This window comes from Oncorhynchus mykiss, unplaced genomic scaffold (genome assembly GCF_013265735.2).
Source record: "Oncorhynchus mykiss isolate Arlee unplaced genomic scaffold, USDA_OmykA_1.1 un_scaffold_144, whole genome shotgun sequence".
Taxonomy (NCBI): domain Eukaryota; kingdom Metazoa; phylum Chordata; class Actinopteri; order Salmoniformes; family Salmonidae; genus Oncorhynchus; species Oncorhynchus mykiss.
Genome location: NW_023493665.1, coordinates 761,053 through 825,000, shown reverse-complemented (window position 1 = coordinate 825,000; position 63,948 = coordinate 761,053). Strand labels below are relative to the sequence as shown.

The following is a 63,948-nucleotide window of genomic DNA, read 5'->3' as shown; positions in this document are numbered from 1 at the left end:
GGGAGGGAGAGAGGGAAGAAAGGGGGAGGGAGGGAGGTAGGGGGAGAGGGAGAGAGGGAGGGAAGAAAGGAGTGGGGGAGGGAGAGAGGGAAGAAAGGGGGAGGGAGGGAGGTAGGGGGAGGGAGGGAAGAAAGGAGTGGGGGAGGGAGAGAGGGAAGAAAGGGGGAGGGAGGGGGGAGTGGAAGGGAGAAAGGGGGAGGGAGAGATGGTGGGTGGAAGGGAGAAAGGGGGAGGGAGAGATGGTGGGTGGAAGGGAGAAAGGGGGAGGGAGAGATGGTGGGTGGAAGGGAGAAAGGGGGAGGGAGAGATGGTGGGTGGAAGGGAGAAAGGGGGAGGGAGAGATGGTGGGTGGAAGGGAGAAAGGGGGAGGGAGAGATGGTGGGTGGAAGGGAGAAAGGGGGAGGGAGAGATGGTGGGTGGAAGGGAGAAAGGGGGAGGGAGAGATGGTGGGTGGAAGGGAGAAAGGGGGAGGGAGAGATGGTGGGTGGAAGGGAGAAAGGAGGAGGGAGAGATGGTGGGTGGAAGGGAGAAAGGGGGAGGGAGAGATGGTGGGTGGAAGGGAGAAAGGGGGAGGGAGAGATGGTGGGTGGAAGGGAGAAAGGAGGAGGGAGAGATGGTGGGTGGAAGGGAGAAAGGAGGAGGGAGGGGGGAGTGGAAGGGAGAAAGGGGGAGGGAGAGATGGTGGGTGGAGGGAGAGATGGTGGGTGGAGGGAGAGATGGTGGGTGGAGGGAGAGATGGTGGGTGGAGGGAGAGATGGTGGGTGGAGGGAGAGATGGTGGGTGGAGGGAGAGATGGTGGGGGGAGGGAGAGATGGTGGGTGGAAGGGAGAAAGGGGGAGGGAGGGGGGAGTGGAAGGGAGAAAGGGGGAGGGAGAGATGGTGGGTGGAGGGAGAGATGGTGGGTGGAGGGAGAGATGGTGGGTGGAAGGGAGAAAGGGGGAGGGAGGGGGGAGTGGAAGGGAGAAAGGGGGAGGGAGAGATGGTGGGTGGAGGGAGGGGGGAGTGGAAGGGAGAAAGGGGGAGGGAGAGATGGTGGGTGGAGGGAGGGGGGAGTGGAAGGGAGAAAGGGGAAGGGAGAGATGGTGGGTGGAGGGAGAGATGGTGGGTGGAGGGAGAGATGGTGGGTGGAGGGAGAGATGGTGGGTGGAGGGAGAGATGGTGGGTGGAAGGGAGAAAGGGGGAGGGAGGGGGGAGTGGAAGGGAGAAAGGGGGAGGGAGAGATGGTGGGTGAACTTGCACAATGGAGTCATTTCTGTTTATTTAGTTTCCTGCACTCTTTGTTAGACTGTTTTTGAAGGTTTCATATGTTTCATTGGACACTTGTCCATCACCCTCACCATCACCCTCACCATCACCCTCACCCTCACCATCACCCTCACCATCACCCTCACCATCACCCTCACCATCACCCTCACCCTCACCATCACCATCACCCTCACCATCACCCTCACCATCACCCTCACCATCACCCTCACCCTCACCATCACCCTCACCCTCACCCTCACCATCACCCTCACCATCACCATCACCCTCACCATCACCCTCACCATCACCCTCACCATCACCCTCACCATCACCATCACCCTCACCATCACCCTCACCATCACCATCACCCTCACCATCACCCTCACCATCACCATCACCATCACCCTCACCATCACCCTCACCATCACCCTCACCATCACCATCACCATCACCCTCACCCTCACCATCACCCTCACCCTCACCCTCACCATCACCCTCACCATCACCATCACCATCACCATCACCATCACCCTCACCATCACCATCACCCTCACCCTCACCCTCACCATCACCCTCACCCTCACCATCACCCTCACCATCACCCTCACCATCACCCCAACCTCACCATCACCCTCACCCTCACCATCACCCCAACCTCACCATCACCCTCACCCTCACCCTCACCCCACCATGGTTTGTATTGCCGTGAAATAAACACCAGGCTCTGTTCCTGTGAAGAAGAGGAGTTGCCAAAACATGTTGCCATGGACACTGACTGTTCCAGCATCACTTGCTCTGTTGCCATAGACACTGACTGTTCCAGCATCACTTGTTCTGTTGCTATAGACACTGACTGTTCCAGCATCACTGGTTCTGTTGCCATAGACACGGACTAATCCAGCATGACTTGTTCTGTTGCCATAGACACTGACTGTTCCAGCATCACTGGTTCTGTTGCCAGGGGTTCCATAGACATGTAGTGAAACAGCTGAGCTCTGGAAGGTTCTGATACAGTGGAATGACCTGGGATACATGGTTCTGGTATATACAGTCGGAAGTTTACATACACTTAGGTTGGAGTCATTAAAACTTGTTTTTCAACCACTCCACAAATGTCTTGTTAACAAACTATAGTTTTGGCAAGTCGGTTAGGACATCTACTTTGTGTATGACACACGCAATTTTTCCAACAATTGTTAAAAGACAGATTATTTCACTTTTAATTCACTGTATCACAATTCCAGTGGGTCAGAAGTTTACATACACTAAGTTGACTGTGCCTTTTAAACAGCTTGAAAAATCACAGAAAATGTCAAGGCTTTAGAAGCTTCTGATAGGCTAATTGACATCATTTGAGTCAATTGGAGGTGTATTTCAAGGCCTACCTTCAAACTCAGTGCCTCTTTGCTTGACATCATGGGAAAATCTAAAGAAATCAGCCAAGACATCAGACAAAAAAAATGTAGACCTCCACAAGTCTGGTTCATCCTTGGGAGCAATTTCCAAACGCCTGAAGGTACCACGTTCATCTGCACAAATAATAGTACGCAAGTATAAACACCATGGGACCACGCAAGTATAAACACCATGGGACCACGCAGGTATAAACACCATGGGACCACGCAGGTATAAACACCATGGGACCACGCAGGTATAAACACCATGGGACCACGCAGGTATAAACACCATGGGACCACGCAGGTATAAACACCATGGGACCACGCAGCCGTCATACCACTCAGGAAGGAGACACGTTCTGTCTCCTAGAGATGAACGTACTTCGGTGCGAAAAGTGCAAATCAATCCCAGAACAACAGCAAAGGACCTTGTGAAGATGCTGGAGGAAACAGGTACAAAAGTATCTATATCCACAGTAAAACGAGTCCTATATCGACATAACCTGAAAGGCCGCTCAGCAAGGAGGAAGCTTGCAAGCCGAAGAATACCATCCCAACCCTGAAGCACGGGGGTGGCAGCATCATGTTGTGGGGGTGCTTTGCTGCAGGAGGGACTGGTGCACTTCACCAAATATATGGCATCATGAGGCAGGAAAATTATGTGGATATATTGAAGCAACATCTCAAGACATCAGTCAGGAAGTTAAAGCTTGGTCGCAAATGGGTCTTCCAAATGAACAATGACCCCAAGCATACTTCCAAAGTTGTGGCAAAATGGCTTAAGGACAACAAAGTCAAGGTATTGGAGTGGCCATCACAAAGCTCTGACCTCAATCCCATAGAAAATTTGTGGGCAGCACTGAAAAGCATGTGCGAGCAAGGAGGCCTACAAACCTGACTCAGTTACACCAGCTCTGTCAGGAGGAATGGGCCAAAATTCATTCAACTTATTGTCGGAAGCTTGTGGAAGGCCACCTGAAACGTTTGACCCAAGTTAAACAATTTAAAGGCAATGCTACCTGATAGGTAATTGAGTCGATGTAAACTTCTGACCCACTGGGAATGTGATGAAAGAAATAACATCTGAAATAAATAATTCTCTACTATTATTCTGACATTTCACATTCTTAAAAGTGGTGATCCTAACTGACCTAAAGAAAGTGAATTTTTACTAGGATTAAATGTCAGGGATTGTGAAACTGAGTTTAAATGTATTTGGCTAAGGTGTATGTAAACTTCCGACTTCAACTGTATGTAGATGAGATAGATTGAGGGTGATTTCTGGTTCTCTCTTTTGTCTCTCTCCCTTTCTTCAGACACCCCAATGGTTAACTGTATAGAAAAACATGCTCACTTTAATATATAAGTTAAACGTAGTTGTTTTTGTTGATGGATTGAGTGGTTTTTTGTGTGTTTATTTGAACAAAAGTGATCCAAAGCATACTTGCTTTGGTACGAAAAACTGTGGTTGTGTCTGAAGTATTTCTAGCCTACTGCTTCTAATCAAATCAAATGTATTTATTAAAGCCCTTCTTACATCAGCTGATATCTCAAAGTGCTATAAAACCACAAACAGCAAGCTAAAATGTACTAGCCATACTACGTACGGATATACTAGTAAAACGCAGTATTAGACGTTAAACAAATATCAACATACTTGGCTCAAACGACAGGAAAGAAGCAGCGGACACTAGCGGCTGTTCGGTCACAGTTTCTGACGGACGTTTTATGGTGTTACACAACATACCGGTACGTCCATTTTCGTTTGTCAAACTGAACACAGTGCTAGCCACCAGCTAACAAAATGAGTTTGTTTTTGGCCAAATTGTCATGCAAAAGGGACATAGACGAGGTAATAAAAACTGTCGCTGAAAAGGTTTTAGTTCTTCGGTTTGGAAGAGATGAAGACTCGGTCTGCCTGCAGCTTGACGAGATTGTAAGTAGCTAACATTAGCATGTGTAGCTAGCTGGCTAACTACTACAATATTGTGGCCAGTAAACATTGACATGCATGTCAGTCGTTACCAATATTTACACCAACACTGTCATTGTAAAAAATAAAAAAAAAACGTTTGTCTGTCTGAATCGGAATGACCGTGTTGTCATTCTTTTGCCAGCTGTCCAAAACCGCCCACGACCTGAGTAACATGGCGTCTATCTACATCGTGGATGTGGACTCGGCTCCCGTCTACACGAGATACTTCGACATCAGCTACATCCCGTCTACCGTCTTCTTCTTCAACGGACAACACATGAAGGTTGATTATGGGTGAGTGGTGACATCTTAGTGTTGAGAAGGAAGATGGCCTACAACTGGACTCGGGCGCTAGAATACCACTGGTTGATTATACAGTCTTAGTTTCAGTGAGTTGTAACACACTCCTTTTAATGTCATAGTTGTGGGTACTCCTCATATTAGCTACAAACCATTTCCCCTTTGTAGGCCTATAGCTAAAACACTGTTGTCCCTATACAGGTCTCCAGATCACACCAAGTTTGTGGGCAGTTTTAAGACCAAGCAGGACTTCCTGGATCTGATCGAGGTGATCTACAGAGGAGCTATGAGAGGGAAGATGATCGTCAAGAGTCCCATCGACCCTCAGAACATCCCTAAGTACGACCTGCTCTACCATGGGATCTAACCCCATCACGACCTGCTCAACCATGGGATCTAACCCCATCACGACCTGCTCAACCATGGGATCTAACCCCATCACGACCTGCTCAACCATGGGATCTAACCCCATCACGACCTGCTCAACCATGGGATCTAACCCCATCAAGACCTGCTCAACCATGGGATCTAGATTTCACCACGATTCCCCACCCTTCAGCGCGGTTTCAAGCACCCTGGCTGCAGATCTTGTCTGGGGGGCCTTCAGCGCGGTTTGAGCGCTCAAGCTGCAGATGTTGTCTGGGGGGCCTTCAGCACGGTTTGAGCGCTCAAGCTGCCGACAATTCATGGGAAAAGAAAACGTCTGACCAGCACAGAACCGATTGGCCCAGCACAGAACGGATTGGCCCAGCACAGAACCGATTGGCTCAGCACAGAACCGATTGGCCCAGCACAGAACCGATTGGCCCAGCACAGAACGGATTGGCCCAGCACAGAACCGATTGGCTCAGCACAGAACCGATTGGCTCAGCACAGAACGGATTGGCCCAGCACAGAACGGATTGGCTCAGCACAGAACCGATTGGCTCAGCACAGAACCGATTGGCCCAGCACAGAACCGATTGGCCCAGCACAGAACGGATTGGCCCAGCACAGAACAGATTGGCCCAGCACAGAACCGATTGGCCCAGCACAGAACGGATTGGCCCAGCACAGAACGGATTGGCTCAGCACAGAACCGATTGGCCCAGCACAGAACGGATTGGCTCAGCACAGAACCGATTGGCTCAGCACAGAACCGATTGGCTCAGCCTGGACAATTGTGGTATTGGCGTTATCAAGAGACACCACTGCAGCTGGCGCCATCTCACTTCACCATTCTGATGTAGTGTTTAGTGAAACTGTCCATAACGTGAGGTTTGATATTTCCTAGGGAAATAGATCTCTATAAGAGACACAGGTACATGTCAGAGTGGACAATCCTTTATTTCATACAATGAAGACTCGTTGACAGCTGGACATTTCTTGTTGCCTCTTGTTTATAGTGGGAATGCTGAATCTAATGTATGTTTGGTGACAAGGTCTGACCCCTTTTGAAATGTGTTAATAAATGTGTCACTTCAAATAATGTTTGGTTTCATCTCTACTGTTTCACCACAATAAATCATTATCTGCTAAATAAATGTAATAAGGCCATTCACAGTGCAGGAGATCCTTGTATTATCTAAGCCCAGGCACCACAGACAGTGCTGGAGATCCTTGTATTATCTAAGCCCAGGAACCACAGACAGTGCTGGAGATCCTTGTATTATCTAAGCCCAGGCACTACAGACTGCAGGAGATCCTTGTATTATCTAAGCCCAGGCACCACAGACAGTGCTGGAGGTCCTTGTATTAACTAAGCCCAGGCACTACAGACTGCAGGAGATCCTTGTATTATCTAAGCCCAGGCACCACAGACAGTGCTGGAGATCCTTGTGTTATCTTGTATTTAGTAACTTATTTTGAAGAGGCTGATTGGGTCTAAATGGGCTTTTGGTGTTCGTCTTCAGTGTTACTTGTCGTTAACTGACATTTCCATAAAGTCAGACTTCCCACACCTACTCATTCTTCTCAGAGTCATCTACATTCACTGAGTTGTGTGGTTACCATGAGATATATTACCCAGACTTCCCCAGAGTTGTGTGGTTACCATGAGATATATTACCCAGACTTCCCCAGAGTTGTGTGGTTACCATGAGATATATTACCCAGACTTCCCCAGAGTTGTGTGGTTACCATGAGATTTATTACCCAGAGTTGTGTGGTTACCATGAGATATACTACCCAGAGTTGTGTGGTTACCATGAGATATACTACCCAGAGTTGTGTGGTTACCATGAGATATATTACCCAGAGGGAATTGTTGATAAATGCGGTACATTTTTTATTCTAGATAACATTTTATTTGTATAAATGTGCCAAAAAAAACGCATTTTACATGTCTTTAAATGTCTTTAGTATTTCACAGATAGTAAGATGAAAAAAAGTATTTATCCACAATCTGCTATCGACAAGTCCGACCCTGGAGAGTCTTAACACAATGAAACTAAATATTTAGGAGGACCTGGAGTGTCTTAACAAAATGACACTACATATTTAGGAGGACCTGGAGTGTCTTAACAAAATTACACTAAATATTTAGGAGGACCTGGAGTGTCTTAACAAAATGACACTAAATATTTAGGATGACCTGGAGTGTCTTAACAAAATGACACTAAATATTTAGGATGACCTGGAGTGTCTTAACAAAATGACACTAAATATTTAGGATGACCTGGAGTGTCTTAACAAAATGACACTAAATATTTAGGATGACCTGGAGTGTCTTAACAAAATGACACTAAATATTTAGGATGACCTGGAGTGTCTTAACAAAATGACACTAAATATTTAGGATGACCTAGGGTGTCTTAACAAAATGACACTAAATATTTAGGATGACCTCATCCAGAGTCCAGGAAAATGTATTCGCGTGAATTAGACACGTGTCTTTCTGACCGTAAGATAAATACTCAATTCCCACTGTACTCCTGTACTTCACTGGTGCTGTCAATAAGGCCTGGTGATGCCTGATCTGTCCCACTGGTGCTGTCAGTAAGGCCTGGTGATGCCTCTCCCGTTGTGAGGTCTGATCTGTCCCACTGGTGCTGTCAATAAGGCCTGGTGATGCCTCTCCCCTTGTGAGGTCTGATCTGTCCCACTGGTGCTGTCAATAAGGCCTGGTGATGCCTCTCCCGTTGTGAGGTCTGATCTGTCCCACTGTGCCCCTGCTGCGGGTCACCATACTGAAGGTGGTGGGTGGTTTAGGACTCAGCGTTTTGGAGAAGAACCTGAACACAGACTCCATGCAGACAGATGGAGCCGCGTCATGACTCTGTGTCCCAGCTGACATCTGAGGGCATCCTGCTTTCAGCGACCCCACCGGCTGGTTCAGGGGCTTGGAGCTCAGTACCCACCTAAAAGGCAACATGTTATGTAATGTGCAATGTAAAAGAGAATATATTGTCAATTACTTCCCTGGTTATATAAAGACACCAACCCACCTCCTAGAGCGTGTCCTGACTTCCCTGGTTATATAAAGACACCTCCTAGAGCGTGTCCTGACTTCCCTGGTTATATAAAGACATCAACCCACCTCCTGGAGCGTGTCCTGACTTCCCTGGTTATATAAAGACATCAACCCACCTCCTGGAGCGTGTCCTGACTTCCCTGGTTATATAAAGACATCAACCCACCTCCTGGAGCGTGTCCTGACTTCCCTGGTTATATAAAGACATCAACCCACCTCCTAGAGCGTGTCCTGACTTCCCTGGTTATATAAAGACATCAACCCACCTCCTAGAGCGTGTCCTGACTTCCCTGGTTATATAAAGACATCAACCCACCTCCTAAAGCGTGTCCTGACTTCCCTGGTTATATAAAGACACCAACCCACCTCCTGGAGCGTGTCCTGACTTCCCTGGTTATATAAAGACATCAACCCACCTCCTAGAGCGTGTCCTGACTTCCCTGGTTATATAAAGACATCAACCCACCTCCTAGAGCGTGTCCTGACTTCCCTGGTTATATAAAGACACCTCCTAGAGCGTGTCCTGACTTCCCTGGTTATATAAAGACACCTCCTAGAGCGTGTCCTGACTTCCCTGGTTATATAAAGACACCAACCCACCTCCTAGAGCGTGTCCTGACTTCCCTGGTTATATAAAGACACCTCCTAGAGAGTGTCCTGACTTCCCTGGTTATATAAAGACACCTCCTAGAGTGTTTCCTGACTTCCCTGGTTATATAAAGACATCAACCCACCTCCTAGAGCGTGTCCTGACTTCCCTGGTTATATAAAGACACCAACCCACCTCCTGGAGCGTGTCCTGACTTCCCTGGTTATATAAAGACACCAACCCACCTCCTGGAGCGTGTCCTGACTTCCCTGGTTATATAAAGACACCAACCCGCCTCCTAGAGCGTGTCCTGACTTCCCTGGTTATATAAAGACATCAACCCACCTCCTGGAGCGTGTCCTGACTTCCCTGGTTATATCAAGACATCAACCCGCCTCCTAGAGCGTGTCCTGACTTCCCTGGTTATATAAAGACACCTCCTAGAGCGTGTCCTGACTTCCCTGGTTATATAAAGACACCAACCCACCTCCTAGAGCGTGTCCTGACTTCCCTGGTTATATAAAGACACCAACCCACCTCCTGGAGCGTGTCCTGACTTCCCTGGTTATATAAAGACACCAACCCACCTCCTAGAGCGTGTCCTGACTTCCCTGGTTATATAAAGACACCAACCCACCTCCTAGAGCGTGTCCCGACTTCCCTGGTTATATAAAGACACCTCCTAGAGCGCGTCCTGACTTCCCTGGTTATATAAAGACACCTCCTAGAGCGTGTCCTGACTTCCCTGGTTATATAAAGACATCAACCCACCTCCTAGAGCGTGTCCTGACTTCCCTGGTTATATAAAGACACCAACCCACCTCCTAGAGCGTGTCCTGACTTCCCTGGTTATATAAAGACACCTCCTAGAGCGTGTCCTGACTTCCCTGGTTATATAAAGACATCAACCCACCTCCTAGAGCGCGTCCTGACTTCCCTGGTTATATAAAGACACCTCCTAGAGCGTGTCCTGACTTCCCTGGTTATATAAAGACATCAACCCACCTCCTAGAGCGCGTCCTGACTTCCCTGGTTATATAAAGACACCAACCCACCTCCTAGAGCGTGTCCTGACTTCCCTGGTTATATAAAGACATCAACCCACCTCCTGGAGCGTGTCCTGACTTCCCTGGTTATATAAAGACATCAACCCGCCTCCTAGAGCGTGTCCTGACTTCCCTGGTTATATAAAGACATCAACCCGCCTCCTAGAGCGTGTCCTGACTTCCCTGGTTATATAAAGACATCAACCCACCTCCTAGAGCGTGTCCTGACTTCCCTGGTTATATAAAGACATCAACCCACCTCCTAGAGCGTGTCCTGACTTCCCTGGTTATATAAAGACACCTCCTAGAGCGTGTCCTGACTTCCCTGGTTATATAAAGACATCAACCCACCTCCTAGAGCGTGTCCTCAGCCACTCCCGGCCCACCGCGTCCAACTGCTGGTGCCACAGGCTGTGGGAGGAGTCCAGAAAGGCCGCCGCCCACACCTGCCCCACCACTTGTTGTGGGCGTCGGCACAGCAGGTCCACGAACGCCAGGCCTCCATAACCGTGCGCTACCACGACGACACGCCGGGAGACGCAGCGCGACACCAGGAGGTCCCAGACACGGTGAACGTGCTCCTCCGGAGTCTCCCCAACACCTCCTCCCTGGTTGGGGTTCATCAGGAGGACAGAGCTGCCCTCTTCTAGGACCCTCTTCACGTAGGGGATCATGCTGCCTCTTTCCAGACCTCGGCTGGCAGCAGCCCTCCAGCTCCACAGCCCGCAGCGCATCGTTCCCCGGTCCTGGACCACCACCAACAGGGTGGCAGGGCTCTCCAGGGCCCCAGGGGAGAGGTACACGTAGCCCTGGCTGGGGGCTCCTCGGTGGGGGCTAAAGTAGACCCTGTGGTCCCCCTGAGGCTCTGGTGGAGGAGGGAGGTAGACCCCCTTGCTGAGAGATGGAGGAGGGAGGTAGACCCCCTTGCTGTGGGGTGGAGGAGGGAGGTAGACCTCTTTGCTGAGGGGTGGGAGGTAGAGCCTGAAGAGGTGCAGCTGCTCCTCCAGGAGAGAGTGAACGTGTTGGGTGATGTGGAGACATAAGGCCTGGTCCTCTCTCTTTGCGGCGTCTGGGTCACAGCTCCGCTGGAACATGAAGGGCTCCTGGGTGACCCGGTGACACAGACGCCCGTCCGAGGTGAAGCGATAGGGGAAGATTGAGGGAGGGGAGACAGTCTGACCCCCCTGGCTCTGGGTCTGACCCTGGCTCTTAGCGGTGTCCAATATTAACTCCATCCTGGCGCAAAGCATAAAGAGAGATGTCAAACACTGGGCCAACTGATCCCGTTAGTCTCTAGCCTGGGAGTATTGAGGAAGGGCTATCTGATCCCGTTAGTCTCTAGCCTGGGAGTATTGAGGGAGGGCTATCTGATCCCGTTAGTCTCTAGCCTGGGAGTATTGAGGGAGGGCTATCTGATCCCGTTAGTCTCTAGCCTGGGAGTATTGAGGAAGGGCTATCTGATCCCGTTAGCCTCTAGCCTGGGAGTATTGAGGAAGGGCTATCTGATCCCGTTAGTCTCTAGCCTGAGAGTATTGAGGAAGGGTTATCTGATCCCGTTAGCCTCTAGCCTGGGAGTATTGAGGAAGGGCTATCTGATCCCGTTAGTCTCTAGCCTGGGAGTATTGAGGAAGGGCTATCTGATCCCGTTAGTCTCTAGCCTGGGAGTATTGAGGAAGGGCTATCTGATCCCGTTAGTCTCTAGCCTGGGAGTATTGAGGGAGGGCTATCTGATCCCGTTAGTCTCTAGCCTGGGAGTATTGAGGAAGGGCTATCTGATCCCGTTAGTCTCTAGCCTGGGAGTATTGAGGGAGGGCTATCTGATCCCGTTAGTCTCTAGCCTGGGAGTATTGAGGAAGGGCTATCTGATCCCGTTAGTCTCTAGCCTGGGAGTATTGAGGAAGGGCTATCTGATCCCGTTGGTCTCTAGCCTGGGAGTTTTGAGGAAGTAAGCACATTGTTATTTGTTTTCAGGGATCATTTTACATTTCATGTAATAGACACAGTGGGCTTCCAAATGATTGACACCCTTGATAAAGATGAGCAGAAATGACTGTATTAAATTATACAAACACTAAGCTATATTGTACGCTGTGATTTTGGGGGGGTAATTATATAATGTTATGCTAATGCAACTGTTCCATTGGTGTGTGGCTAAAGAGCTCTCTATTCATGTCATCCAACAAATGTAAACGGCTGGAGTTTTCTAAACGCCACTTGGATTGGAACCTGGTGCTTTGGGTCAGATCACCTGTAAATAGAGCTCTTTGTCCACGCAGACCAGCGGTGTGTTTGGTGTCCAAATCAGGATGTATGAGCAGAGAATAACCCCATTACCTACTGTGGAATATGGTGCTGGATCTTTGATGTTATGGGGGCTGTTCTGCTTCCGCTGGTCCCGGGGCTCCGGATGCTTCCGCTGGTCCCGGGGCTCCGGATGCTTCCGCTGGTCCCGGGGCTCCGGATGCTTCCGCTGGTCCCGGGGCTCCGGATGCTTCCGCTGGTCCCGGGGCTCCGGATGCTTCCGCTGGTCCCGGGGCTCCGGATGCTTCCGCTGGTCCCGGGGCTTCGGATGCTTCCGCTGGTCCCGGGGCTCCGGATGCTTCCGCTGGTCCCGGGGCTCCGGATGCTTCCGCTGGTCCCGGGGCCCCGGATGCTTCCGTTGGTCCCGGGGCTCCGGATGCTTCCGTTGGTCCCGGGGCTCCGGATGCTTCCGCTGGTCCTGGGGCTCCGGATGCTTCCGCTGGTCCTGGGGCCTTTGTTAAGGTCAACGGCATCATGAACTCTACCAAGTACCAGGACATTTTAGCCCCAACAAACTGGTTGCCTCTGTCAGGTAGCTGAAACTTGTCCCCAAGTGGATCTTCCAGTAAGACAATAACCCCAAGCACACATAAAAATCCACAAAGAAATTGTTAATTGGCCACCAAAAATCAACATTTTGCAATGGCCATCTCAGTCTCTGGACTTAACATCCCCATTGAAAACCTGTTTTGAATTGCAGAGGGCAGTTCATAAACACATTTCATACAGTCCTTTTTTCTCTCATCTTTACCAAGGGTGTCAATAATTTGGAACCACGCTGTATATCCTAACCAAGGGTGTCAATAATTTGGGACCCCACTGTATCTCCTAACCAATAACAGGTCAAACGGTTTGCATTACCATTTATTTAAACTAGGATTTATTTTTGCATTGGATTTATCAGTTCATTTATCACCATGGCTACTGGCTAATAGCATCCCTCCTCACCAAAACATACCTGGCTAAAGTGATGCGTTTGTGGCACTCGTCAGCCAAAAATAGTCGCTGTATGCGTTCTGGCGACCAGTTGTATCCAATAACCCAAAGAAGCCAATGAGAAAAGGCACTAAACGTTACTTTACTCTCGACTGAATATTAGTAATGACCGCTCCGATGATGCTTTGACAGATGGAAGCTACAAACGAAAAGCGACGACGCGACGACTCAACCCCCATCTATAGGTCAAGGTGCATGACATAGTGCGCGAATGGCATGGCATGGAAATGGCGCGTGACATAATCAGTCACAAGATACAAATATATGCTTTTTTTAAATTTATTTTTTACATTTTATGTTTAACTAACAAGCTTTAACCACACAGATATGCTTTTATTAAAAATATTACGTTTTATTGTACACTTAATTCACACAATTTATTACTGAGCAATATGATATGGCCATTTCAGGACGGCCATCTTTATCCACACTATTTATTACTGAGCAATATGATATGGCCATTTCAGGACGGCCATCTTTATCCACACTATTTATTACTGAGCAATATGATATGGCCATTTCACGATTGTCATCTTTATCCACACTATTTATTACTGAGCAATATGATATGGCCATTTCAGGACGGCCATCTTTATCCACACTATTTATTACTGAGCAATATGATATGGCCATTTCAGGACGGCCATCTTTATCCACACATTGGCAATTGTTCCACCATGAACGTATTTTGAAGTATGTGAGTTAAATATCATTTTTTTTTGCATGTTGCTAGATCTTTCTCTATGTCTGCCGGGTGCTGTGAGCGTGTGTGATGATGTTTGGTGGCTTGTATCCAAATGACCTTTCGCCGTGTTGATCCGTCTACTTGTCTGTCTACCCCTGCTGTCATACAGGGGGTCGGACCTCCGGGTGCCACTGCAGGAACACAGGGTCAGAGGTCATAGATTAGGGACAAGGTCAAGGAGTGGTTGATGAGAGGTGTTGTGGTCAGAGAGCATGACGGACTAGAAAGGGTTCCCGCTACCAGGATAAATACGCCTGGTCTGAAAACAATCTATGCATTTTACATGATTGGGCAGGGGCACTGGCATGAGTGGGCCTGGGAGAGGCATTGGCCCACCCACTTGGAGCCAGGACCAACCATTGGCTCACATCAACACCGTTATCCCAGAAATCCTAGACCCACTCCAATTTGCATACCGCCCCAACAGATCCACAGGTGATGCAATTTCTATTGCACTCCACACTGCCCTTTCCCACCTGGACAAAAGGAACACCTACGTGAGAATGCTGTTCATTGACTACAGCTCAGCGTTCAATACCATAGTGCCCTCAAAGCTCATCACTAAGCTAAGGACCCTGGGACTAAACACCTTCCTCTGCAACTGGATCCTGGACTTCCTGACGGGCCGCCCCCAGGTGGTAAGGGTAGGTAACAACACATCTGCCATGCTGACCTCAACACGGGGCCCCTCGGGGGTGCATGCTCAGTCCCCTCCTGTACTCCCTGTTCACCCACGACTGCTTGGCCAAGCACGACTCCAACACCATCAATAAGTGAGACAGCCTTTAGGGAGGAGGTCAGAGACCTGGCCGTGTGGTGCCAGAATAACAACCTATCCCTCAATGTAACCAAGACTAAGGAGATGATTGAAGACCGAGCACTCTCCCATTCTCATCGATGGGGCTGTAGTGGAGCAGGTTGAGACCTTCAAGTTCCTTGGTGTCCACATCACCAACAAACTAGAATGGTCCAAACACACCAAGACAGTCGTGAAGAGGGCACGACAAAGCCTATTCCCCCTCAGGAGACTGAAAAGATTTGGCATGGTTCCTCAAATCCTCAAAAAAGTTTTACAACTGCACCATCGAGAGCATCCTGACTGGCTGCATCACCAATACACTACAACCTGACTGGCTGCATCACCAATACACTACAACCTGACTGGCTGCATCACCAATACACTACAACCTGACTGGCTGCATCACCAATACACTACATCCTAACTGGCTGCATCACCACTACACTACATCCTGACTGGCTGCATCACCAATACACTACAACCACTACACTACAACCTGACTGGCTGCATCACCAATACACTACAACCACTACACTACAACCTGACTGGCTGCATCACCACTACACTACAACCTGACTGGCTGCATCACCACTACACTACATACTAACTGGCTGCATCACCACTACACTACATCCTGACTGGCTGCATCACCAATACACTACAACCTGACTGGCTGCATCACCAATACACTACAACCTGACTGGCTGCATCACCACTACACTACAACCTGACTGGCTGCATCACCAATACACTACAACCACTACACTACAACCTGACTGGCTGCATCACCAATACACTACAACCACTACACTACAACCTGACTGGCTGCATCACCACTACACTACAACCTGACTGGCTGCATCACCAATACACTACAACCTGACTGGCTGCATCACCAATACACTACAACCTGACTGGCTGCATCACCAATACACTACAACCACTACACTACAACCTGACTGGCTGCATCACCAATACACTACAACCACTACACTACAACCTGACTGGCTGCATCACCACTACACTACAACCTGACTGGCTGCATCACCAATACACTACAACCTGACTGGCTGCATCACCAATACACTACAACCTGACTGGCTGCATCACCACTACACTACAACCTGACTGGCTGCATCACCAATACACTACAACCTGACTGGCTGCATCACCAATACACTACAACCTGACTGGCTGCATCACCAATACACTACATCCTGACTGGCTGCATCACCAATACACTACAACCTGACTGGCTGCATCACCAATACACTACAACCTGACTGGCTGCATCACCACTATACTACAACCTGACTGGCTGCATCACCAATACACTACATCCTGACTGGCTGCATCACCAATACACTACAACCTGACTGGCTGCATCACCAATACACTACATCCTGACTGGCTGCATCACCAATACACTACATCCTGACTGGCTGCATCACCAATACACTACAACCTGACTGGCTGCATCACCAATACACTACAACCACTACACTACAACCTGACTGGCTGCATCACCAATACACTACAACCTGACTGGCTGCATCACCAATACACTACAACCTGACTGGCTGCATCACCAATACACTACAACCTGACTGGCTGCATCACCAATACACTACATCCTGACTGGCTGCATCACCAATACACTACAACCTGACTGGCTGCATCACCAATACACTACAACCTGACTGGCTGCATCACCAATACACTACAACCTGACTGGCTGCATCACCAATACACTACAACCTGACTGGCTGCATCACCAATACACTACAACCTGACTGGCTGCATCACCAATACACTACAACCAATACACTACAACCTGACTGGCTGCATCACCAATACACTACAACCTGACTGGCTGCATCACCAATACACTACATCCTGACTGGCTGCATCACCAATACACTACAACCTGACTGGCTGCATCACCAATACACTACAACCTGACTGGCTGCATCACCACTACACTACAACCTGACTGGCTGCATCACCAATACACTACATCCTGACTGGCTGCATCACCAATACACTACAACCTGACTGGCTGCATCACCAATACACTACATCCTGACTGGCTGCATCACCAATACACTACATCCTGACTGGCTGCATCACCAATACACTACAACCTGACTGGCTGCATCACCAATACACTACAACCACTACACTACAACCTGACTGGCTGCATCACCAATACACTACAACCTGACTGGCTGCATCACCAATACACTACAACCTGACTGGCTGCATCACCAATACACTACAACCTGACTGGCTGCATCACCAATACACTACATCCTGACTGGCTGCATCACCAATACACTACAACCTGACTGGCTGCATCACCAATACACTACAACCTGACTGGCTGCATCACCAATACACTACAACCTGACTGGCTGCATCACCAATACACTACAACCTGACTGGCTGCATCACCAATACACTACAACCTGACTGGCTGCATCACCAATACACTACAACCTGACTGGCTGCATCACCAATACACTACATCCTGACTGGCTGCATCACCAATACACTACAACCTGACTGGCTGCATCACCACTACACTACAACCACTACACTACAACCTGACTGGCTGCATCACCAATACACTACATCCTGACTGGCTGCATCACCAATACACTACAACCTGACTGGCTGCATCACCAATACACTACAACCTGACTGGCTGCATCACCAATACACTACAACCTGACTGGCTGCATCACCAATACACTACAACCTGACTGGCTGCATCACCAATACACTACAACCTGACTGGCTGCATCACCAATACACTACAACCTGACTGGCTGCATCACCAATACACTACATCCTGACTGGCTGCATCACCAATACACTACATCCTGACTGGCTGCATCACCAATACACTACAACCTGACTGGCTGCATCACTGCTTGGTATTCCCAATACCCATTTAATACCCACTGATTCCCAACACCCACTGATTCCCAACACCCACCATGGATACAGTAGTACATTTTCTGAGCCTGGAATGTCCCGCCTACCATTTTCATTCGCTCTTCCCGACTGTCCATCAACTCCTGGCTGAACTTTACGTCACAGCCACTGACAAAGTACGTGCCTGCAATCCTGACATCGTAGCACAGCAGGAGAGAGCGGGTTCATCACGGGAGTACATGCAGAGATTAATCGAAAATAATATAGATAATAATATACACCTCAGCAATGTATAATTATTTTTTACCATAAAGGTGAGATTTGACCCTTTCTTGGAGTGTGCAACATTACTAGTTATTGTCTTATGATAAATACTTATTACATTTAAAATGACATTTATTTACATTTAACTGGTTAAATCCCATCGTTAATTAGCCCATTTCATATTGCACGATGTTCAGTACGTTTTTCATATTGGACATACTGCACCGTAGTACACAATTTCCTGTTCGTTGTGTCGCAGTAATATGGTTCCAATTTCTACTCAGGACCACCTCTAGTTTACAAATCCATAGAGTGTACAACCCAAGGAGCGTCACTGCTCGTTCTATGGCCCTTAAAGAGTGACCAATCAGCTTACACAAACAAAAAACATTGTTGATCATGTAGGCTTGACATATATATATATTTTTTTAAGACATAAGATCTTATAGAACTACTTTTAATTATTCTTTGTATGATAACTTAGTATAAAATATATTAATAATTATATTCATTTTCCATCATTTTCGCCCAAAATTCGTAACCCGGAAGTACTTAGTCATTCTTTCCCACTTCATAGCGGCGTGACCTTGTGCAACGCGTGATTTCATGAACGAACCTATTTATCGTAACCTTTAATAGTTGTTTATTTGAAATGATGGTGACGATAACATAAACTGTCAATTTCTAACATAGTCAATAGTCATAACTAGCAGCTATGCTTTCTCTATTCAAATCCGCTCTTTTCGGATTGGCCAACACTGGTAGATCCACGGGGCTCCAAGGTAAGGTTCTGTCACAGTAGCTGGTTTGCGGACGAGGGGTAGACCTGTCACGCTGCAAACTGTTCAATGTTCTTTGTTTTATCAAAAAACATGACAAGACTGGCCCGTGTTTTGAGTGTGAGAGCGGGCTTGACAACTAGCTCACGTTGGAAATGGACGCGAGTAGTGTGGACGAAATTGAGAAAATATTGGAGAAGCAACAGCCGAACAATATAGGTGTCAGTTGTGATCTGGAGCGGAAGGATGAGGGTCACGGATCTGAATGGACTGTAGTCCGAAAGACAGGAAGAAGAGAGATCCTGATGCAGGAAGCGATGGAGCGTCTAGTAAAGAACGCATAAAGAGGGCCAAGGCAGAAAACAATAGTAGTGATGTGTTGTAGTGGAAAGTCGTGATGGTGTTTGATGAGACCACAGGGCTTCATTTACACACTATCCGACGAACCAATGTCATAGAGAAAGAGAGAGGTGTGAAGTCAAACTCGCCCGGTTCATTAGAAAAGGTAGATTGCAAATATTTTGTAGTTGTCAGGCTCATCAAGGGAAGATAATGCAATTGGAAAAGCTTAATGGGAAGAAGATGAAAAGTCATGTCCCGGGTTCTTATGCTTGGTTGAGTAGAGTCATCGCTGGTGTCCCAATATGTCCACAGATGATATTAAAGAAAATGTGAAGGGAGGCAGAGTGGTTGAGGCCAAAAGGTTTATCAGTAGGAAAGAAGTGAGAGCCTGTCGGTGCTGCCGCAGTAATATGGTTCCAATTTCTACTCAGGACCACCTTTTAGTTTACAAATCCATAGAGTGTACAACCCAAGGAGCTTTACTGCTCGTTCTGTGGCCCGAGAGCTTGTCGGTCCTGCCGAGAGCCTGTCGGGTCGGTCCTGATGAGAGCCTGTCGGGTCGGTCCTGATGAGAGCCTGTCGGTCCTGCCGAGAGCCTGTCGGGTCGGTCCTGCCGAGAGCCTGTCAGTCCAGATGAAGGAGCTAGCTAGCTGTGAATGGTTGCCCTACAAACCAACCAGTTAGACGAAGAAGGAGCTAGCTAGCTGTGAATGGTTGCCCTACAAACCAACCAGCTAGATGAAGAAGGAGCTAGTTAGCTGTGAATGGTTGCCCTACAAACCAACCAGCTAGACGAAGAAGGAGCTAGCTAGCTGTGAATGGTTGCCCTACAAACCAACCAGCTTGATGATCTTAAATAAATGCTCATGTTGTATTCTTGCAATCTTTTGCAACACGCTTGACTGGCTGCCTGCAGCCACTATTATATTAGCTGGGCTTTCTAGCTAACGGCTTTAGCTAGCTAGCAGCAATATAAAACTATGATTGTTTGTTGTCTAGGTGTCCTGCAGAGTCATCGGAAGGTCCTGTCTGCTGGGATGAAGACATACGAGGTGCCTCCAGACTACAGCGGTAAGCATCTTTCTTTGCCATGTACCTTCAGCATTCAATCAGTTGACCTGGCTTCCTAGAATGGATGAAGCATTGTGTTGAACCCCTCTTATCTAGAATGAATGAATCATTGTGTTGAACCCCTCTTATCTAGAATGAATGAATCATTGTGTTGAACCTCTAACCTAGAATGGATGAAGCATTGTGTTGACCTGGCTTCCTAGAATGGATGAAGCATTGTGTTGAACCCCTCTTATCTAGAATGAATGAATCATTGTGTTGAACCCCTCTTATCTAGAATGAATGAATCATTGTGTTGAACCTCTAACCTAGAATGGATGAAGCATTGTGTTGACCTGGCTTCCTAGAATGGATGAAGCATTGTGTTGAACCCCTCTTATCTAGAATGGATGAATCATTGTGTTGAACCCCTCTTATCTAGAATGATTGAATCATTGTGTTGAACCCCTCTTATCTAGAATGGATGAAGCATTGTGTTGAACCCCTCTTATCTAGAATGGATGAATCATTGTGTTGAACCCCTCTTATCTAGAATGATTGAATCATTGTGTTGAACCCCTCTTATCTAGAATGATTGAATCATTGTGTTGAACCCCTCTTATCTAGAATGATTGAATCATTGTGTTGAACCTCTTATCTAGAATGGCGACAGGTTTGATGGTCATGGTGGTCAAGCATTCAGTTTGCATCATAACAACATTGCATCATATCCGTCAAGGTTTCTGACCACACACACACTTTGGCTACAGGTCAAGATCACCCAGACTCCATATACTGGTTACCGTGACCCCCTCTCTGTAACCCCCTCTCTGTGACCCCCTCTCTGTGACCCCCTCTCTGTGATCCCCTTCTCTGTGACCCCCTTCTCTGTGACCCCCTCTCTGTGACCCCCTCTCTGTGACCCCCTCTCTGTGACCCCCTCTCTGTGACCCCCTCTCTGTGATCCCCTCTCTGTGATCCCCTCTCTGTGACCCCCTCTCTGTGACCCCCTCTCTGTGACCCCCTCTCTGTGACCCCCTCTCTGTGACCCCCTTCTCTGTGACCCCCTCTCTGTGACCCCCTCTCTGTGACCCCCTCTCTGTGACCCCCTCTCTGTGACCCCCTCTCTGTGACCCCCTCTCTGTGACCCCTTCTCTGTGACCCCCTCTCTGTGACCCCTGTAGAGGTTGTGCTACCTGAAAGACCCAAGCTGAAGTTTCTGAACAAGGTGCCCAACTTTAAGAAGGCGAGGAAGGAGATGAAGAAGCTAAGAGACATCCAGGGACCAGCCCAGACAGCCAACACCTTCACCAAGGGACAGTACGGCATCGTGGTGAGTGTGTGTTGAATACACAGAGAACTCTGTCTACATGCCTACGAGGGTTAGGTGTTAAAATAATCTCCCATCAGGGTCTGTGGATGTAGTTATATTGATCAAAACAACCCCCTAAAGGTCAATGTTCCAGAATTGTTCTGTGATTGATAAAAGTTCATTTATTTCTTCACTGTTTCAAACTTCCTCCTGTCATCCGCCTCTCCTCAGGCGCTGGGCGGGGCTACCTCCACTTCTTATCTAATCATCCTCCTCTCCTCAGGCGCTGGGCGGGGGCTACCTCCATTTTGGTCACATGGAGATGATGCGTCTGACCATCAACAGGAGGATGGACCCTCGCACCACCTTCGCCCGCTGGCGTATTAACGCCCCCTACAAGCCCATCACCAGGAAGGGCCTGGGCCAGAGGATGGGCGGGGGCAAAGGGAACATAGACCACTACGTCACACCGGTGAAGTACGGACGGATGATTGTGGAGGTTGGGGGACGGCTGGAACTGGGCGAGGTGGAGCCTATCCTCAAGGAAGTGGCCAAGAAACTGCCCTTCCCTGCCAAGGTCAGCTCCCCACTGGGGAAACTTAAAGATTAAATAAAAGGGCCACATCTAGGGGTGGTGCTGGCCAATCACAGTAGCAGCTGCTCCTCTAAATGCAGGGATATGTTGGGGGAAAAACTAGTTCCCTATTAGGCTTGGGATATTGAATTATACTGTGGTAGAATCAGAGGGCTCGTTACATTCTACTGTGGTAGCATCAGAGACCTCATTACATTCTACTGTGGTAGCAGTAAAAACCTCATTACATTCTACTGTGGTAGAATCAGAGAGCTCATTACATTCTACTGTGGTAGCATCAGAGAACTCATTACATTCTACTGTGGTAGCAGTAAAAACCTCATTACATTCTACTGCTGTAGCATCAGAGAGATCATTACATTCTACTGTGGTAGCATCAGAGACCTCATTACATTCTACTGTGGTAGAATCAGAGACCTCATTACATTCTACTGTGGTAGCATCAGAGACCTCATTACATTCTACTGTGGTAGCATCAGAGACCTCATTACATTCTACTGTGGTAGCATCAGAGACCTCATTACATTCTACTGTGGTAGAATCAGAGAGCTCATTACATTCTACTGTGGTAGCATCAGAGACCTCATTACATTCTACTGTGGTAGCATCAGAGACCTCATTACATTCTACTGTGGTAGCATCAGAGACCTCATTACATTCTACTGTGGTAGAATCAGAGAGCTCATTACATTCTACTGTGGTAGCATCAGAGACCTCATTACATTCTACTGTGGTAGCATCAGAGACCTCATTACATTCTACTGTGGTAGAATCAGAGAGCTCATTACATTCTACTGTGGTAGAATCAGAGAGCTCATTACATTCTACTGTGGTAGCATCAGAGACCTCATTACATTCTACTGTGGTAGAATCAGAGAGCTCATTACATTCTACTGTGGTAGCATCAGAGACCTCATTACATTCTACTGTGGTAGAATCAGAGAGCTCATTACATTCTACTGTGGTAGCATCAGAGACCTCATTACATTCTACTGTGGTAGCATCAGAGACCTCATTACATTCTACTGCGGTAGCATCAGAGACCTCATTACATTCTACTGCGGTAGCATCAGAGAGCTCATTACATTCTACCGTGGTAGAATCAGAGACCTCGTTACATTCTACTGTGGTAGCATCAGAGACCTCATTACATTCTACTGTGGTAGAATCAGAGACCTCATTACATTCTACTGTGGTAGCATCAGAGACCTCATTACATTCTACTGTGGTAGCATCAGAGACCTCATTACATTCTACTGTGGTAGCATCAGAGACCTCGTTACATTCTACTGTGGTAGCATCATAGACCTCATTACATTCTACTGCGGTAGCATCAGAGACCTCATTACATTCTACTGTGGTAGAATCAGAGACCTCGTTACATTCTACTGTGGTAGCATCAGAGACCTCGTTACATTCTACTGTGGTAGCATCAGAGACCTCGTTACATTCTACTGTGGTAGAATCAGAGACCTCATTACATTCTACTGTGGTAGCATCAGAGACCTCGTTACATTCTACTGTGGTAGAATCAGAGACCTCATTACATTCTACTGTGGTAGAATCAGAGACCTCGTTACATTCTACTGCGGTAGCATCAGAGACCTCATTACATTCTACTGTGGTAGCATCAGACCTCATTACATTCTACTGTGGTAGAATCAGAGACCTCGTTACATTCTACTGTGGTAGAATCAGAGACCTCGTTACATTCTACTGCGGTAGCATCAGAGACCTCATTACATTCTACTGTGGTACCATCAGACCTCATTACATTCTACTGTGGTAGAATCAGAGACCTCGTTACATTCTACTGTGGTAGCATCAGAGACCTCGTTACATTCTACTGTGGTAGAATCAGAGACCTCATTACATTCTACTGTGGTAGAATCAGAGACCTCGTTACATTCTACTGTGGTAGCATCAGAGACCTCGTTACATTCTACTGTGGTAGCATCAGAGACCTCGTTACATTCTACTGTGGTAGAATCAGAGACCTCATTACATTCTACTGTGGTAGAATCAGAGACCTCGTTACATTCTACTGTGGTAGCATCAGAGACCTCGTTACATTCTACTGCGGTAGCATCAGAGACCTCATTACATTCTACTGTGGTAGAATCAGAGACCTCGTTACATTCTACTGTGGTAGCATCAGAGACCTCATTACATTCTACTGTGGTAGAATCAGAGACCTCGTTACATTCTACTGTGGTAGCATCAGAGACCTCGTTACATTCTACTGTGGTAGCATCAGAGACCTCATTACATTCTACTGTGGTAGAATCAGAGACCTCATTACATTCTACTGTGGTAGCATCAGAGACCTCGTTACATTCTACTGTGGTAGAATCAGAGACCTCATTACATTCTACTGTGGTAGCATCAGAGACCTCATTACATTCTACTGTGGTAGAATCAGAGAGCTCATTACATTCTACTGTGGTAGCATCAGAGACCTCGTTACATTCTACTGTGGTAGCATCAGAGACCTCATTACATTCTACTGTGGTACCATCAGAGACCTCATTACATTCTACTGCGGTAGCATCAGAGACCTCGTTACATTCTACTGTGGTAGAATCAGAGACCTCATTACATTCTACTGTGGTAGCATCAGAGACCTCATTACATTCTACTGTGGTAGAATCAGAGACCTCATTACATTCTACTGTGGTAGCATCAGAGACCTCATTACATTCTACTGTGGTAGAATCAGAGACCTCGTTACATTCTACTGTGGTAGCATCAGAGACCTCGTTACATTCTACTGTGGTAGCATCAGAGACCTCGTTACATTCTACTGTGGTAGAATCAGAGACCTCATTACATTCTACTGTGGTAGAATCAGAGACCTCGTTACATTCTACTGTGGTAGCATCAGAGACCTCGTTACATTCTACTGCGGTAGCATCAGAGACCTCATTACATTCTACTGTGGTAGAATCAGAGACCTCGTTACATTCTACTGTGGTAGAATCAGAGACCTCATTACATTCTACTGTGGTAGAATCAGAGACCTCATTACATTCTACTGTGGTAGCATCAGAGACCTCATTACATTCTACTGTGGTAGAATCAGAGACCTCATTACATTCTACTGTGGTAGAATCAGAGACCTCATTACATTCTACTGTGGTAGCATCAGAGACCTCATTACATTCTACTGTGGTAGAATCAGAGAGCTCATTACATTCTACTGTGGTAGCATCAGAGACCTCGTTACATTCTACTGTGGTAGCATCAGAGACCTCATTACATTCTACTGTGGTACCATCAGAGACCTCATTACATTCTACTGCGGTAGCATCAGAGACCTCGTTACATTCTACTGTGGTAGAATCAGAGACCTCATTACATTCTACTGTGGTAGCATCAGAGACCTCATTACATTCTACTGTGGTAGAATCAGAGACCTCATTACATTCTACTGTGGTAGCATCAGAGAGCTCATTACATTCTACTGTGGTAGAATCAGAGAGCTCATTACATTCTACTGTGGTAGCATCAGAGACCTCATTACATTCTACTGTGGTACCATCAGAGACCTCATTACATTCTACTGTGGTACCATCAGAGACCTCATTACATTCTACTGTGGTAGCATCAGAGAGCTCATTACATTCTACCATGCCACCTTATAGGGAGGACTATAAATCTGATTCTAAAGACATGTCTATCATTTCCTCTGATTCTAATCCTATACCTGACCTCTAACCTCTGACCCCCCTCCACCAGGTAGTAAGCAGAGAGAACCTGGCTGCGATGGAGCAGGAACACTATACCCGACCTAGTGTAACCTCTGACCCCTCTCTCCACCAGGTAGTGTCTAGAGAGAGCCTGGCAGCCATGCAGCAGGAGCAGCAGGACATGGAGCAGAACAACCAGAACCCCTGGACCTTCCAGAGGATCGCCAGGGGCAACATGCTGGGGGTCAGGAGGGTCCTCAGCCCCTTTGACCTCCACAACCACGGGAAGTACAGCGGAAAGTTCCACAACCCGGGCAGGGTGTGAGGGAGTCGCCGTGGTGCCCTCAAATACATTTTAACAGCTGACTGCGCTTTGGAACATGGCTTGCATCCAAAATGGCTGCCTATTCCCTATTCGGTGCACTACTTTTGACCAGAGTCCAGGTGCCATGTCAGACACAGCCCATGGAGCCAAAATGGCTGCCTATTTGCTGCACTACTTTTGACCAGAACCCGGGTTCCATGTCAGACACAGCCCATGGAGCCAAAATGGCTGGCAGTCACGTAGAGAATTCTCTCCTTCTGTGTGACTCCCTTATTGGAATGTAGCCTGTTACTTGTATGTACCAGATCAGTGATTGGTGTTCAATCAGGAAATAAAGATACTGTTTAATCTGGAGCCATCTGAAGAATGAAAGTTACAGATTGTGTGACAGATTGACATTTGATGACAAACGTTGTTTAAAGGATCATTATGTGCCGATCTCTCCAACCAAAACATTTGACCCCATGAACCCTGGTCATGTGATGTTGTTAGACACCAATATGTCACTCAAGCCCAGTTTATTTGTCATATGTACAGGAAATACACATGGTACACAGTACAAGGAAATGCTGACTACGGGTTCACTCATTTAGTTGAGGTCTGATGGCGATAGATAACGCACAATGTCTCCACAGCTGCCTCTCTCTATATAATATCATGGAATGAAACCATAACGTCACCAAGGAAGCAGTGTGTGGGGTTTGTATTCATTACATTTCACCATTAACGCATATGAAATGGAAGTATATTGAATAGACAGGTATTAACTTACAAGTATATTATATAGCTAAACCCCATCTAACCAGTATATTATATAGCTAAACCCCATCTAACCAGTATATTATATAGCTAAACCCCATCTAACCAGTATATTATATAGCTAAACCCCATCTAACCAGTATATTATATAGCTAAACCCCATCTAACCAGTATATTATATAGCTAAACCCCATCTAACCAGTATATTATATAGCTAAACCCCATCTAACCAGTATATTATATAGCTAAACCCCATCTAACCAGTATATTATATAGCTAAACCCCATCTAACCAGTATATTATATAGCTAAACCCCATCTAACCAGTATATTATATAGCTAAACCCCATCTAACCAGTATATTATATAGCTAAACCCCATCTAACCAGTATATTATATAGCTAAACCCCATCTAACCAGTATATTATATAGCTAAACCCCATCTAACCAGTATATTATATAGCTAAACCCCATCTAACCAGTATATTATATAGCTAAACCCCATCTAACCAGTATATTATATAGCTAAACCCCATCTAACCAGTATATTATATAGCTAAACCCCATCTAACCAGTATATTATATAGCTAAACCCCATCTAACCAGTATATTATATAGCTAAACCCCATCTAACCAGTATATTATATAGCCAAACCCCATCTAACCATTATATTATATAGCTAAACCCCATCTAACCAGTATATTATATTATATAGCTAAACCCCATCTAACCAGTATATTATATAGCTAAACCCCATCTAACCAGTATATTATATAGCTAAACCCCATCTAACCAGTATATTATATTATATAGCTAAACCCCATCTAACCAGTATATTATATAGCTAAACCCCATCTAACCAGTATATTATATAGCTAAACCCCATCTAACCAGTATATTATATAGCTAAACCCCATCTAACCAGTATATTATATAGCTAAACCCCATCTAACCAGTATATTATATAGCTAAACCCCATCTAACCAGTATATTATATTATATAGCTAAACCCCATCTAACCAGTATATTATATAGCTAAACCCCATCTAACCAGTATATTATATAGCTAAACCCCATCTAACCAGTATATTATATAGCTAAACCCCATCTAACCAGTATATTATATAGCTAAACCCCATCTAACCAGTATATTATATAGCTAAACCCCATCTAACCAGTATATTATATAGCTAAACCCCATCTAACAGACTCCAAAAGGGTCACCAGGAGGGATCAGCCAATGAAGTTGAAAGTCCCACCCAGTTTAATATTTAAAATGGTGAACGCCCTCAATGGCGCTGCCCACCGAGGAGTGGAATGGACCTGGAACGCACTTCCTCTTGAAGACGTGCATTGAATTAAGAAAGCCGTTTCAGGGGGTTTGGATTGGGAGTGATGGTGGCTGGGGAAACATGGAGAGGCCAGAGAGAGCCATACTTGTAAATTGTGCTAAGGAGAAGAACGCTGCCTAATACGTCCTTTTGGGCCACTAGAGGCCCCTATCATCCTCTATGAGGAGTGCCCTCATTGCCCTTTCCATCATGGCCGCCTGGAGTGGCCTGCTTGCCGCTTAAAACGCATGCGCAGTGAATACAAACAAATGTTTGAAAGAAATTTAGCGCGAAACTGGTAAGTCAAGTTATAAACGTTTGTTTGAAGTGTTTTAACTATTGTTATTCTCCAACATTGGATCTTAACTGCAACGAGAAATTGCACCTCTAAACTGTTCTACTAAAGCACCTTGTGTATAAAATGTAAAAAGGTCCTTAGCTAGCTTAACGTTAGCTGTTGTTGACAAAAAAAAACTACATCCGTGTTTCGTCTAGGCAGTGCTCATGTTTGCTAGCTTTCAGATTGTATATCATATCATTATCTATTTAGCGGCTATGTTTCCCCCCCACTTTTCCCATGTATGCCTTGATTTAGTTAGTTGTCTGTCTGACGTTGTCTCTTTTTCCTAGTTAAAATTATGAAGCCTGTCCGGGGATCTGAACGCGCCGCATCCAAGACACCTAAAGGCAAGAAGACAGGCGAGAAGCCAAATAAGCCCGGTATAAAGACACGTCAACGGAGAGTATCTCAGGTGAGAAAGTTCTGAAGAATTAAACCTCTGAGAGAATACGGTTCTCCTTTTTGTTTTCATCACATCATTCTGTCCGCGTGTACCCTCCTCTCCAGGAGGAGCCCCAGCCAGGAACCAGCAGCCAGATCCCTCAGCCAAAACCACAGAAGAAGAAGAAAGGTGGCACAGTTGCAGGTCCCCGGAAGCTGAAAGGTCAGGAGAAGTGGAAACCGCTGACCAAGTCCTCCATTACGGCTCTAGACAACATACTGGGACTGTCTATACTGTGAGTAACATCCTCCATCATGGTTCTTGACTGGGCCGGTCTATACTGTAACATCCTCCATCATGGTTCTTGACTGGGCCGGTCTATACTGTAACATCCTCCATCATGGTTCTTGACTGGGCCGGTCTATACTGTAACATCCTCCATCATGGTTCTTGACTGGGCCGGTCTATACTGTAACATCCTCCATCATGGTTCTTGACTGGGCCGGTCTATACTGTAACATCCTCCATGGTTCTTGACTGGGCCGGTCTATACTGTAACATCCTCCATCATGGTTCTTGACTGGGCCGGTCTATACTGTAACATCCTCCATCATGGTTCTTGACTGGGCCGGTCTATACTGTAACATCCTCCATCATGGTTCTTGACTGGGCCTGTCTATACTGTGAGTAACATCCTCCATGGTTCTTGACTGGGCCGGTCTATACTGTGAGTAACATCCTCCATCATGGTTCTTGACTGGGCCGGTCTATACTGTAACATCCTCCATCATGGTTCTTGACTGGGCCGGTCTATACTGTAACATCCTCCATCATGGTTCTTGACTGGGCCGGTCTATACTGTAACATCCTCCATCATGGTTCTTGACTGGGCCGGTCTATACTGTGAGTAACATCCTCCATCATGGTTCTTGACTGGGCCGGTCTATACTGTAACATCCTCCATCATGGTTCTTGACTGGGCCGGTCTATACTGTAACATCCTCCATCATGGTTCTTGACTGGGCCGGTCTATACTGTAACATCCTCCATCATGGTTCTTGACTGGGCCGGTCTATACTGTAACATCCTCCATCATGGTTCTTGACTGGGCCGGTCTATACTGTAACATCCTCCATCATGGTTCTTGTCTGGGCCGGTCTATACTGTAACATCCTCCATCATGGTTCTTGACTGGGCCGGTCTATACTGTAACATCCTCCATCATGGTTCTTGACTGGGCCGGTCTATACTGTAACATCCTCCATCATGGTTCTTGACTGGGCCGGTCTATACTGTAACATCCTCCATCATGGTTCTTGACTGGGCCGGTCTATACTGTAACATCCTCCATCATGGTTCTTGACTGGGCCGGTCTATACTGTAACATCCTCCATCATGGTTCTTGACTGGGCCGGTCTATACTGTAACATCCTCCATGGTTCTTGACTGGGCCGGTCTATACTGTAACATCCTCCATCATGGTTCTTGACTGGGCCGGTCTATACTGTAACATCCTCCATGGTTCTTGACTGGGCCTGTCTATACTGTAACATCCTCCATCATGGTTCTTGACTGGGCCGGTCTATACTGTAACATCCTCCATGGTTCTTGACTGGGCCGGTCTATACTGTAACATCCTCCATGGTTCTTGACTGGGCCGGTCTATACTGTAACATCCTCCATGGTTCTTGACTGGGCCGGTCTATACTGTAACATCCTCCATCATGGTTCTTGACTGGGCCGGTCTATACTGTAACATCCTCCATGGTTCTTGACTGGGCCGGTCTATACTGTAACATCCTCCATCATGGTTCTTGACTGGGCCGGTCTATACTGTAACATCCTCCATCATGGTTCTTGACTGGGCCGGTCTATACTGTAACATCCTCCATCATGGTTCTTGACTGGGCCGGTCTATACTGTAACATCCTCCATCATGGTTCTTGACTGGGCCGGTCTATACTGTGAGTAACATCCTCCATCATGGTTCTTGACTGGGCCGGTCTATACTGTGAGTAACATCCTCCATGGTTCTTGACTGGGCCGGTCTATACTGTAACATCCTCCATCATGGTTCTTGACTGGGCCGGTCTATACTGTAACATCCTCCATCATGGTTCTTGACTGGGCCTGTCTATACTGTGAGTAACATCCTCCATGGTTCTTGACTGGGCCGGTCTATACTGTAACATCCTCCATCATGGTTCTTGACTGGGCCTGTCTATACTGTGAGTAACATCCTCCATGGTTCTTGACTGGGCCGGTCTATACTGTAACATCCTCCATCATGGTTCTTGACTGGGCCTGTCTATACGGTGAGTAACCCAGGAAGTCGACTGTGAATCTCGGCCACTGTTCATCTGTCTAGGAGAACAGAGGCGCTGTAATGGCCACTGGCCCATCGTTGAACTGACGCTTGAATAGCCCTGGTTTAAGGTTTCACTGGCTTGTTGTTACTAACTGATTCATTTGTAACCCTCTCTCTGTTTCTCCCTCCGTCCTTCCTTTCTCCCTCCGTCCTTCCTCTCTCCCTTTCTCCCTCCGTCCTTCCTTTCTCCCTCCGTCCTTCCTCTCTCCCTTTCTCCCTCCGTCCTTCCTCTCTCTGTTTCTCCCTCCGTCGTTCCTCTCTCTGTTTCTCCCTCCGTCGTTCCTCTCTCTGTTTCTCCCTCCGTCGTTCCTCTCTCTGTTTCTCCCTCCGTCGTTCCTCTCTCTGTTTCTCCCTCCGTCCTTCCTCTCTCTGTTTCTCCCTCCGTCCTTCCTCTCTCTGTTTCTCCCTCCGTCCTTCCTCTCTCCTTTCCTCGCTCCCTCCGTCCTTCCTCTCTCCTTTCCTCGCTCCCTCAGGTCTGTTCTGGCCGGAAGACGGACTAACAAAGAGGAGTCGCAGGAACATCTTAACATTGTGAAAAACAGGTGAGAGAACAGAACTCTGTGTAGGACTGGGGACAGTGGACCTACTATGATCAGTGTCGCACTTATGTTACCCAAAATAATGGATTATTTTCATATAGTACCAGTCAATTTTGGACACACCATCTTCCAGAGTTTTTCTTTATTTTTACTATTTTCTACATTGTAGAATAATAGTGAAGACATCAAAACTATGAAATAACACATATGGAATCATTTAGTAACCAGAAAAGTATTAAACAAATAGATTTTATATTTGAGATTCTTCAAAGTAGCCACCCTTTGCCTTGATGACAGCTTTGGACACTCTTGGCATTCTCTCAACCAGCTTCATGAGGAATACTTTTCCACTAGTCTTGAAGGAGTTCCCACATATGCTGAGCACTTGTTGGCTGCTTTTCCTTCACTCTGCGGTCCAACTCATCCCAAACCATCTCAGTTGGGTTGAGGTCGGGTGATTGTGGAGGCCAGGTCATCTGATGCAGCACTCCATCACTCTCCTTGGTCAAATAGCCCTTACTCAGCCTGGAAGTGTGTTTTAGGTCATTGTCCTGTTGAAAAACGAATGATAGTCACACATGGCATATCGCTGCAGAATGCTGTGGTAGCCATGCTTGTTAAGTGTGCCTTGAATTCTAAATAAATCACTGTGTCACCAGCAAATTACCCCCACACCATAACACCTCCTCCTCCATGCTTCACGGTGGGAACCACACATACGGAGATCATCTGTTCACCTCCTCTGCGTCTCACAAAGACACGGCAGTTGGAACCAAAAATCTCTAATTTGGACTCATCAGACCAAGACCATCGGTCTTATGTCCATTGCTCGTGTTTCTTGGCCCAAGCAAGTCTATTCTTATCGGTGTCCTTTAGTAGTGGTTTCTGTGCAGCAACAGTCTTCTCTGAACAAATCAGTTTATTTGTCACATGCGCTGAATACAACAGGTGTAGTAGACCTCACAGTGAAATGCTGAATACAACAGGTGTAGTAGACCTTACAGTGAAATGCTGAATACAACAGGTGTAGTAGACCTCACAGTGAAATGCTGAATACAACAGGTGTAGTAGACCTCACAGTGAAATGCTGAATACAACAGGTGTAGTAGACCTTACAGTGAAATGCTGAATACAACAGGTGTAGTAGACCTCACAGTGAAATGCTGAATACAACAGGTGTAGTAGACCTCACAGTGAAATGCTGAATACAACAGGTGTAGTAGACCTCACAGTGAAATGCTGAATACAACAGGTGTAGTAGACCTCACAGTGAAATGCTGAATACAACAGGTGTAGTAGACCTCACAGTGAAATGCTGAATACAACAGGTGTAGTAGACCTCACAGTGAAATGCTGAATACAACAGGTGTAGTAGACCTCACAGTGAAATGCTGAATACAACAGGTGTAGGTAGACCTCACAGTGAAATGCTGAATACAACAGGTGTAGGTAGACCTCACAGTGAAATGCTGAATACAACAGGTGTAGTAGACCTCACAGTGAAATGCTGAATACAACAGGTGTAGTAGACCTCACAGTGAAATGCTGAATACAACAGGTGTAGTAGACCTCACAGTGAAATGCTGAATACAACAGGTGTAGTAGACCTTACAGTGAAATGCTGAATACAACAGGTGTAGTAGACCTCACAGTGAAATGCTGAATACAACAGGTGTAGTAGACCTCACAGTGAAATGCTGAATACAACAGGTGTAGTAGACCTCACAGTGAAATGCTGAATACAACAGGTGTAGTAGACCTCACAGTGAAATGCTGAATACAACAGGTGTAGTAGACCTCACAGTGAAAAGCTGAATACAACAGGTGTAGTAGACCTGACAGTGAAATGCTGAATACAACAGGTGTAGTAGACCTTACAGTGAAATGCTGAATACAACAGGTGTAGTAGACCTCACAGTGAAATGCTGAATACAACAGGTGTAGTAGACCTCACAGTGAAATGCTGAATACAACAGGTGTAGTAGACCTCACAGTGAAATGCTGAATACAACAGGTGTAGTAGACCTCACAGTGAAATGCTGAATACAACAGGTGTAGGTAGACCTCACAGTGAAATGCTGAATACAACAGGTGTAGTAGACCTCACAGTGAAATGCTGAATACAACAGGTGTAGTAGACCTCACAGTGAAATGCTGAATACAACAGGTGTAGTAGACCTTACAGTGAAATGCTGAATACAACAGGTGTAGTAGACCTTACAGTGAAATGCTGAATACAACAGGTGTAGTAGACCTCACAGTGAAAAGCTGAATACAACAGGTGTAGTAGACCTCACAGTGAAATGCTGAATACAACAGGTGTAGTAGACCTCACAGTGAAAAGCTGAATACAACAGGTGTAGTAGACCTCACAGTGAAATGCTGAATACAACAGGTGTAGTAGACCTCACAGTGAAATGCTGAATGCAACAGGTGTAGTAGACCTCACAGTGAAAAGCTGAATACAACAGGTGTAGACCTCACAGTGAAATGCTGAATACAACAGGTGTAGTAGACCTCACAGTGAAATGCTGAATACAACAGGTGTAGTAGACCTGACAGTGAAATGCTGAATACAACAGGTGTAGTAGACCTTACAGTGAAATGCTGAATACAACAGGTGTAGTAGACCTTACAGTGAAAAGCTGAATACAACAGGTGTAGTAGACCTTACAGTGAAATGCTGAGTACAACAGGTGTAGTAGACCTCACAGTGAAATGCTGAATACAACAGGTGTAGTAGACCTCACAGTGAAATGCTGAATACAACAGGTGTAGTAGACCTCACAGTGAAACGCTGAATACAACAGGTGTAGTAGACCTTACAGTGAAATGCTGAATACAACATGTGTAGTAGACCTCACAGTGAAATGCTGAATACAACAGGTGTAGGTAGACCTCACAGTGAAAAGCTGAATACAACAGGTGTAGGTAGACCGCACAGTGAAACGCTGAATACAACAGGTGTAGTAGACCTCACAGTGAAAAGCTGAATACAACAGGTGTAGTAGACCTCACAGTGAAAAGCTGAATACAACAGGTGTAGGTAGACCTCACAGTGAAAAGCTGAATACAACAGGTGTAGTAGACCTTACAGTGAAAAGCTGAATACAACATGTGTAGTAGACCTCACAGTGAAATGCTGAATACAACAGGTGTAGTAGACCTCACAGTGAAATGCTGAATACAACAGGTGTAGTAGACCTCACAGTGAAACGCTGAATACAACAGGTGTAGTAGACCTTACAGTGAAATGCTGAATACAACAGGTGTAGGTAGACCTCACAGTGAAATGCTGAATACAACAGGTGTAGTAGACCTCACAGTGAAATGCTGAATACAACAGGTGTAGTAGACCTCACAGTGAACTGCTGAATACAACAGGTGTAGTAGACCTCACAGTGAAAAGCTGAATACAACAGGTGTAGTAGACCTCACAGTGAAAAGCTGAATACAACAGGTGTAGGTAGACCTCACAGTGAAATGCTGAATACAACAGGTGTAGTAGACCTCACAGTGAAATGCTGAATACAACAGGTGTAGTAGACCTCACAGTGAAATGCTGAATACAACAGGTGTAGTAGACCTCACAGTGAAAAGCTGAATACAACAGGTGTAGTAGACCTCACAGTGAAATGCTGAATACAACAGGTGTAGTAGACCGTACAGTGAAATGCTGAATACAACAGGTGTAGTAGACCTCACAGTGAAAAGCTGAATACAACAGGTGTAGGTAGACCTCACAGTGAAAAGCTGAATACAACAGGTGTAGTAGACCTTACAGTGAAAAGCTGAATACAACATGTGTAGTAGACCTCACAGTGAAAAGCTGAATACAACAGGTGTAGGTAGACCTCACAGTGAAAAGCTGAATACAACAGGTGTAGTAGACCTTACAGTGAAAAGCTGAATACAACATGTGTAGTAGACCTCACAGTGAAACGCTGAATACAACAGGTGTAGTAGACCTTACAGTGAAATGCTGAATACAACAGGTGTAGTAGACCTCACAGTGAAATGCTGAATACAACAGGTGTAGTAGACCTCACAGTGAAACGCTGAATACAACAGGTGTAGTAGACCTTACAGTGAAATGCTGAATACAACAGGTGTAGTAGACCTCACAGTGAAATGCTGAATACAACAGGTGTAGTAGACCTCACAGTGAAATGCTGAATACAACAGGTGTAGTAGACCTCACAGTGAAAAGCTGAATACAACAGGTGTAGTAGACCTTACAGTGAAAAGCTGAATACAACAGGTGTAGTAGACCTCACAGTGAAATGCTGAATACAACAGGTGTAGTAGACCTCACAGTGAAATGCTGAATACAACAGGTGTAGTAGACCTCACAGTGAAAAGCTGAATACAACAGGTGTAGTAGACCTTACAGTGAAAAGCTGAATACAACAGGTGTAGTAGACCTCACAGTGAAATGCTGAATACAACAGGTGTAGTAGACCGTACAGTGAAATGCTGAATACAACAGGTGTAGTAGACCTCACAGTGAAAAGCTGAATACAACAGGTGTAGTAGACCTTACAGTGAAATGCTGAATACAACAGGTGTAGTAGACCTCACAGTGAAATGCTGAATACAACAGGTGTAGTAGACCTCACAGTGAAAAGCTGAATACAACAGGTGTAGTAGACCTCACAGTGAAAAGCTGAATACAACAGGTGTAGTAGACCTCACAGTGAAAAGCTGACTACAACAGGTGTAGTAGACCTCACAGTGAAAAGCTGAATACAACAGGTGTAGTAGACCTCACAGTGAAAAGCTGAATACAACAGGTGTAGTAGACCTTACAGTGAAATGCTGAATACAACAGGTGTAGTAGACCTTACAGTGAAAAGCTGAATACAACAGGTGTAGTAGACCTTACAGTGAAAAGCTGAATACAACAGGTGTAGTAGACCTCACAGTGAAAAGCTGAATACAACAGGTGTAGTAGACCTTACAGTGAAAAGCTGAATACAACAGGTGTAGTAGACCTCACAGTGAAAAGCTGACTACAACAGGTGTAGTAGACCTCACAGTGAAAAGCTGACTACAACAGGTGTAGTAGACCTCACAGTGAAAAGCTGAATACAACAGGTGTAGTAGACCTCACAGTGAAAAGCTGAATACAACAGGTGTAGTAGACCTCACAGTGAAATGCTGAATACAACAGGTGTAGTAGACCTTAGTGAAAAGCTGAATACAACAGGTGTAGTAGACCTTAGTGAAAAGCTTACTTTACAAGCCATTAACCAACAACAGTTCAAGAAGTAGTTAAAAAAATACAACAATAACGAGGCTATATACAGGGGGTACTGGTACAGGCTGGTCGGGGCGCTGGGGTGCAGGCTGGTCGGGGCGCTGGGGTACAGGCTGGTCGGGGCGCTGGGGTACAGGCTGGTCGGGGCGCTGGGGTACAGGCTGGTCGGGGCGCTGGGGTACAGGCTGGTCGGGGTACTGGTACAGGCTGGTCGGGGTACTGGTAAAGGCTGGTCGGTGCGCTGGGGTACAGGCTGGTCGGGGCGCTGGGGTACAGGCTGGTCGGGGTACTGGTACAGGCTGGTCGGGGCGCTGGGGTACAGGCTGGTCGGGGCGCTGGGGTACAGGCTGGTCGGGGCGCTGGGGTGCAGGCTGGTCGGGGCGCTGGGGTACAGGCTAGTCGGGGCGCTGGTACAGGCTGGTCGGGGCACTGGTACAGGCTGGTCGGGGTACTGGGGCGCTGGGGTACAGGCTGGTCGGGGTACTGGTACAGGCTAGTCGGGGCGCTGGGGTACAGGCTGGTCGGGGTACTGGTACAGGCTGGTCGGGGTACTGGTACAGGCTGGTCGGGGTACTGGTACAGGCTGGTCGGGGTACTGGTACAGGCTGGTCGGGGGGCTGGGGTACAGGCTGGTCGGGGTACTGGTACAGGCTGGTCAGGGGGCTGGGGTACAGGCTGGTCGGGGTACTGGTACAGGCTGGTCGGGGGGCTGGGGTACAGGCTGGTCGGGGGGCTGGGGTACAGGCTGGTCGGGGTACTGGTACAGGCTGGTCGGGGGGCTGGGGTACAGGCTGGTCGGGGTACTGGTACAGGCTGGTCGGGGTACTGGTACAGGCTGGTCGGGGGGGCTGGGGTGCAGGCTGGTCGGGGGGCTGGGGTGCAGGCTGGTCGGGGCGCTGGGGTACAGGCTGGTCGGGGCGCTGGGGTGCTGGGGTGCAGGCTGGTCGGGGTACTGGTGCAGGCTGGTCGGGGCGCTGGGGTACAGGCTGGTCCGGGTACTGGTACAGGCTGGTCGGGGGGCTGGGGTACAGGCTGGTCGGGGGGCTGGGGTGCAGGCTGGTCGGGGGGCTGGGGTGCAGGCTGGTCGGGGGGCTGGGGTGCAGGCTGGTCGGGGGGCTGGGGTGCAGGCTGGTCGGGGCGCTGGGGTGCAGGCTGGTCGGGGGGCTGGGGTGCAGGCTGGTCGGGGCGCTGGGGTGCAGGCTGGTCGGGGCGCTGGGGTGCAGGCTGGTCGGGGGGCTGGGGTGCAGGCTGGTCGGGGGGCTGGGGTGCAGGCTGGTCGGGGGGCTGGGGTGCAGGCTGGTCGGGGCGCTGGGGTACAGGCTGGTCGGGGGGCTGGGGTACAGGCTGGTCGGGGGGCTGGGGTACAGGCTGGTCGGGGGGCTGGGGTACAGGCTGGTCGGGGCGCTGGGGTACAGGCTGGTCGGGGTACTGGTACAGGCTGGTCGGGGTACTGGTACAGGCTGGTCGGGGGGGCTGGGGTGCAGGCTGGTCGGGGGGCTGGGGTGCAGGCTGGTCGGGGCGCTGGGGTACAGGCTGGTCGGGGCGCTGGGGTGCTGGGGTGCAGGCTGGTCGGGGTACTGGTGCAGGCTGGTCGGGGCGCTGGGGTACAGGCTGGTCCGGGTACTGGTACAGGCTGGTCGGGGGGCTGGGGTACAGGCTGGTCGGGGGGCTGGGGTGCAGGCTGGTCGGGGGGCTGGGGTGCAGGCTGGTCGGGGGGCTGGGGTGCAGGCTGGTCGGGGGGCTGGGGTGCAGGCTGGTCGGGGCGCTGGGGTGCAGGCTGGTCGGGGCGCTGGGGTGCAGGCTGGTCGGGGGGCTGGGGTGCAGGCTGGTCGGGGGGCTGGGGTGCAGGCTGGTCGGGGCGCTGGGGTGCAGGCTGGTCGGGGCGCTGGGGTGCAGGCTGGTCGGGGCGCTGGGGTGCAGGCTGGTCGGGGCGCTGGGGTGCAGGCTGGTCGGGGGGCTGGGGTGCAGGCTGGTCGGGGGGCTGGGGTGCAGGCTGGTCGGGGGGCTGGGGTGCAGGCTGGTCGGGGCGCTGGGGTGCAGGCTGGTCGGGGGGCTGGGGTACAGGCTGGTCGGGGGGCTGGGGTACAGGCTGGTCGGGGGGCTGGGGTACAGGCTGGTCGGGGCGCTGGGGTACAGGCTGGTCGGGGGGCTGGGGTACAGGCTGGTCGGGGCGCTGGGGTACAGGCTGGTCGGGGCGCTGGGGTACAGGCTGGTCGGGGCGCTGGGGTACAGGCTGGTCGGTGTGCGGGGGTACAGGCTAGAGGTCTGCTGGGGGTACAGGCTAGAGGTGCATATATAATGAACAGTGAGTAGCAGCAGAGTAAAAACAAAGGGGGGGGGTCAATGTAAACAGTCTGGGTGGACATTTGGATTAGATGTTCAGGAGTCTTATGACTTGGGGGTAGAAGCTGTTAAGGAGCCTTTTTGGTCCTAGACTTGGTGCTCCGGTACCGCTTGCCCTCTGGTAGCACAGAGAACAGTCGGACGTGGATGGCTTGAGTCTGACAATTGTTTGGGGTCTTCCTCTGACACCACCTGGTATGGAGGTCCTGGATGTCAGGAATCTTGGCCCTGGTGATGTACTGGGCCGTAAGCACTACCCTCTGTAGTGTCTTGTGGTTGGAGGCCGAGCAGCTGCCATACCAGGCGGTGAGGCAACCGGTCAGGATGCTCTCGATGGTGCAACTGTAGAACTTTTTGAGTATCTGGGGAACCATGCAAAATATTTTCAGTCTCCTGTAGGGGAAAAGGTGTCGTCGTGCCCTCTTCACAACTGTCTTGGTGTGTTTGTACCATGATAGGTCATTGGTGACGTGGACTTGACCCGTTCCACTTCAGCCCCGTCGATGTTAACGGGGGCCTGTTCAGCCCCGTCGATGTTAACGGGGGCCTGTTCAGCCCTGTCGATGTTAATGGGGGCCTGTTCAGCCCTGTCGATGTTAATGGGGGCCTGTTCAGCCCTGTCGATGTTAATGGGGGGCCTGTTCAGCCCCGTCGATGTTAACGGGGGCCTGTTCAGCCCTGTCGATGTTAATGGGGGCCTGTTCAGCCCTGTCGATGTTAATGGGGGCCTGTTCAGCCCTGTCGATGTTAACGGGGGCCTGTTCAGCCCTGTCGATGTTAACGGGGGCCTGTTCAGCCCCGTCGATGTTAACGGGGGCCTGTTCAGCCCCGTCGATGTTAATGGGGGCCTGTTCAGCCCCGTCGTTCAGCCCCGTCGATGTTAATGGGGGCCTGTTCAGCCCCGTCGATGTTAACGGGGGCCTGTTCAGCCCCGTCGATGTTAACGGGGGCCTGTTCAGCCCCGTCGATGTTAACGGGGGCCTGTTCAGCCCCGTCGATGTTAACGGGGGCCTGTTCAGCCCCGTCGATGTTAATGGGGGCCTGTTCAGCCCCGTCGATGTTAACGGGGGCCTGTTCAGCCCCGTCGATGTTAACGGGGGCCTGTTCAGCCCCGTCGATGTTAACGGGGGCCTGTTCAGCCCCGTCGATGTTAACGGGGGCCTGTTCAGCCCCGTCGATGTTAACGGGGGCCTGTTCAGCCCCGTCGATGTTAACGGGGGCCTGTTCAGCCCCGTCGATGTTAACGGGGGCCTGTTCAGCCCCGTCGATGTTAACGGGGGCCTGTTCAGCCCCGTCGATGTTAACGGGGGCCTGTTCAGCCCCGTCGATGTTAATGGGGGGCCTGTTCAGCCCTGTCGATGTTAACGGGGGCCTGTTCAGCCCTGTCGATGTTAACGGGGGCCTGTTCAGCCCTGTCGATGTTAACGGGGGCCTGTTCAGCCCCGTCGATGTTAACGGGGGCCTGTTCAGCCCCGTCGATGTTAACGGGGGCCTGTTCAGCCCCGTCGATGTTAACGGGGGCCTGTTCAGCCCCGTCGATGTTAACGGGGGCCTGTTCAGCCCTCTTTTCCCGTAGTCCACGATCAGCTCCTTTGTCTTGCTCACATTGAGAGGTTGTTGTTCTGGCACCACACGGCGGCCAGGTCTATGACCTCCTCCCTGTTGAGGGGCCTTAATGTTGAGGATCAGCGTGGCAGATGGGGTGGCAGGTAACCTAGTGGTTAGAGTGTAGTGGTGGCAGGTAGCCTAGTGGTTAGAGGGTTGGGCCAGTAACCGAGAGGTTGCTGGATCGGTTCCTCGAGCTAACAAGGTAAAAATCTGTCGTTCTGCCCCTGAACAAGGCAGTTAACCCACTGTTCCTAGACCAGTTAACCCACTGTTCCTAGACCAGTTAACCCACTGTTCCTAGACCAGTTAACCACCTGTTCCTAGACCAGTTAACCCACTGTTCCTAGACCAGTTAACCCACTGTTCCTAGACCAGTTAACCCACTGTTCCTAGACCAGTTAACCCACTGTTCCTAGACCAGTTAACCCACTGTTCCTAGACCAGTTAACCACCTGTTCCTAGACCAGTTAACCACCTGTTCCTAGACCAATTAACCCACTGTTCCTAGACCAGTTAACCCACTGTTCCTAGACCAGTTAACCCACTGTTCCTAGACCAGTTAACCCACTGTTCCTAGACCAGTTAACCCACTGTTCCTAGACCAGTTAACCCACTGTTCCTAGACCAGTTAACCCACTGTTCCTAGACCAGTTAACCCACTGTTCCTAGACCAGTTAACCCACTGTTCCTAGACCAGTTAACCCACTGTTCCTAGACCAGTTAACCCACTAGACCAGTTAACCCACTGTTCCTAGACCAGTTAACCCACTGTTCCTAGGCCAGTTAACCCACGGTTCCTAGACCAGTTAACCACCTGTTCCTAGACCAGTTAACCACCTGTTCCTAGACCAGTTAACCCACTGTTCCTAGACCAGTTAACCCACTGTTCCTAGACCAGTTAACCCACTGTTCCTAGACCAGTTAACCCACTGTTCCTAGACCAGTTAACCCACTGTTCCTAGACCAGTTAACCCACTGTTCCTAGACCAGTTAACCCACTGTTCCTAGACCAGTTAACCCACTGTTCCTAGACCAGTTAACCCACTGTTCCTAGACCAGTTAACCCACTGTTCCTAGACCAGTTAACCCACTAGACCAGTTAACCCACTAGACCAGTTAACCCACTAGACCAGTTAACCCACTAGACCAGTTAACCCACTGTTCCTAGACCAGTTAACCCACTGTTCCTAGACCAGTTAACCCACTGTTCCTAGACCAGTTAACCCACTGTTCCTAGACCAGTTAACCCACTGTTCCTAGGCCAGTTAACCCACGGTTCCTAGACCAGTTAACCACCTGTTCCTAGACCAGTTAACCCACTGTTCCTAGACCAGTTAAGCCACTGTTTCTAGACCAGTTAACCCACTGTTCCTAGACCAGTTAACCCACTGTTCCTAGACCAGTTAACCCACTGTTCCTAGACCAGTTAACCCACTGTTCCTAGACCAGTTAACCAACTGTTCCTAGACCAGTTAACCCACTGTTCCTAGACCAGTTAACCCACTGTTCCTAGGCCAGTTAACCCACTGTTCCTAGGCCAGTTAACCCACTGTTCCTAGACCAGTTAACCCACTGTTCCTAGACCAGTTAACCCACTGTTCCTAGGGCCGTCATTGTAAAGAAGAATTTGTTCTTAACTGACTAGACTAGTTTAAAAAAATACAGTGGGGAGAACAAGTATTTGATACACAGCTAATTTTGCAGGTTTTCCTACTAAATGCAAATTAATTTCTTAAAAATCATACACTGTGATTTTCTGGATTTTAGTTTTAGATTCTGTCTCTCACAGTTGAAGTGTACCTATGATAAAAATGACATACCTTGACATGCTTTGTACGTAGGAAACACTGTCGATTTTGCAGGTTATCAAATACTTGTTATCCCCACTGTATATTTTGAGCGAGTTGAGCCTACTGCAAGATGTCTTTCTTGGCTAACCACGTTGACTGCATTCTGGTTCCAGGTTCCTGTCTAAACTGGCTCAACTGTCAGTCCCAATTCAGAAACAGGAAATGATGATTCATTCTTCCCGTCAACACCAGGAAGAGACTAGGAAGTCAGCCGTTGGCGAGAAGATCCTCAACAAGCTGGTGGTGAGACACTGGAAGGGGGGTGTGTGTGTGTTTCAATATTTGTGTGTGTGGTTATCTCGTCTGATGTTGCTACTGTGTGTCCAGGCGGAGCTGGGTGCTGTGGTGGGCTCTCTAAAACAGCTAGAGAAGGAGAGAGACTCCCTGGAGAACCAGTGTTTTAACCTCCGACAACTACTGGAGCAGCAGGAGGAGAGTAACCAGCAGGTAAGCCAGACCTGGGTACAAATACTACTTCAAATATCTCATAGGCCGTTCTGTATGGCTTTCCCACAGCTGGGCCGTTCTGTATGGCTTTCCCACAGCTGGGCTGTTCTGTATGGCTTTCCCACAGCTGGGCCGTTCTGTATGGCTTTCCCACAGCTGGGCCGTTCTGTATGGCTTTCCCACAGCTGGGCCTTTCCCACAGCTGGGCCGTTCTGTATGGCTTTCCCACAGCTGGGCCGTTCTGTATGGCTTTCCCACAGCTGGGCCTTTCCCACAGCTGGGCCGTTCTGTATGGCTTTCCCCACAGCTGGGCCGTTCTGTATGGCTTTCCCACAGCTGGGCCGTTCTGTATGGCTTTCCCACAGCTGGGCCGTTCTGTATGGCTTTCCCACAGCTGGGCTGTTCTGTATGGCTTTCCCACAGCTGGGCCGTTCTGTATGGCTTTCCCACAGCTGGGCCGTTCTGAATGGCTTTCCCACAGCTGGGCCTTTCCCACAGCTGGGCCGTTCTGTATGGCTTTCCCCACAGCTGGGCCGTTCTGTATGGCTTTCCCACAGCTGGGCCGTTCTGTATGGCTTTCCCACAGCTGGGCCGTTCTGTATGGCTTTCCCACAGCTGGGCCGTTCTGTATGGCTTTCCCACAGCTGGGCCGTTCTGTATGGCTTTCCCACAGCTGGGCCTTTCCCACAGCTGGGCCGTTCTGTATGGCCTTCCCACAGCTGGGCCGTTCTGTATGGCTTTCCCACAGCTGGGCCGTTCTGTATGGCTTTCCCACAGCTGGGCCTTTCCCACAGCTGGGCCGTTCTGTATGGCTTTCCCCACAGCTGGGCCGTTCTGTATGGCTTTCCCACAGCTGGGCCGTTCTGTATGGCTTTCCCACAGCTGGGCCTTTCCCACAGCTGGGCCGTTCTGTATGGCTTTCCCCACAGCTGGGCCGTTCTGTATGGCTTTCCCACAGCTGGGCCGTTCTGTATGGCTTTCCCACAGCTGGGCCGTTCTGTATGGCTTTCCCACAGCTGGGCCGTTCTGTATGACTTTCCCACAGCTGGGCCGTTCTGTAGGGCTTTCCCACAGCTGGGCCGTTCTGTAGGGCTTTCCCACAGCTGGGCCGTTCTGTAGGGCTTTCCCACAGCTGGGCCGTTCTGTAGGGCTTTCCCACAGCTGGGCCGTTCTGTAGGGCTTTCCCACAGCTGGGCCGTTCTGTATGACTTTCCCCACAGCTGGGCCGTTCTGTATGGCTTTCCCACAGCTGGGCCGTTCTGTATGACTTTCCCCACAGCTGGGCCGTTCTGTATGGCTTTCCCACAGCTGGGCCGTTCTGTATGGCTTTCCCCACAGCTGGGCCGTTCTGTATGGCTTTCCCACAGCTGGGCCGTTCTGTATGGCTTTCCCCACAGCTGGGCCGTTCTGTATGGCTTTCCCCACAGCTGGGCCGTTCTGTATGGCTTTCCCCACAGCTGGGCCGTTCTGTATGGCTTTCCCCACAGCTGGGCCGTTCTGTATGGCTTTCCCCACAGCTGGGCCGTTCTGTATGGCTTTCCCCACAGCTGGGCCGTTCTGTATGGCTTTCCCCACAGCTGGGCCGTTCTGTATGGCTTTCCCCACAGCTGGGCCGTTCTGTATGGCTTTCCCCACAGCTGGGCCGTTCTGTATGACTTTCCCACAGCTGGGCCGTTCTGTATGACTTTCCCACAGCTGGGCCGTTCTGTATGGCTTTCCCACAGCTGGGCCTTTCTGTATGGCTTTCCCCACAGCTGGGCCATTCTGTATGGCTTTCCCCACAGCTGGGCCGTTCTGTATGGCTTTCCCCACAGCTGGGCCGTTCTGTATGCCTCCCTCCGCGCTTCTCAGAAGGCATCACTCACTCCAGGCTTCTCAGAAGGCATCACTCACTCCAGGCTTCTCAGAAGGCATCACTCACTCCATGCTTCTCAGAAGGCATCACTCACTCCAGGCTTCTCAGAAGGCATCACTCACTCCAGGCTTCTCAGAAAGCATCACTCACTCCAGGCTTCTCAGAAGGCATCACTCACTCCGCCAGGCTTCTCAGAAGGCATCACTCCCTCCGCCAGGCTTCTCAGAAGGCATCACTCCCTCCGCCGCGCTTCTCAGAAGGCATCACTCCCTCCGCCGCGCTTCTCAGAAGGCATCACTCCCTCCGCCGCGCTTCTCAGAAGGCATCACTCCCTCCGCCGCGCTTCTCAGAAGGCATCACTCCCTCCGCCGCGCTTCTCAGAAGGCATCACTCCCTCCGCCGCGCTTCTCAGAAGGCCTACAATGGGTTTTGTAATAGAAGGACTAGAAAATAGGAACTAAGCCCATATTTGGGTATCTGGTCTGAGCATAGGCATCTGGTCATTGTGACATTCATTGTTGGTTCTTTCATTGATACTGCAATATTTTCCCCAGGGCCCAAAAGCTCTGGTCAAAGGCTAATACACTATATAGGGAACAGGCCCTGGTCTAATACACTATATAGGGAACAGGCCCTGGTCTAATACACTATATAGGGAACAGGCCCTGGTCTAATACACTATATAGGGAACAGGCCCTGGTCTAATACACTATATAGGGAACAGGCCCTGGTCTAATACACTATATAGGGAACAGGCCCTGGTCTAATACACTATATAGGCCCTGGTCTAATACACTATATAGGCCCTGGTCTAATACACTATATAGGCCCTGGTCTAATACACTATATAGGCCCTGGTCTAATACACTATATAGGTCCTGGTCTAATACACTATATAGGCCCTGGTCTAATACACTATATAGGCCCTGGTCTAATACACTATACAGGCCCTGGTCTAATACACTATATAGGGAACAGGCCCTGGTCTAATACACTATATAGGGAACAGGCCCTGGTCTAATACACTATATAGGGAACAGGCCCTGGTCTAATACATTATATAGGCCCTGGTCTAATACACTATATAGGCCCTGGTCTAATACACTATATAGGGAACAGGCCCTGGTCTAATACACTATATAGGGAACAGGCCCTGGTCTAATACACTATATAGGGAACAGGCCCTGGTCTAATACATTATATAGGCCCTGGTCTAATACACTATAGGGAACAGGCCCTGGTCTAATACACTATATAGGGAACAGGCCCTGGTCTAATACACTATATAGGGAACAGGCCCTGGTCTAATACACTATATAGGCCCTGGTCTAATACACTATATAGGCCCTGGTCTAATACACTATATAGGCCCTGGTCTAATACACTATATAGGCCCTGGTCTAATACACTATATAGGCCCTGGTCTAATACACTATATAGGCCCTGGTCTAATACACTATATAGGCCCTGGTCTAATACACTATATAGGCCCTGGTCTAATACACTATATAGGCCCTGGTCTAATACACTATATAGGCCCTGGTCTAATACACTATATAGGCCCTGGTCTAATACACTATATAGGCCCTGGTCTAATACACTATATAGGCCCTGGTCTAATACACTATATAGGCCCTGGTCTAATACACTATATAGGCCCTGGTCTAATACACTATATAGGCCCTGGTCTAATACACTATATAGGCCCTGGTCTAATACACTATATAGGCCCTGGTCTAATACACTATATAGGCCCTGGTCTAATACACTATATAGGCCCTGGTCTAATACACTATATAGGCCCTGGTCTAATACACTATATAGGCCCTGGTCTAATACACTATATAGGCCCTGGTCTAATACACTATATAGGGAACAGGCCCTGGTCTAATACACTATATAGGGAACAGGCCCTGGTCTAATACACTATATAAGGGAACAGGCCCTGGTCTAATACACTATATGGGGAACAGGCCCGGGTCTAATACACTATATAGGGAATAGGCCCGGGTCTAATACACTATATGGGGAACAGGCCCGGGTCTAATACACTATATAGGGAATAGGCCCGGGTCTAATACACTATATAGGGAACAGGCCCTGGTCTAATGCACTATATAGGGAACAGGCCCTGGTCTAATACACTATGTAGGGAACAGGCCCTGGTCTAATACTATGTAGGGAACAGGCCCTGGTCTAATACACTATATAGGGAACAGGCCCTGGTCTAATACACTATATAGGGAACAGGCCCTGGTCTAATGCACTATATAGGGAACAGGCCCTGGTCTAATGCACTATATAGGGAACAGGCCCTGGTCTAATGCACTATATAGGGAACAGGCCCTGGTCTAATGCACTATATAGGGAACAGGCCCTGGTCTAATGCACTATATAGGGAACAGGCCCTGGTCTAATGCACTATATAGGGAACAGGCCCTGGGCTAATGCACTATATAGGGAACAGGCCCTGGGCTAATGCACTATGTAGGGAACAGGGCCCTGGTCAAAGGTCATTTCAGCCTTCTGTTTGTGCTTCTGTTTGTCTCCTTCTCCCCCTCTTCTTCTTCCCCCTTTTCTCCCTCTCCTCTTTTCTCCCTCTCTTCTTTTCTCCCTCTCCTCTCTCCTCCCCCTCCCCTCTCCTCCTCCTTTCTCTCCTCCCCCCTCTTCTCCCCCCTACTCTCTCCTCTTCTCCATGTTGTTTCAGATCCTCCAGTTGTCAGAACAAGGAGTCCTGCGTCTCCCCCCTGTACCTCAGCGCAAAGACAGACCCTTACAGGTCAGCAAGCAAGCTATAACACACACACACACACACACACACACACACACACACACACACACACACACACAAGGTTTCCATGCATTTTGGTAACCATGAACAGTCCCAGTGAGAGCCTCAGGTTTTCATAGCTGTGGTTTTATTGCAGCTGTGATCTATGTTCTGTCGAAGAGGAAGTGGCCAGACACATCTACGACATTCTGCTTACTCTTTCAGGGAAGATTATTTTCCATTTAAGAGCTCTCAGAATAACCTGGAGGTCTATGACAGAAACACGACCGTTCACAAGTTTGGGATCACTTAGAAATGTCCTTGTTTTTGAAAGAAAAGCACTTTTCCTCTCCATTAAAACAACATCAAGTTGATCAGAAATACAGTTTAGACATTGTTCATGTTGTAAATGACTATAGTAGCTGGAAACGGCTGATTTTTAATGGAATATCTACAGAGGCGTACAGAGGCCCATTATCAGCAACCATCACTCCTGTGTTCCAGTGACACGTTGTGTTAGCTGATCCAAGTTGATCTTTAGAAAACCCTTGTGCAATTATGTTAGCACAGCTGAAAACTGTTGTGCTGATTTTAAAGAAGCAATAACACTGTCCTTCTTTAGACTAGTTGAGTATCTGGAGCATCAGCATTTGTGGATTCGATTACTGTCTCAAAATGGCCAGAAACAAAGAACTTTCTTCTGAAACTCATCAGTCTATTCTTGTTCAGAGAAATGAAGGCTATTCCATGACAGAAATTGCAGATCTCCTACAATGCTGTGTACTACTCCCTTCACAGAACAGCGCAAACTGGCTCTAACCAGAATGGAAAGAGGAGTGGGAGGCCCCGGTGCACAACTGAGCAAGAGGACAAGTACATTAGAGTGTCTAGTTTGAGAAACAGACGCCTCACAAGTCCTCAACTGGCAGCTTCATTAAATAGTACCCGCAAAACACCAGTCTCAACGTCAACAGTGAAGAGGTGACTCCGGGATGCTGGCCTTCTAGGCAGAGTTGCAAAGAAAAAGCCGTATCTTAGACTGGCCAATAAAAATAAAATATTAAGATTGGCAAAAGAACACAGACACTGGACAGAGGAACTCTGCCTAGAAGGCCAGCATCCCGGAGTCTCCTTTTCACTGGTGTTTTGCGGGTACTATTTAATGAAGATGCCAGTTTTAATTTACTTTTGTTTAAATAATAATAATAAAATAAGGACTTGTCTAAGTGACGCCAAACTTTTGAACGGTAGTGTACATGTCATTAAAAAGTGACATCTTGGCCTCCTGAGTAGCGCAGCATCGCAGTGCTAGAGGCGTCACTACAGCACCGGGTTCGATCCCGGGGCTGTGCCGCAGCCGGCCGTGACCGGGAGACATACGAGACAGCTCACAATTGGCCCAGCGTCGTTCCGGGTTAGGGGAGGGTTTGACCGGCCCGGTATGTCCTTGTCCCATCGCGCTCTAGCGACTCCTTGTGGCGGGCCGGGCGCAGTGAAACGCTGACTCGTCTCACCAGTTGTTTCCTCCGGCTGGCTTCCGGGTTAAGCGAGCAGTGTGTCAAGAAGCAGTGCGGCTTGGCAGGGTCGTGTTTCAGAGGACGCATGGCTCTCGACCTTCGCCTCTCCCGAGTCCGTACGTTGCAGTGATGGGACAAGACTAACTACCAATTGGAGACCATGAAATTGGGGAGGAAGAAGGGGTCAAAAAAAAGTAACAAAAAAACCCTGTAAAATCTTGAAGGAGAAACAGTTTGGCAACTTCTGAGCAACGTAAGATGAAATAGGAAGCACTAACTGTCCTCTCCCCTTCTAGGAGCAGATGGTGTGTCTGGTTCATAGCAGCCACTCCGTCACCACGGCCCGTTGCCTAGCCAAGACCCTCCAGACATCAGGGCCGGTCCAGGATGCCCAGACCCTACTGGAACGAGCCTACAGACACGCTGACCGCCTGATCACTCCACCTACAGCTGTCAGCCAATAGCAGGACTCCATCCAGCCTGGTTGGACAATAGCAGGACTCCATCCAGGCTGGTTGGACAATAGCAGGACTCCATCCAGGCTGGTTGGACAATAGCAGGACTCCATCCAGGCTGGTTGGACAATAGCAGGACTGTATTAGCGATATATATATATATATGACTATGTATAAGCCATGTGTTATATGGCTCTGGCATGGGCTTTGCACGGACCACCTGACTTTAACTGCTACATAGTTAACGTTGTATTCTGTAATGGGAGGAGCCCCATTTGTTCATATCTGTATGTATATATTTTTTTCCTAAGTGTTTCTTTTATCTGTAGATGATAATTAAACACCTGTAAAAGGGTTTTGGTCTGTTTTGATGAGTTCCTATGATGAATATAGTTCTGATAATGCCTCTAGTCCAGACTGGCTGGGTGATAGGTTTACTTCAGCCCTAAGATAATGCCTCTAGTCTAGACAGGCTGTGTGACAGGTTTACTTCAGCCCTAAGATAATGCCTCTAGTCTAGACAGGCTGACTTCAGCCCTAAGATAATGCCTCTAGTCCAGACTGGCTGGGTGACAGGCTTACTTCAGCCCTAAGATAATGCCTCTAGTCTAGACAGGCTGGGTGACAGGCTTACTTCAGCCCTAAGATAATGCCTCTAGTCCAGACAGGCTGACTTCAGCCCTAAGATAATGCCTCTAGTCCAGACAGGCTGTGTGACAGGTTTACTTCAGCCCTAAGATAATGCCTCTAGTCTAGACAGGCTGACTTCAGCCCTAAGATAATGCCTCTAGTCCAGACTGGCTGGGTGACAGGCTTACTTCAGCCCTAAGATAATGCCTCTAGTCTAGACAGGCTGGGTGACAGGCTTACTTCAGCCCTAAGATAATGCCTCTAGTCCAGACAGGCTGACTTCAGCCCTAAGATAATGCCTCTAGTCCAGACAGGCTGACTTCAGCCCTAAGATAATGCCTCTAGTCCAGACAGACTGGGTGACAGGCTTACTTCAACCCTAAGATAATGCCTCTAGTCCAGACAGGCTGGATGACAGGCTTACTTCAACCCTAAGATAATGCCTCTAGTCTAGACAGGCTGGGTGACATGTTTACTTCAGCCCTAAGATAATGCCTCTAGTCCAGACAGGCTGGGTGACAGGTTTACTTCAACCCTAAGATAATGCCTCTAGTCTAGACAGGCTGGGTGACAGGCTTACTTCAACCCTAAGATAATGCCTCTAGTCCAGACAGGCTGGATGACAGGCTTACTTCAACCCTAAGATAATGCCTCTAGTCTAGACAGGCTGGGTGACATGTTTACTTCAGCCCTAAGATAATGCCTCTAGTCCAGACAGGCTGGGTGACAGGTTTACTTCAACCCTAAGATAATGCCTCTAGTCCAGACAGGCTGACTTCAGCCCTAAGATAATGCCTCTAGTCCAGACAGGCTGGGTGACAGGTTTACTTCAACCCTAAGATAATGCCTATAGTCCAGACAGGCTGACTTCAGCCCTAAGATAATGCCTCTAGTCCAGACAGGCTGGGTGACAGGTTTACTTCAACCCTAAGATAATGCCTCTAGTCCAGACAGGCTGGGTGACAGGTTTACTTCAACCCTAAAATAATGCCTCTAGTCCAGACAGGCTGGGTGACAGGTTTACTTCAACCCTAAAATAATGCCTCTAGTCCAGACTGGCTGGGTGACAGGTTTACTTCAACCCTAAGATAATGCCTCTAGTCCAGACTGGCTGGGTGACAGGTTTTACTTCAACCCTAAGATAATGCCTCTAGTCCAGACTGGCTGGGTGACAGGTTTTACTTCAACCCTAAGATAATGCCTCTAGTCCAGACTGGCTGGGTGACAGGTTTTACTTCAACCCTAAGATAATGCCTCTAGTCCAGACAGGCTGGGTGACAGGTTTACTTCAACCCTAAAATAATGCCTCTAGTCCAGACAGGCTGGGTGACAGGTTTACTTCAATCCTAAAATAATGCCTCTAGTCCAGGCGGGATTACTTCAGCCCTAAATATAAAACATCTAGTCTAGACGGGGCTGAAGCAGGGACGTCGCTAGACAGAACATCCGGGGGCTCAGGCCTGAAGACCTGGGGCTGACTCCGGGGGGGATTTGATCCCTGCGCACGCTAGCAGTGAACGTTTTGCAGAAATATGACGCTAGGTTGCATAATATCACTGCTTTCTTCGCTGTGTTCTCTTGACGCCAAATAATCAACATTTAATATTAATTCAATGGAATATGTTAATAAATGTTTATTTATTAGAAAGTACAAAGTGCAAAACTATATAATTTTCCATGACGAAAAATAGTTGGGAAAAGTATGTTTCATTTGGTTGCAATGTTTTCATAAACCATGTCCAATATTTGATTGGCAATAAAATAAAAGCCTCATGATGTTGATCACATTACTGCTAACTAATGGGGGGGGCACATTACTGTTAACTAATGGGGGGGCACATTACTGTTAACTAATGGGGGGGCACATTACTGTTAACTAATGGGGGGGCACATTACTGTTAACTAATGGGGGGGCACATTACTGTTAACTAATGGGGGGGGGCACATTACTGTTAACTAATGGGGGGGGGCACATTACTGCTAACTAATGGGGGGGGCACATTACTGTTAACTAATGGGGGGGCACATTACTGTTAACTAATGGGGGGGCACATTACTGTTAACTAATGGGGGGGCACATTACTGTTAACTAATGGGGGGGAACATTACTGTTAACTAATGGGGGGGGCACATTACTGTTAACTAATGGGGGGGCACATTACTGTTAACTAATGGGGGGGCACATTACTGTTAACTAATGGGGGGGCACATTACTGTTAACTAATGGGGGGGCACATTACTGTTAACTAATGGGGGGGGCACATTACTGTTAACTAATGGGGGGGCACATTACTGTTAACTAATGGGGGGGCACATTACTGTTAACTAATGGGGGGGCACATTACTGTTAACTAATGGGGGGGCACATTACTGTTAACTAATGGGGGGGGCACATTACTGTTAACTAATGGGGGGCACATTACTGTTAACTAATGGGGGGGCACATTACTGTTAACTAATGGGGGGGCACATTACTGTTAACTAATGGGGGGGGCACATTACTGCTAACTAATGGGGGGGGGGGGCACATTACTGTTAACTAATGGGGGGGGGGCACATTACTGTTAACTAATGGGGGGGGGCACATTACTGTTAACTAATGGGGGGGCACATTACTGTTAACTAATATGGGGGGGCACATTACTGTTAACTAATGGAGGGGGGCACATTACTGCTAACTAATGGGGGGGGCACATTACTGCTAACTAATGGGGGGGGGCACATTACTGCTAACTAATGGGGGGGGGCACATTACTGTTAACTAATGGGGGGGGGCACATTACTGCTAACTAATGGGGGGGGGCACATTACTGCTAACTAATGGGGGGGCACATTACTGTTAACTAATGGGGGGGGGCACATTACTGCTAACTAATGGGGGGGGGCACATTACTGTTAACTAATGGGGGGGCACATTACTGCTAACTAATGGGGGGGCACATTACTGTTAACTAATGGGGGGGGGCACATTACTGTTAACTAATGGGGGGGCACATTACTGTTAACTAATGGGGGGGGCACATTACTGTTAACTAATGGGGGGGCACATTACTGTTAACTAATGGGGGGGCACATTACTGTTAACTAATGGGGGGGGGGCACATTACTGTTAACTAATGGGGGGGGCACATTACTGCTAACTAATGGGGGGGCACATTACTGTTAACTAATGGGGGGGCACATTACTGTTAACTAATGGGGGGGCACATTACTGTTAACTAATGGGGGGGCACATTACTGTTAACTAATGGGGGGGGCACATTACTGTTAACTAATGGGGGGGCACATTACTGTTAACTAATGGGGGGGCACATTACTGTTAACTAATGGGGGGGCACATTACTGTTAACTAATGGGGGGGCACATTACTGTTAACTAATGGGGGGGGGCACATTACTGTTAACTAATGGGGGGGGGCACATTACTGCTAACTAATGGGGGGGGCACATTACTGTTAACTAATGGGGGGGCACATTACTGTTAACTAATGGGGGGGCACATTACTGTTAACTAATGGGGGGGCACATTACTGTTAACTAATGGGGGGGAACATTACTGTTAACTAATGGGGGGGGCACATTACTGTTAACTAATGGGGGGGCACATTACTGTTAACTAATGGGGGGGCACATTACTGTTAACTAATGGGGGGGGCACATTACTGTTAACTAATGGGGGGGCACATTACTGTTAACTAATGGGGGGGCACATTACTGTTAACTAATGGGGGGGCACATTACTGTTAACTAATGGGGGGGCACATTACTGTTAACTAATGGGGGGGCACATTACTGTTAACTAATGGGGGGCACATTACTGTTAACTAATGGGGGGGCACATTACTGTTAACTAATGGGGGGGCACATTACTGTTAACTAATGGGGGGGGCACATTACTGCTAACTAATGGGGGGGGGCACATTACTGTTAACTAATGGGGGGGCACATTACTGTTAACTAATGGGGGGGGGGGGCACATTACTGTTAACTAATGGGGGGGGCACATTACTGTTAACTAATGGGGGGGGCACATTACTGTTAACTAATGGGGGGGCACATTACTGTTAACTAATGGGGGGGCACATTACTGTTAACTAATGGGGGGGCACATTACTGTTAACTAATGGGGGGGGGGGCACATTACTGTTAACTAATGGGGGGGGGGCACATTACTGCTAACTAATGGGGGGGGCACATTACTGTTAACTAATGGGGGGGCACATTACTGTTAACTAATGGGGGGGCACATTACTGTTAACTAATGGGGGGGCACATTACTGTTAACTAATGGGGGGGCTCATTACTGCTAACTAATGGGGGGGGGGCACATTACTGCTAACTAATGGGGGGGCACATTACTGCTAACTAATGGGGGGATAATATGCACATTACTGTTAACTAATGGGGGGATAATATGCACATTACTGTTAACTAATGGGGGGATAATATGCACATTACTGCTAACTAATGGGGAGATAATATGCACATTACTGCTAACTAATGGGGGGATAATATGCACATTACTGCTAACTAATGGGGAGATAATATGCACATTACTGCTAACTAATGGGGGGATAATATGCACATTACTGCTAACTAATGGGGGGATAATATGCACATTACTGTTAACTAATGGGGGGATAATATGCACATTACTGTTAACTAATGGGGGGATAATATGCACATTACTGTTAACTAATGGGGGGATAATATGCACATTACTGTTAACTAATGGGGGGATAATATGTACATTACTGCTAACTAATGGGGGGATAATATGCACATTACTGCTAACTAATGGGGGGATAATATGCACATTACTGCTAACTAATGGGGGGATAATATGCACATTACTGCTAACTAATGGGGAGATAATATGTACAGACGCAGGCACCCAACACCCTTAAATCATGCTTTTATCATATTTGTGGTAATAAATCTGATTCCAAGGTCAATTAGCTACAGGACGTTATTTCTACCAAACTAGTTACACAGAAACAAATACTCCCTCCAACTCACCCTGTACATACCAGCATACCGTCCTTTTCCCCCAACTAAATATTCACAATGTTTGTGAGTTATATTACACACTTCTAGGATGTTAGCCCATCCATAAAGATAAGACATTAAACTGTAGGTGCAAACCTATGGCTTCACTCTTTCCCATGGGTGTTAGTATTTATATCTTTAAGATAGATCGCTCGCCGCTGTTTATACACACAGGATGTGGCGGTCGCGGCATATTTGTTTTGAGAAGTAATGTTTAGCAAGGACTACTTTCTGTCTTTGAGAGGAATATGTCGTGTTTGTCTTTGTGTGGGCCTCCCCTTCTCTCTGTGTTCTCGCTCTGTTGTGCTTTCCTGTATCTCCTCTAGTACAGAACACAGCAGAACTATGGAGTATTCTGAACAGACACACACACACACAGAATGTGAACTAAATCATGTTTAAATCTGAGATCATTTCTGTTCCTCAATGACCGTTAGCAGTTCACTCCCATCTTAAACCCGATTTAACATTCAACTGTCTTCTCCTTCATTTACCTCAATAACCGGTGTTCTCCAGCTGTCGCTTTAGCAACAAAATGCGCGCAACCAAAAACAGATGAGGTTGTCTTAGATTGTTAACGTGGAAACTATATTTAGTCTCCGATGTTTATTGGAAGGAAAAAACAAAACAACATTTGCACAATGACCTTGTTGTTTCAGATACATCATTACAGTTGACGGTGAGCAAGTTATCACACGTTTGTTTTTTTAAAAAATACATTTGCATTGACATGAAATCAGTCAAAACACCTCAAAACACAACATGGTATCAATAACAAGATGAAACATGCTGAAATAAGCCCTGATTGATTCCTTCTAATGACAGTGTCTCTCTTGCGAGCAGTCTGGCCATCCAGAACCACAACAGGCTGAGGAGGAGCGCACATCGTTGGCAGCCAACCCATCTACCATGTAGCGAGATGATAAATCACTGTGACTCGGGCCTCCTAAAGTGCCACCGTACACAGAAATGGTGGTTTTAGGCATCACTGAAGAGGCAGGCCAGGACAGGGCTCATGATTGGAGAGTTCGTTGCAGTGTGTAATGCAGTGTAGCTGAGCTTGTTTTACACCAAGACTCGGGGCTAAATCCCAGAAAGCCCAGGTCTGATGACGCCATTGGGCTGAAGCAAGCCTGTCACCGAGCCTAAGATAATGCAATATAGTCCTGATAATGTAGTCCAGACAGGGCTGAAGCAAGCCTGTCACCAAGCCTAAGATAATGCAATATAGTCCTGATAATGTAGTCCAGACAGGGCTGAAGCAAGCCTGTCACCCAGCCTAAGATAATGCAATATAGTCCTGATAATGTAGTCCAGACAGGGCTGAAGCAAGCCTGTCACCCAGCCTAAGATAATGCAATGTAGTCCTGATAATGTAGTCCAGACAGGGCTGAAGCAAGACTGTCACCCAGCCTAAGATAATGCAATATAGTCCTGATAATGTAGACCAGACAGGGCTGAAGCAAGCCTGTCACCCAGCCTAAGATAATGCAATATAGTCCTGATAATGTAGACCAGACAGGGCTGAAGCAAGCCTGTCACCAAGCCTAAGATAATGCCTATAGCTATAATAATGCAGTCCATGTAGTCCACACGGGGCTGAAGTAAGCCTGTAACGTCTGAGTTCATGTTGGCCAGCAGTCACAATGGATCTCTACAGTCTGCTAGTAAAACATGCAAGGTCTTTAACAGGATTCTGGAGCACTAGATCGGTGAATCTCCAATATGTACGGTCCCTAATAGGGCTTTTTAGGGCACTAGATCTGTGAATCTCCAATATGTACGGTCCCTAATAGGGCTTTTTAGGGCACTAGATCTGTGAATCTCCCATATGTACGGTCCCTAATAGGGCTTTTTAGGGCACTAGATCTGTGAATCTCCCATATGTACGGTCCCTAATAGGGCTTTTTAGGGCACTAGATCTGTGAATCTCCCATATGTACGGTCCCTATAACAGGGCTTTTTAGGGCACTAGATCTGTGAATCCTCCCTCCTTATGGTCCGTCTACTCCTGGAGTCAGAATAGTCATCGTTGAAGACTCTCTCAATGGTGGAGGGGAGCGAGGCGCGGACGGTTCGCCCCAGGCCTCGGGCGGCGAACACGTAGAGGACAGGGTTCAGGGAGCTCTTCAGGTACACCAGGAACAGAGAGACGTATGCCCCCGTGAACGACGCCCGGTAGAGCCCCGTCCGGTCAGGCCGCCCTGCAGCCAGCGCCCGCAGGAAGCGGCAGGTAAAGTAGGGGACCCAGCAGGAGAGGAAGAGAAGCATGGTGAGGAAGAGGACCCGGTACAGTCTGGCCATCTGTCTCGCAGTCGCCGAAGAGGAGGATGGAGAGGTCGGTCCGGAGACCCCTGCCTGCCTGGCGGTCCACAGCACGGCTACGTTACTCACCAGGAACACCGTTAGTGGCAGGAGGAACCCGGCCACCGTCTCGGTCACAAACAGCCCCGTGCTGTACCCCAGGCTCTCCAGACACTGGGTAGTACCGTTGATCTCCAGCAGGTCGGCAGTGTGGAGGTAAGGGGTAGCCAGGGCAGCAGCCAGCCCCCAGAGGAGACCACACACCAGGGGAACTGCCCAGCGAGGACGCTTCAGACTGGACCAGACCGGCCTGAGGAGACACAGACATCTCTCCACAGCCACGGCACACAGCAGGAAGGCTGCAGCGTATAGTCCCAAGCCTCTCAGGAATACCACCAGGCGACAGGCCAGTTTCCCCACGGGCCAGCTACAGCTGTGGGCCAGGTACGCCAGCATCAGAGGGGTGCGGAGGAGGAGGACCAGGTCAGCCAGCGCCAGGTTCACGACGTAGACACGGAAGCTGCTGGCGCCGCGCGTCTCCCCTTGGCCCAAGCTGCCACGCCTCGTCAGGCGGCCACGCCCACGCCAGGCCAACGCATACACCACTAGGGTGTTCAAGGACACGCCCACCTGGGGACAGAGAAGAGGAAGTGATGTCATAAATCAGAAGACACTGCAGGAACCTCAAGAACTGGAGCTATGCCAAGTGGGAATGGTCTTGTTCCAGCCCAACACTAACCCCCCTGTTTCAACATGGTCTTGTTCCAGCCCAGCACTAACCCCCCTGTTTCAACATGGTCTTGTTCCAGCCCAACACTAACCCCCCTGATTCAACATGGCATGGTCTTGTTCCAGCCCAACACTAACCCCCCTGTTTCAACATGGTCTTGTTCCAGCCCAACACTAACCCCCCTGATTCAACATGGCATGGTCTTGTTCCAGCCCAACACTAACCCCCCTGTTTCAACATGGTCTTGTTCCAGCCCAACACTAACCCCCCTGATTCAACATGGTCTTGTTCCAGCCCAGCACTAACCCCCCTGATTCAACATGGTTTTGTTCCAGCCCAACACTAACCCCCCTGATTCAACATGGTCTTGTTCCAGCCCAACACTAACCCCCCTGATTCAACATGGCATGGTTTTGTTCCAGCCCAACACTAACCCCCCTGATTCAACATGGCATGGTCTCGATTAAAGCCGATTGAATCAGGTGCGCTGGAACGAAAAACCTGCACAGCAGAGTACCTGTATTGATGTAGTCTGAACTATAATGATTGTCTAGACTAGAGACTCACCAGGAAGATGAGCACGGTGATTATCATCTGAGTGATGCGGCCTGTCTCTGCCTGCCAGGTATTACTACAGCCCAGTCCTTTACTGGGTCCTGCTGGGCTGGGAGACGGCTGGGTCAGGAACCACTGGCTGCTGTTCACAAGGTTCATAGTGGCTCAGATAGGAAGATATAGGCCTGGAGCTGCAGTGAGGAGACCTGTGGAGACAGACAGTATGGAGATATATGTTAGTGTGGAGACAGACAGTATGGAGATATATGTTAGTGTGGAGACAGACAGTATGGAGATATATGTTAGTGTGGAGACAGACAGTATGGAGATATATGTTGGTGTGGAGACAGACAGTATGGAGATATATGTTAGTGTGGAGACAGACTAGCTAAACTACAGTGAGGAGACAGACTAGCTAAACTACAGTGAGGAGACAGACTAGCTAGACTACAGTGAAGAGACAGACTAGCTAAACTACAGTGAGGAGACAGACTAGCTAGACTACAGTGAAGAGACAGACTAGCTAGACTACAGTGAGTAGACATGTGGAGACAGACTAGCTAGACTACAGTGAGGAGACAGACTAGCTAGACTACAGTGAGGAGACCTGTGGAGACAGACTAGCTAGACTACAGTGAGGAGACCTGCGGAGACAGACTAGCTAGACTACAGTGAGGAGACAGACTAGCTAGACTACAGTGAGGAGACCTGTGGAGACAGACTAGCTAGACTACAGTGAGGAGACAGACTAGCTAGACTACAGTGAGGAGACAGACTAGCTAGACTACAGTGAGGAGACAGACTAGCTAGACTACAGTGAGGAGACAGACTAGCTAGACTACAGTGAGGAGACAGACTAGCTAGACTACAGTGAGGAGACAGACAAGCTAGACCACAGTGAGGAGACAGACTAGCTAGACTACAGTGAGGAGACAGACTAGCTAGACTACTATTTGTGTCACTCCGTCTCTGTTCTGTGACTGACAGTCTGTGGGACTGGTTTTACTGCCTCATCCAACGTGTCCATCTAGGTCTGGGTAACCTATCCTTCTGTGTTGAAACGTACAGGTGCTGATACATTTAATATAAGTAATTGATGGTCGAAACATATGACTCAGAGGGCCGGATTCCCAAATCCAGATTAAGCCTTGTCATGGACAAACAATGACTCTAAATGGTGACTTGACATTGAAAGGGTGTTTAGTCCAGGACCAGGTTTTAATCTGGGTCTGAGAAACCTGTCCAGAGAGGCTTTAATCTGGGTCTGAGAAACCTGTCCAGAGAGGCTTTAATCTGGGTCTGAGAAACCTGTCCAGAGAGGCTTTAATTTGGGTCTGAGAAACCTGTCCAGAGAGGCTTTAATCTGGGTCTGAGAAACCTGTCCAGAGAGGCTTTAATCTGGGTCTGAGAAACCTGTCCAGAGAGGCTTTAATCTGGGTCTGAGAAACCTGTCCAGAGAGGCTTTAATCTGGGTCTGAGAAACCTGTCCAGAGAGGCTTTAACTTGTCAAAACCACATGCTTCCTGTTACATTCATACTCTGGCTGGCGTATTTTGGAGGAATGCACAGTGAGTGAGTCAGGGAGGTTTTGGGTGGAAAGGAATGAGGACCATCCCACCCTGAAGCCATTACCACAACCTGAGTTCGGCTCACCACAACCTGAGTTCGGCTCACCACAACCTGAGTTCGGCTCACCACAACCTGAGTTCGGCTCACCACAACCTGAGTTAGGCTCACCACAACCTGAGTTCGGCTCACCACAACCTGAGTTCGGCTCACCACAACCTGAGTTCGGCTCACCACAACCTGAGTTCGGCTCACCACAACCTGAGTTCGGGTCACCACAACCTGAGTTCGGGTCACCACAACCTGAGTTCGGGTCACCACAACCTGAGTTCGGGTCACCACAACCTGAGTTTAGGTCACCACACCCTGAGTTTCACCCCTACACTCTCTCTCTCTCTGGGCCTGTCTACACATCAGACACACACACACTGTCCTACACACACACACACACACACACACACACATTGGGCGAAAACTGGTTGAATCAACGTTGTTTCCACATCATTTCAATCAGTGATGACGTTGAATCAATGTGGAAACTGATTGGATTTGCAAAAAATCATCAAAGTAGGGGCATTTAAAAATGTTGTCTTCTTTTAACCTTTGAACCTAAATCTCAACCAAATGTAAATCCAAACTAGATGTTGAACTGATGTCTGTGCCCAGTGGGACGCCGCTAATACTCTCTCTCTCTCTCTCTCTCTCTCTCTCTCTCTCTCTCTCTCTCTCTCTCTCTCTCTCTCTCTCTCTCTCTCTCTCTCTCTCTCTCTCTCTCTCTCTCTCTCTCTCTCTCTCTCTCTCTCTCTCTCTCTCTCTCTCTCTCTCTCTCTCTCTCTCTGTCTCTCTCTCTCTCCCTCTCTCTCCCTCTCTCTCCCTCTCTCTCCCTCTCTCTCCCTCTCTCTCCCTCTCTCTCCCTCTCTCTCCCTCTCTCTCCCTCTCTCCCCCTCTCTCCCCCTCTCTTTCTCTCTCTCTGTCTCTCTCTCTTTCTCTCTCTCTTTCTCTCTCTCTTTCTCTCTCTCTTTCTCTCTCTCTTTCTCTCTCTCTTTCTCTCTCTCTTTCTCTCTCTCTCTCTCTCACTCTTTCTCTCTCTCTCTCTCTCACTCTCTCTCTCTCTCTCTCTCTCTGGGCCTGTCCATTCTTATCAGACATACCTACCTTCCTAGGAATTAGTCAATTACAACACACCCTGAACCACGCTCCAACACACCCTCACCTCCTCCAATACAGCCTCACCCCCCCCCCTCCACCCCCCATCCTGCCTTGCAACACACCTTCACTTTCATGCCTCTGGGTCTACTTCCACTGACTTCTGCCAACTCACTGCAGCTCTGTGTGTTCTGATAACTTATCAATTTCCACCGACCGCTGCTGAGAGCCATGGCCTTTTACAAAACACCACATAGAAACTATTTCCCATTTCACAAAATACATGTGGTATTTACGGTTTTGTGATAAGATATAGTTATTTATTTAATAGTTCAGGCAGGGAAGTTTTAGTGAAGGTTTGACTTACCTGCCTCTCTGCGTCTGTCGGACGCCCTGTTCTTCTGAAAAAGCGAGAGAGAGAGAGAGAGAGAGAGAGAGAGAGAGAGGGAAGGACGGAGTAAAGAGGAAGGAGTGGCTACTTTATTGATGAAATCTCTTGAGAAGATAGCTAGAGGACGTGTTTCCTCTTCTCTCTATGAATGCAACACTAAATACGTGGAGGACCATTACACAACCTGCTGATGCTTTCCTTTCTGAGGAAGGATCAGGGTGAAGGATTTATCATCTGATACAGAATGATACGTCTATAGGAAGGATCAGGGTGAAGGATTTATCATCTGATACAGAATGATACGTCTATAGGAAGGATCAGGGTGAAGGTTTTATCAGGATTTATCATCTGATTCAGAATGATACGTCTATAGGAAGGATCAGGGTGAAGGATTTATCATCTGATACAGAATGATACGTCCATAGGAAGGATCAGGGTGAAGGTTTTATCAGGATTTATCATCTGATACAGAATGATACGTCTATAGGAAGGATCAGGGTGAAGGTTTTATCATCTGATACAGAATGATACGTCTATAGGAAGGATCAGGGTGAAGGTTTTATCAGGATTTATCATCTGATTCAGAATGATACGTCTATAGGAAGGATCAGGGTGAAGGTTTTATCATCTGATACAGAATGATACGTCTATAGGAAGGATCAGGGTGAAGGTTTTATCAGGATTTATCATCTGATTCAGAATGATACGTCTATAGGAAGGATCAGGGTGAAGGTTTTATCATCTGATACAGAATGATACGTCTATAGGAAGGATCAGGGTGAAGGATTTATCAGGATTTATCATCTGATACAGAATGATACGTCTATAGGAAGGATCAGGGTGAAGGATTTATCATCTGATACAGAATGATACGTCTATAGGAAGGATCAGGGTGAAGGTTTTATCAGGATTTATCATCTGATTCAGAATGATACGTCTATAGGAAGGATCAGGGTGAAGGTTTTATCATCTGATACAGAATGATACGTCTATAGGAAGGATCAGGGTGAAGGTTTTATCATCTGATTCAGAATGATACGTCTATAGGAAGGATCAGGGTGAAGGATTTATCAGGATTTATCATCTGATACAGAATGATACGTCTATAGGAAGGATCAGGGTGAAGGTTTTATCATCTGATACAGAATGATACATCCATAGGAAGGATCAGGGTGAAGGTTTTATCATCTGATACAGAATGATACGTCTATAGGAAGGATCAGGGTGAAGGATGTATCATCTGATACAGAATGATACGTCTATAGGAAGGATCAGGGTGAAGGTTTTATCAGGATTTATCATCTGATACAGAATGATACGTCTATAGGAAGGATCAGGGTGAAGGATTTATCAGGATTTATCATCTGATACAGAATGATACGTCTATAGGAAGGATCAGGGTGAAGGTTTTATCAGGATTTATCATCTGATTCAGAATGATACGTCTATAGGAAGGATCAGGGTGAAGGTTTTATCATCTGATACAGAATGATACGTCTATAGGAAGGATCAGGGTGAAGGTTTTATCATCTGATTCAGAATGATACGTCTATAGGAAGGAACAGGGTGAAGGATTTATCAGGATTTATCATCTGATACAGAATGATACGTCTA

General features: G+C 48.1%; 5 protein-coding genes across 13 annotated transcripts; 3 read left to right on the top strand and 2 right to left on the bottom strand.

The window, feature by feature from the left end:
* Window positions 1–3,784: 3,784 nt before the first annotated feature.
* Window positions 3,785–6,385, top strand: txnl4b (thioredoxin-like 4B). The gene is made up of 3 exons (XM_021570563.2): window positions 3,785–4,578; window positions 4,760–4,911; window positions 5,119–6,385. The coding sequence occupies exons 1-3, from the start codon at window positions 4,447–4,449 to the stop codon at window positions 5,282–5,284; spliced, it is 450 nt and encodes a 149-aa protein (XP_021426238.1). The 5' UTR covers window positions 3,785–4,446; the 3' UTR covers window positions 5,285–6,385.
* A 774-nt stretch (window positions 6,386–7,159) lies between these two features.
* On the bottom strand, window positions 7,160–13,514 carry si:ch73-41e3.7 (uncharacterized protein LOC572312 homolog). 4 transcript variants are annotated; one of them, XR_005041785.1, is made up of 5 exons: window positions 13,263–13,514; window positions 10,355–11,239; window positions 8,029–8,255; window positions 7,742–7,868; window positions 7,160–7,699 (listed from the first exon to the last, which is right to left on the bottom strand). XR_005041785.1 is itself a non-coding variant. In XM_036972372.1 (4 exons), the coding sequence occupies exons 2-4, from the start codon at window positions 11,236–11,238 to the stop codon at window positions 7,849–7,851; spliced, it is 1,131 nt and encodes a 376-aa protein (XP_036828267.1). In that variant the 5' UTR covers window position 11,239; window positions 13,263–13,514; the 3' UTR covers window positions 7,160–7,848. The 4 variants fall into 4 exon arrangements, 3 of the variants coding, with proteins under 3 accessions (XP_036828267.1, XP_036828265.1, XP_036828266.1); XM_036972372.1 differs by having other exon boundaries at window positions 7,160–7,868; XM_036972370.1 differs by lacking the exons at window positions 7,160–7,699; window positions 7,742–7,868 and having other exon boundaries at window positions 7,880–8,255.
* A 4,561-nt stretch (window positions 13,515–18,075) lies between these two features.
* Window positions 18,076–26,707, top strand: mrpl16 (mitochondrial ribosomal protein L16). Of its 2 annotated transcripts, none has more exons than XM_036972348.1 (5): window positions 18,076–18,098; window positions 20,169–20,240; window positions 21,404–21,552; window positions 21,815–22,108; window positions 25,949–26,707. In XM_036972348.1, the coding sequence occupies exons 2-5, from the start codon at window positions 20,207–20,209 to the stop codon at window positions 26,138–26,140; spliced, it is 669 nt and encodes a 222-aa protein (XP_036828243.1). In that variant the 5' UTR covers window positions 18,076–18,098; window positions 20,169–20,206; the 3' UTR covers window positions 26,141–26,707. The 2 variants fall into 2 exon arrangements, with proteins under 2 accessions (XP_036828243.1, XP_036828242.1); XM_036972347.1 differs by lacking the exon at window positions 18,076–18,098 and adding an exon at window positions 18,584–18,830.
* A 1,647-nt stretch (window positions 26,708–28,354) lies between these two features.
* LOC110495337 (centromere protein Q) lies at window positions 28,355–50,319 on the top strand. 5 transcript variants are annotated; one of them, XR_005041781.1, is made up of 9 exons: window positions 28,355–28,528; window positions 28,861–28,982; window positions 29,078–29,247; window positions 31,794–31,862; window positions 43,034–43,163; window positions 43,248–43,367; window positions 47,930–48,001; window positions 49,806–50,080; window positions 50,151–50,319. XR_005041781.1 is itself a non-coding variant. In XM_036972343.1 (9 exons), exons 2-8 carry the CDS (start codon window positions 28,869–28,871, stop codon window positions 49,971–49,973), a joined length of 843 nt encoding a protein of 280 aa, XP_036828238.1. In that variant the 5' UTR covers window positions 28,355–28,528; window positions 28,861–28,868; the 3' UTR covers window positions 49,974–49,976; window positions 50,008–50,319. The 5 variants fall into 5 exon arrangements, 4 of the variants coding, with proteins under 4 accessions (XP_036828238.1, XP_036828239.1, XP_036828240.1 ...); XM_036972343.1 differs by having other exon boundaries at window positions 49,806–49,976; window positions 50,008–50,319; XM_036972344.1 differs by lacking the exon at window positions 28,355–28,528 and adding an exon at window positions 28,535–28,653 and having other exon boundaries at window positions 49,806–50,319.
* Window positions 50,320–56,213: 5,894 nt separating this feature from the next.
* Window positions 56,214–62,422, bottom strand: LOC110495334 (C5a anaphylatoxin chemotactic receptor 1). Its single transcript, XM_036972394.1, has 3 exons — window positions 62,311–62,422; window positions 59,244–59,437; window positions 56,214–58,576 (listed from the first exon to the last, which is right to left on the bottom strand). The coding sequence occupies exons 2-3, from the start codon at window positions 59,388–59,390 to the stop codon at window positions 57,614–57,616; spliced, it is 1,110 nt and encodes a 369-aa protein (XP_036828289.1). The 5' UTR covers window positions 59,391–59,437; window positions 62,311–62,422; the 3' UTR covers window positions 56,214–57,613.
* Window positions 62,423–63,948: the final 1,526 nt, after the last annotated feature.

Coding starts and splice junctions, on each gene's coding strand:
- txnl4b (XM_021570563.2), top strand. CDS start 4,447: ATGAGTTTGTTTTTGGCCAAATTGTCATGCAAAAGGGACATAGACGAG. Junction 4,579..4,759: donor GCCTGCAGCTTGACGAGATT/GTAAGTAGCTAA, acceptor TTCTTTTGCCAG/CTGTCCAAAACCGCCCACGA. Junction 4,912..5,118: donor CACATGAAGGTTGATTATGG/GTGAGTGGTGAC, acceptor GTCCCTATACAG/GTCTCCAGATCACACCAAGT.
- si:ch73-41e3.7 (XM_036972372.1), bottom strand. CDS start 11,238: ATGGAGTTAATATTGGACACCGCTAAGAGCCAGGGTCAGACCCAGAGC. Junction 8,256..10,354: donor CTGAGGACACGCTCTAGGAG/GTGGGTTGATGT, acceptor GTTGCCTTTTAG/GTGGGTACTGAGCTCCAAGC. Junction 7,869..8,028: donor CAGACCTCACAACGGGAGAG/GCATCACCAGGC, acceptor GGGACAGATCAG/GCATCACCAGGCCTTATTGA.
- mrpl16 (XM_036972347.1), top strand. CDS start 18,764: ATGCTTTCTCTATTCAAATCCGCTCTTTTCGGATTGGCCAACACTGGT. Junction 18,831..20,168: donor TAGATCCACGGGGCTCCAAG/GTAAGGTTCTGT, acceptor TTTGTTGTCTAG/GTGTCCTGCAGAGTCATCGG. Junction 22,109..25,948: donor AACTGCCCTTCCCTGCCAAG/GTCAGCTCCCCA, acceptor TCTCTCCACCAG/GTAGTGTCTAGAGAGAGCCT.
- LOC110495337 (XM_036972343.1), top strand. CDS start 28,869: ATGAAGCCTGTCCGGGGATCTGAACGCGCCGCATCCAAGACACCTAAA. Junction 28,983..29,077: donor GTCAACGGAGAGTATCTCAG/GTGAGAAAGTTC, acceptor CCTCCTCTCCAG/GAGGAGCCCCAGCCAGGAAC. Junction 43,368..47,929: donor AGGAGGAGAGTAACCAGCAG/GTAAGCCAGACC, acceptor ATGTTGTTTCAG/ATCCTCCAGTTGTCAGAACA.
- LOC110495334 (XM_036972394.1), bottom strand. CDS start 59,390: ATGAACCTTGTGAACAGCAGCCAGTGGTTCCTGACCCAGCCGTCTCCC. Junction 58,577..59,243: donor TCACCGTGCTCATCTTCCTG/GTGAGTCTCTAG, acceptor CTCTGTCCCCAG/GTGGGCGTGTCCTTGAACAC.